Raw genomic sequence first — 72,089 nt, 5'->3', positions numbered from 1 at the left:
AATTGCTGTTAAATAATCACTTACTCATTTAGTTGTTTAATTCTGTCTCTGGCTAAAATGTAAGCCCTGAAATGACAGGGCTGCTTCTATGTATTCAATGTGAATCCAACGTTCGCCTAACCTAATAAAGATGGCCAATAAGAAGTGTTTGTTAAAAGGATGAAAGAATGAGCACCTACTATGTGCCCTACAGTGGGGGAGGCCAGAATCAGGAAAGATGGGTAGATGGCGAACCATAGTAATATTTCTATTCAATGCCAGGTCTATCTTTCTAATTCTATACTTCCCCAACTCTGGGCAGTAGCGAGGTAGGTAGCATGCTCTGTTGAACACCAAATGACCATCCTGCATCAGTGCTCTGCAAGAACCACTCTGAACTGGATGGGAGTTATGTTTGATAACTGTTAAGGTCCCTTACAACATTTATTATTAGTCTGTTCCTTCTTTCATTCAGTCACTAAGCCATCATTACTGCCACAAACATTTACTGAGCACGGTGCTAGTTGCTGGTGACAAAATTGTGAACAAGAACTTATCACCTAGTAGAGAAAAATGCTGAGTACCTCTCACAAATCAGATAGTATATATGCAGATTATCTCTAGTCTTCACTATGACTCTGCAGGTTATTATTATAATTATGTTGTGAAGGAGGAAACAGTCTCAGGGAGGGGAAGTGGCCTGGCTATGGCCACACAACTAGGAGGTGGCAGAGCTAGGACTCGAACTCAGTGCTGATAAGATTCTAGAATTCTATTCCATGAGATAAAATAACATGTAACAGCAGAGTGGGCAGCATATTTGTGAAACTTTGAGCATTATTAAAGAAATGCGTTCAGTCATTTGTGTAAAATTTGTTTTTTAATGCTCCGCACTGGTGCACAGAACCAGCACTCTCCACTTGAGGAGGTCACCGTGTGGAAGGGGACCCGTGTAGGCAACCACATAGGGGGTTGAAAGGACAGCTGTCACTGGGATGCATGCCTCAGATGGCTTCATGGGGGAGGTAGATGAAGATAGCCTGAAACGAAACCGGAGCCCCACAGATGCATCGGGATTCAGGAAGGAGAGCATTCCAGACAAAGAACTGTCGATTAAAAAGTATTGGGTTAGCCAAAAGGTTTGTTCATTTTTTTCTGTGAGATGGCTCTAGTAGCACTTAGTTATCTTTAACTTCATTCAAAACAATTTTGTTAGATTGTATGTGACAGCTGTCATATCAGTGTGCATTTAAAAAAAATACATCAAAATTGGTGAATTTTTGTGTAGCCATTTTAATATTGAAGATGGAAGAAAAAAAAGGAACATTTTCAGCATATTGTGTTTTATTATTTCAAAAAAGGTAAAAATGTGACCGAAATGTAAAAAAAATATTTGTGCAGTGTATGGAGAAAGTGCTGTGACTGATCCAACGTGTCAAAAGTGGTTTGTGAAGTTTTGTGCTGGAGATTTCTTGCTGGACAATGCTCCATGGTCGGGTAGACCAGTTGAAGTTGCTAGTGATCAAATTGAGACATTAATTGAGAACAATCAACATTTTACCACTCGGGAGATAGCTGACATACTCAAAATATCCAAATGCTTGACATTGAAAATCATTTGTACCAGCTTGGTTATGTGAATCACTTTGATGTCTGGGTTCCACATAAGTTAAGCAAAAAGAACCTTCTTGACTGTAATTCCACATGTGATTCTCTACTTAAATGTAATAAAAACATTCCATTTTTAAAACAAATTGTGATGGGCAATGAAAAGTGGATACTGTACAATAATGTGGAATGGAAGAGATCATGGGGCAAGCAAAATGAACCACCACCAACCACACCAAAGGCCGGTCCTCATCCAAAGAAGGCGATGTTGTGTATATGGTGGGATTGGAAGGGAATCCTCTATTAACAGCTCCTTCTGGAAAACCAAACAAACAATTAATTCCAACAAGTAGACCAACTGAAAGCAGCACTTGATGAAAAGTATCCAGAGTTAGCAGAAAATACATAATCTTCCATCAGGATAACGCAAGAACACATGTTTCTTTTATGACCAGGCAAAAACTATTACAACTTGGCTGGGAAGTTCTGATTCATTTGCCATATTCACCAGACATTGCATCTTCAGATTTCCATTTATTTAAGTCTTTACAAAATTCTTTTAATGGAAAAATTTTCAATTCCTTGGAAGACTATAAAAGGCACCTGGAACCGTTATTTGCTCAAAAAGATAAAAAGTTTTGGGAAGTTGGAATTATGAAGTTGCCTGGAAAATGGCAGAAAGCAGTGGAATAAAAGGGTGAATACGTTGTTCAATAAAGTTTTTGGTGAAAATGAAAAACGTGTCTTTTATTTTTATTTAAAAATGGAAGGCACTTTTTGGCCAACCCAATAAATGCACAACTTAAAAGTTGAGAGTTATGCTTTATTCTGCAGACATAGGACGTTAAGCCTGGGAGGCAGCATCTCAAGTAACCCTCCAAGGAGGAGGAGGGGTAGCTAGAATATATGGGAGTTTTACAACAATGGGCAGGTAGTCGGAACATCAAAAGATGTTAATAAAAGAAAACCAGATATCTCAGGTTAAGGAATTTAGCGCTTTTCTATGTATGGGATGTTGCAAGAATCTGGGCTCACTGAAATCATTCCTTTGATGTGCACCTCAGCTATCAGGGGCCAGTGTCCTGTGATTTCATATCCTGTGTTTCCTAGGGCTCACCATCAGGGGTGGCTGCAGTCTGATGGCTGCTAGAGGGCAGGTGTTCTTTTCCTTCGTGAGTTCCCTCAGGGCTCACCAGCCCACCATTGGCAATGGCTACAGTCACTGATGACTGTGACATATTTTGTTTACCTATATGACAGGCAATATTTTATTTGTCAGAAAAATCTCATGCATAAATTTTTACTTTTTATGTAAAAGGGAAGGGGTCATATGTTTGCTACTTTCAGAGGATGCTCTAGTGAAAGTCCACCATATCCTTCCTCATTTCCCCTTTGGTGCAAGATTGAATGATGACATTTCCCCTGGATGCAAAACAAGATCTCTTTAGAAGTGAGTAAAATGCATTTAGACAACTGTTACCCATTGGCCATGCTCCCTGACCTTGCTATAACTTTGTTCCTTATCCCTAAAAGAAATGGGATGGGTGAACCAGATCAGAGTATTTCACCTGCACTCTAAGGAGCTACAGAGATTTTGGTCAAATGCCTTGGGAAGTAATGTGGGGTCATAGGGGCACATTGAGTAGGAGAAGATCTGGTCCCTTCACTCCTGCTTCGATCTCAACATTTCTGCTCTTATTTGCCTTCTCCATTTGGAGATTTCATTTGAAATCAAGTTCCTCTGTGTGGATGAAAAATGTTGCCTACCATATCAGTAAACAAAGATGTTGTGGCCATCAAGCCATCAGCCACTGCAGTCACCCCCATCTACGTGCCCTGAGGGGATTCAAGATGGAGAATACAGTATACTGGCCCTAGGTAGTTAAGGTGCATAACAAAGGAATGATTTCAATGAACCTAGTTTCTTGCATCTCTCCATACACACACAGAAAAGCACTAAATTCATTAACCTGAGATATCTAGATTTCTTTAATTAACAGTCATCTTTTGATGTTTCACTACCTGATTTTTGTTGCAAACTCCTATATAGCCTGACTCCTCCCTTACTTCTTTGAAGCAGTCCCTCAGAACTATCTGAGAGGCTGTCTTCCAGGCTTAAGCCCTCAGTTTTTTCCGCCGAACAAAACACAATTCTCAACTTTTAGGTTTTTCAGTTGACATCTGCTTTGAAAGAGATACACTGAGCTCCAGTCACTGCAGCCCCTCCAAGGCCCCTTCCAGAGGGGTCCTGGCCTCCAGCTCTAGGTCTGGTTAAGGCCTCTGTGTGACCTTGTGTGCCTCAGTTACTTTGGAGACATGTAAGTCTGCTCACCAAGGGCTGAGAGCTGGGATTTGGTTTCAGCTCAGGAATCCTGGTGCTATCAGTGTGGGCGGTGGGATGGAGCCACAAGACCTTGAAAGAGTGTGACTTTCTGGGAGTATGCAAGGAAATTTAGCAAGTCATTAAGGAAACGACTGGTGAGCAGTTCGTGATCTGTGGCCAGGATCAGCTTATTTGCATGGCTGATGGTTGAAATAGGATCCTACCTGTAGCTTCCTCTCCTCTGGCTACAAGCCAGTTCAGGCACAGTCTGTTGTGTCTCAAAAGCTTCTAGGTCTCTGTGCACAGAATTGCTGGGACAACTACAAATCAAGGGGGTGGGGTGGAGCCTCAGGGAAGCAAAGAAAAAAGGATGGAGCCAAAAAAAGATGTCTGTTTCGTCTTCCCTCTCTGACAGGAGAAGGGTAGAAAGTGCTATTCTAAAGTGGTTTTCTAATACCATGTGAAGAAGTATTACAGAATATAGGTCAATGGTTGGGCTGTGTGACTCTAGGCAAATTACTTAACTCCTCTGAGCCTCAGATTCTTCATCTATAAAATGGGGATAATAATTATATATATCTATACTCCACAAGCTTGTTGTAAATATCCCATGGTAGAATTTGACACTTAGCATGGAGCCTGACATGTAGAAAAACAGCTATTCATTCATTTATCACCTGATTGTCTGGAACTTCACTATTTCTATAATTCAAATGACGGTAAAGTAAAGTTAATGGATAAAGATGCCACTGATCTTCATGTTTGGGGGATAATGGCCATCTATGTGTACACATGTGTTGATGCATGTACAATATGCTTAGATATTGGATGGATATATAAATATATACCTAAATTTGTGTCACATGATGTGTGTATTCTAGCCATGCCAAAGAGATCAGAAGAGCCTTTCAGATATGAACACATGCAATCCTAACTAATGTCAAGTTCTGCTCATTTATGTATTGAAAGGACACCCATTGAGGGTCTCCATCCCAGGTTAGGCATCCTCCTAGATGCTGAGGATGGGCACAGGTTCCTAACTCAGTGGAGTTTACTGGAAAAATGGAATAGACATTCATCCATTTAACAAATATTTAGTGTCTATTTTGTGTCTGGCATTGTTCTAGGTGTTATTTGAGATGTAAAGAAAAAGAAGACACAGTCCTTGCCCTCAAGAAACCTGTGCCCTGCCAAGAGGAGAAGCATTTTGTAGTGGCAACAGACACACCCCTGCCAGCAGCCCACTGAGTATCTTCCTCCTTCATGTTCCTCTGGCTCTACGTTTATATGACCCGTAAAGTGGTCCTTCACAGATAAAAAGGTCACTTGACAGCTGTGATGTCAGAAATATCAAATGGGTATCATTCTCATTCTCATTGTTTTCAATCAGTTAGAAAATGGAGTCAATTTGGACAGGCCCTTTAGTCCCCACATGTCTTGTCTGCCTTCATTTCCAGTTCCATGAAATGGAAACGGCAGTCCTCATTATACAGATGAGGAATCTGAAGTTCACAGGCAATTTCTATCACTTGCCCCATGTGTGCCTGGCGTGGCTCAGAGCTCCCTGGGCAGAGCAGAGTCGAGGCAGCAGCAACCCAGGCGCTGTCTGGGAGCCTAGTCTCACATCAAGAAATTGATACTCCCTGACTAATCGTATTCTTGTTTTTCCTGCTTCTATCTGAAGCAGCAATTTTGAATCTCTCTTGTGTCATTGCTCATCGGTGGCCAATAACCTTTCTTCTGGTGGCTGTTTCCCAGTTTCAGTCACTTCTATCCCATCTGCCTTCTCGACTGTGGCTCAATAGATTGTCTCTCTCCAGCCCTCATCTCTTGAGATAGAGTCTTTTTATCCCTCTGTGTCTATATTTTATTTTCCAGAAGTCCCGTGTGCTAGAATTTTAATACCAGAGTCTGTTTCCTGGTTGGGTCTTGTCTCTGTCAGCCAATGATATCATGTTTCTTTTTAACACATGGCCAGTGGTTCAATTCTCTACCACATTTGGATTCTGTTTATGGCTTCCGTGAGTGAAAGGTTAATTTCCCTTTTTGGTGTCTGATTTTCTTCTTTTAAGATGTAAACAGCTGACTCGGTTTGAGCTGGAGTCAGAAATCTCTGTGTTGACCCAAATCTCTTAGAGCCTCTGAACACGGCTCTGATATTTGAGCAATAATGCAGTAAGCAGGCTTCGCAGCCATCACTCATATTTATCTTGGCTTTCAAAACCTGTTGTGTCTACCTCTGTAAAAATCTCTGGTGTCTGCTCTCTTCTCCTCATTCCCATCAGTCCCTTTCCCACTTAGGCTTCTGTGCCTCTCTCTGGGACAACAACAGTGGCCTTGTAAATGGTCTGCTTGTTGCAGTTCTTTCTCCGTGTCCCTCTCACCCGCTTCTGCCAGGCAATGTCTTCCAGAAGCACAACTCTGATCCTATCACACATCTGCTCAAAAACCCCCTATGACTTCCCATTCCTTACAATCTACTCCAAACTCCTTATACAGGTTAGTCCTCAAAGCTCTCAGCTCAACCTTGAGATTTCTATGAGATTATATGAGACTCAAAACCAAGCAGAATGTCTGGGAACTTCATTACATCCTTTAAGAAATACTGTTCTCAAGTGGTAGCTCCTGCCCAGCCATGTATGTTTAAGCATTCCCACTGCCCGGAATCTCTCCTTCTTTCCCTTCATCTCTGCACAGCCTGGAGGTCCTTCAAGACTCAGATTGACCCCATCCTCTTCAGAATCCTCCCCATCTTCTCCAGTTCACCCTCATGTCTCTTGAGGTCTTTCTTGTTGAATTCCCAGTATAGTGACTACAGTGATGTTTACCAGCTCACTGGCCCCTGATCATTTCATGCATGAGCCACAAAATCTGACAATGCCTCTCCAGTTAGCCCAACTGTCAAAGTTGTATTCAGATTATAAACTGGTGGCTTTATACCTACATTTGACACTTAAACTTTCCCCCACTAGACCCTTGTGGTCTGGAGACCAGTAAAAGATTTTGGTTGGTGATGTAGGTGACTCACAAGTCTTATTTCCCATGGCCTGATCCTGATTAAGGGATACCTATGAGTCCACACATGAATCAGGTCCCCATAGGTCTCCACTAACTCTCCCTCCAAACTGTGGCTCCTCACAGGGTCCAGGGTTACACAATCCCCTTTCTACCAGGCAGGCTGAACCAGGCATTTGTAAACATGATGTCTGCTCCCTTGGTGCCCCTTCTGATTCACTGGTACCCTCTTTGGTCCTCCCACCTAAAGGCTATGGGCTCACTTCCTGGATAGGCCCCTCCACTCATCACACATGTTGGCATCAGTCTCCATATCCTCCACTTGCCAAGCATTTTTGGGAGCTCTTCTGAATTCGCATGTGAACAGTTTAATGCCTTGTTCCTCTGCTCCTTGTCCTTCTCACTTCCAAGTCTCTTCATTCTCTCAATTTTGTGGTTACACCCCAGACTTGGTCATTTTCTGGAACGGCTCCACCTTGGAAGTCATAAAATTCACACTTCCCACTCTCTGACCACAGCCCTCCCCTGCTTCCAATTTCCTCACTCGCTTACCCTCAACTTTCCGGTTCTTCAGTTGGGCCCTCCAATTCATCAACCCTCTTCTTTGCCCTGTATAATCTGCTGCTCTTGTCTTTGCTCTCCTCCCTATGTACACAGACTCCACTTTTCATCACTTCAACAACTCTTTTAACTTTACGTCATGACTCAACTCTAGTTTTGTCACACACACATCACAAACTAACCTTGGGTGATTCTAACCACCTGCTCTGTCTCTGCTCCTAGCCTGGCTGCTGACACTCCGTCAAGGTCAAATCAATTCTATCCTGTAGACCAAGGCGACTATAAATGAATGCACATTGACTTCAACAGATGCCTTAATGACACCCAGCGACTAGATGCTGCTTCACTTTTCAAATTTCTTGTCTTTTCTCCAGGAGATAGTTCAAATATTCTCCTCTCTTCTCAAACCTCAATCTCTACACTCATGCCCAGCACATAAAAAACAATCACCAGAGAACGTTCTTCATTTTCTATCATGAAACCTCTAAACCAGCATGCATCCTTGCCCTTCTTCCTCTTTAAAGTTTTATCATCCAGCTTTTCTGGCTCTCTCAGGACTTTTCTCTTTCACTTTTTCCTTCTCTTCAACATCTCCTCTTTTTAACAGTTACTGCCTATTGGTATTTAAACATATTTATTTCTTCCCCATCATTAAAAAAGGGATCAAATCTTTCTTTAACCCTATGTTTCACTCTATCGACCACTCCAGTTTCTTATTCCAAAGATATGGAAATAGAAGCCACTTGGCTTGAGTAACTGTGATGCTGGCTTGTGGAGCTGGGAGATGAGGTTGGAGCTTGATGCTTAATAAATATTGATTAAACTGAGTTGAATGAACAGAGGTTTATTGGGCATCTACATGTTGTTTAACAAATATGTCAAGAATTTGATAGCTACATGGAAATATGACACAGAACACTTGCCTTCAAGAAACTTATGATATAGTTGGAGAAGGAAGTTACCAATCATCGAAGAGGTGGTAGTACAGGATAGATGCCAATTGAACTGGTTCAGTCTTCAAAATATGCTCTAAATCTGAACCCTTCTTACTACTTCTACCTCACTATGATGGTCTAACTCAATATCATTTCTTTCCTGGATTATTTCAGTAGCCTCCTAGTTGATTTCCCCACTAATACTACTCTCTCAGTTTGGCCAATTCTTATAGCCAAGATTTGCCTTTTAAAGTATACCACATCCTGTCTCCTCTTGGCTCCAAACCCACCCCCTGGATGCCAACCTTCATTAAAGTTCAACTCCTCACCATGCTCTCTACCCACCGCCAACCCTCTGACATCATCACCTATGCATCTCTACCTTGCTCACTGAGCTCCAACCACACAGACCTCCATGCTGTTTCTTAAATGCACCAGGCCGACTCCTGCCTCAGGGACTTTGTACTTGATACTATTTCTACCTGGAGTTCTCCCCTAATTACACTTCTACCCTTACCCTCCTTTATTTTTCCTCAGACACTTACCACCATCCAACAAGCAATTAATTTTTCATTCATATATTTTCATATATAGTCTTCCTATTAGAACGTGGACTCCATGAGGGCAGGGTCTTTGTCTTGTTTGTTGTCTAGTGTGTATGTCCAGGTTCTGGCACACAATAATCACTCAATAAATAATGACTAATGAATGAATGAATAATGATTGAAGAAAAAGAACCTATTTCCAGCCTGCTCCATGTGCTCATTCATTAATTCAATGAACAGTCATTAAGCATTTAGTACATGTTAGAAGATGCTTACTAATATCTTCAGGGGGCTGGTGCTGTGCCATGAATAAGCCTCCAAACAATCTGAGTGTTTCAGTGACAACTAAAGCAGATCAAAATGACCCAGATGTCTGCGGCTCAAAAGCCACAGCTTGGTGTTACCATTCTAAACCCCAAACCCCAGGGCTTGTTAAAAGCTAAAGTACTTCTGAGTAGCAGGTCATGACACAAGAAGACATCACATCCTCCTGTTCTGCTTGGTGTCAAGCAACATTTTTCCAGCATTCAGAGGCTGGAAAGGACACTAAAACAATCTCAACCTAGACCCTCATTTTACAAATGGAGAGCCTGAGATCCAAGAAGGAGAGACTTGCTTCAAATTAGAGAGTCAGCTGGCTGCAGAATTCAGCAAGAATCATGGGGTCTTGCTTCATGGATTGGGGATCTTTCCACTATACCACACTACCTCTCTTCACCACTCCTGCCCTTAATCCCCTCCTTACAATGTCCTCCTTTTCTTCTTGACAGTCAGAACTTTGTTAGGGAGCCGGGCAATGCATGCTATGAAAAGCAACTTTATAGCTCTGTGCTGTTATGATCATATTTGGGGGCGGGATGGTGAGAGCAGGCGGGAAGGAGCCAAACAGCCAGGCCTGCATGACTGCTCTGTATTTTAATGGAATCCCCGCTGGTCACACCCTCTGCCGGGCTCCCTCACCCTGAGGGCCACATCGCGGTCACCAAGCAGTCGGGGAAATGAAAACAGTAATCTTAGAGCTTGGAGTGGAGTTGAAGGCAAGCCCCCCACCCGCGGCCTAGTGCTCAGACAAGGCAGTAAAGGAAAGGAAGAAAGCAAGGGCAAGAACAGCAGGAACCCTCCTAAAGGAGAGATGGAGAAATTTGTTTTTCATGGAGGGGCTAAAAACAAGGGCCTGCCACCCACACCTGGCTGAATTTAGCTGCTGCTCTTTGGCTAAGTTGCAGAACATGGTAGGAGAAACAGGACAAAAAAGAACCTATTATGTGACAAACTCAGCTTATCTACATAGAAAATATTTGTCCTCAAAATTCATAGAGGTAGGGCTTATGGAAACTGTGTTACAGGAAAGAAATAGATGATCGCTTGGTGAAAAAATACAATTATAATGCCCTAAAATAAAATATCATATCAATAACTAGCATTTGTTGAGTACTTACTATGAGTTAGGTGCTGTGTAATGTCTTATATGTATTCTCTAATTTTATCCTTCAATTAGATAAGGGATGTACTATTATTAGCCTGATATTGTGGATGAGGGAATCAAAGCTTAGACAAGCTAATAGTTGGCCTTAGGTCACACTGCTAGTTAAAGGGTGGCATTAGGAGTCCAACCTGGAGTGTGACTTTAGATTCTGTGTTTTAAACACTATTGTTATATTTCCAGGTGCTATTTGCACTGAGCCCTGGGAATAAAGGAATCAGAGTAAACAAGGCTCTCATTCTCCAATGTGAAAAAAAACTCTGCTAAAGTAGCCAGCTGGTAAGTAGCAGAGCTGAGGTTTAAAACGAAGGGAGTTTGACTACAATGCTGGTACATTTGCCATTTTGCAAGGAAATACTTCCACCCTCCACAACATAGACTTGCTTGTCTACCCAGGCACACTCCAGTCAAAAGGATCCCAAACAGCTCCCCAAACAAGATCAGCATGTCTAAATGCCTGTGTACTCTGTCCCCTCTACTGACAAATCCTCCCATCCTTCCCATCTTACCTCCTGGAGGAAATGTTCCAGGACAACCAGAGCCCTGTGGGGTTGTCCTAAGTTTAGCTTAACTCTAGCCAGGAGCATGATCAGGTCCTTCTTACAAACAGAGGAGGAGACAAAATATTTGGGTATCTATGCCAGCAGATTGGTGGATCTGGTCAGGGTGTGTGGAAGCTCTTTTTTATCTCTATTGTCTCAGTGAAACAAGACATAAGATGTTATGGACTAAATGTTTGTGTCCCTTTCAAATTTCTATGTTGAAGCCCTAACTGCCAATGTGACAGCATTTGGAGGTGGGGTCTTTAGGGGGTAATTAGGTTTAGATGAGGTTATGAGAATAGGACCCTCCTGATGCGTTTATTGCCTCAAATGAAAGGGAAGACAGAGAGATTCTCTCTATGTACACACACCAAGAAAAGGCCATGTGAACACACAGCAGGAAGGTGGCTGTGCACAAGCCAGGAAGAGAGCCCTCACTAAGCACTAAATCTGTCAGCACCTTGATTTTGGACTTCTCAGCCTCCAGAACTATGAGAAATGAATGCTTTTTTTTTTTCTTCTTTTTTTTAAGCCACACAGTCTATAGTGTTTGTTATACCTGAGCTGACTAAGACGGTAACTGGTACCAAGAAGTGGGTGCTGCTGTAACAAATACCTAAAAATGTGGAAGTGGGTAATGGATAGAGGCTGGGAGAGTTTTGAGGTGCATGTTACAAAAAGCCAAGATTGCCATGAAGGGATTGTTAAAGGAGAGTCTGTTGAGAACTCAGAAAAGAAAGTGAAGAGATGTAGAGAAAGCATCCTGGACTGGCACTCAAATTATGGGGTGACTTTTGATTTCTTGAGCCTTCCTGGTCTTCTTAGCTGTGGCATCCAGCTCCTCACTTACTGAAAGAATGAGTTAATAAATGAATGGATGGATGCCTATGAGCTGGCTCAGAACTGAATGGAACGAAAGATGGTGCTCATCTCTCTGTCCCACTGAAGTTTGGGTTAACAAACACAAATGTCACTACCTGACTTTCAAGGCTCTTCATATTCTAGCCGATTCCAACCTATCCTATCTTATTTCCTACTCTTTCCAAATTCAGATTCTCTACCTGACAGTTTGGGCTCCTAGCTGTCCTGTCAAAACACCACAGTCATTCCTGATTCTTGGCCTTGGCTCAGGAATTTCCTTCTGCTAGAATGGCCTATTGTAATCTTGTTTCCCCAGCCAGTGCTTTCCTGTCCTTTAAGGCCAAGGCAAGACAAACTCATCCCTGAACTTTCCTGATATTAAAACCTGCCATTCTCAAATTATCTGCAGCTCTTAGCAAGGCACTACACACTATAGAGTGAGTTATATCTTGTCTTTTATTATTTGCTATTCTAAAAAGAGGATTAACCTTGCTTTTCCAGGTGAAATATTAAGTTTCTTAAAGGAAGGAGTGTTTTCTGTACTTGATGGGCTGTGTTTCTTGCTGTCTTGGGCCCTTTGCCAAGCTCAGCATCCTGCAGACTCTGTCCAACTTTAGGTTGTTTCAGCTCCTTTATTAGTCCTTGTCTTTCTCCTTTGATTATCGTAAACCTGCCGATTTCCTCTCCTCCTGGGCTTCTTTCCCACTCCAGTGTGCTGGTTTTCCTTCTACCTTTGTTGTCTGGCTTGCCTTCCTTCTTCTTGAGTATGCACTTTACACAATTCAGTTCAGGATCCTCTTTTTTTTCTCTCTCTGTACCTTCCGCCAGATAGCTTAGCCATTTTAAAATCTTCACCAGTCACCTTCATGCAGCAACTTCAAAATTCATCTTTCAACCTGGCTACTTCCCCACAGACTAGAGTTATTGCCATAACTACATACCGAACATTTCCATGTGGATGACTTGGATGTCTCCTCCAGTTCAACATGCTTGAAATCAAAATTAACATCTTTCTTTTGATATTAGTTCTCAGCCTGAAGGCCCTGTTTCTGCTTAGAACACTGAAAGCCTTTATTGGCTTTCTTGTGGTCTAAGCGATAAAATTTAAACTCTTTGTCATGGTGCATAAAAACCTTCATGATTTGACCTCCACCGACCTCTCCAGCTTCATTTTCCTGTTCATACAACTTAAAATCCAACTATACTGAACTTCTCCACATTTCTCAAATACAACATTCAAGTTCATGTCTCCATATTCTTGTATATGCTATTCCTTCTGGCTGGATGCTGTTCCTTTCTTTTCTATCTAGGGAATCTTCTCGATTCAGCTCCAATATCACCTTACCTCTGGGGGGCTTTCCCTGACTTTCCAGAGTTCAATATGGCTACATTCATATTCTCTTTGAGTGCAGTTATATATACAAATTATAAGACACATGTTGCATTTATTTATTTGCATGACTGTCAGGCTAGTCTTTGTTTTTCTCTAGCACAGTATCTGGCAATAACAGTTGATCATTAAATTTAGTTTGATCAATAAATGAGTGAATGAATGAGCTTTCCCAAAGCCCCAGGCATCACATTTCAAATTCAGATTTGACTTTCCCCTGTCCATTGCCTTCTCTTGCTTCCTGTTCTCTCATTTTTAATCAAATTGTAAATGCCCTGTCCAGTTCTGCATTCATGCCTACACAGTTGCAATAAAACACCTACATCTCTGCTCCTGCTTCACATTCTTTTTTTCTTTTCATTAAGGGACCAATTCCTGTAATAATACCAGCTTTGGTAATACCACTCACTGCCAAATTCAAAATCCATGCCTGGCTCCGCTTTGCTCTCAGAAAAGGGTCCACAGTTCAGCATTTAAGGTCTTCTGTGATCTGGAAGTAGGCTGTTGTTGCCACATCATCTCTCAGTCCCCTCAGCTCTGAATAAAGACGTGTGTCTCAGTCACCAAACACACTGTTTTGTTCTGTTCTTAATCCTCAAAACAACATTTTGAATGTTGAATTGGGTAGTGTTCTCTTCATTTGTATATGAGGAACCTAATTCTCAGAGAATTTAAGTAACTTGTCCAAGATTTTAACCATTGTATAGATTTTACAGTTTCCACCTGGCACCTTTTTGGAAGAATTGATTTTTCTTTTGTATATGGCCTACTTCTCCACCTTATTATAAGTTCTTTGAGTATAGGCATCATTATTAACTAACTCAATCTTACTGATTTATGGAACAAAGATTAGGGGCTCACAACTGACATACTGAGTTTGAGGCAGACCATCTTCTGGGGGAGTGAGTTAACAAGTTCAAAATGAACATCTTTAAGCAGTCTGTACAGTTCTATGCAAAATTAAATGGTAAGGAGAGGTCTCAAAGTAATTGTGATATCTAAATTAAGGTTACTGGGCTCCCTTTTTATCCCTCATTAATGCCTCATCCTTTCCCACAATCTTGGGCTTTTATATTCTTCCTCATGTGGTGCAACCCAATGATCTATCAACCTGATCATCCCTCTTAACGTTTGAGATTTATTAGGTGCAGGCCAGTGTTTCAGCTACACTTTAATTATGTTAACTGCAAATGCAATTAATTGTGTCACCTTTGGGGAAGTATTTCACAGCTTCGTTTGGGGGAGGGTGGTAAGTCCCTTATTAAAGTTGTATGTGTTGCAATTCTCAAGAGAAAGCCTGATTCTATGATTTTTGTGAGGCTTGACTGTATCCTTTTTCTTCTTCTTCTTCTTTTTTTTTCCCTTGATTGCAGTTCATCAAGGTGACCAGTAGCTGCTTGCTTGTTGCAATTCAATTTGGGAGATATTAGCAAATGACAGTCATTTTACTTTCTGTAATGCTGGCTGTCAAAATTAATACCCCGTGCCTCCCACAAAACAGAGCGATACGTGTTCTCCTGACCTGATTTGCTTGTGCCCTGAGCTCTTCACCATCTCTTTTATTCAGGCTCCCTGCCTGAGGCTGGGTTCCTTGGGAAGGGCTCAATGCCCTTTCCTGCTTCCAGCATTAGCCTGACTCCTGCCTGTAGTCACTCTGGGTCCTCACATAATAAATCACTTTAACCTGTTTCTAAAACAAGGTCAGATTGTGCTGCGCTTCTTAAAAAGGATCTAAAAATCTCTCTTTAGGTGCAATTCTCATGGTAGACCTTTTGGTCAAATAAAGGACAGTAACAGGGTTTATGGAGGGAGGGGGGGTGTTGTGTGTGTTGGGGGAGGGGAGCAAAGGAGGAAGAGAGACCTCTTGCTTCGGCCAAGGAATCTTTGCAATGTTTGAGTGGGCTTCCACGCCATAAATATCGGGCGCATTTAACATATCAAAGGCAAATAAAAATGACACGCAGATGGCTCACTTCTGAGGCCTCCTTGTGCAGTTTTGGGCACCCTCCATCCCTGTGGTTTTCCGAAATATTATAAGTATATATTCCCGATTAGGCTCACTGTTTTCTTCTCTAGGGCACTGCCTTTCAGCCCCAAACCATCTGGGCCCCACCTGAGGACTCAGGTCCTATCAGCAAACTCAAAGCCCGGCCCCAGGCTCAAGAGTCTTTTAGGATTTTCTGTGGCGCAATTAAGCATGTACAGCACACCACAGCCACTGAGACGCTGTTTATTCAGCGAAAGTGCTCTGTAATTTATTTAAAATAATCCATCGTTCACAAATAAAGGGGCCATTGATGACCCCCACTGAAGGCCTCTGCTGAAAGGTATCCTCTTGATGGTCTGTTTTGCTGGTCACAGCTAAATACCTGACAAAGGTGATTCAGGCTTCTCTTTTTTTCCTATCCCTTCCCCCTACTTAGTTCTCTCCCACTTTTTTTTTAAATGAGATTTTACTAAACCTGCCTGTTTTCTTTTATACCAGTAATCAGATAAGGCTCCCCTCCCACCCATTTTTTTTTAAGTAAAAAAACCCACAAATTGGTCATTAAAAATGATTAATGCCAGCCAATTTGATAATCGCCCTTTGAGAGGTGCCAGCCATTTTGGGATTTAGTGTAGCCACGGAACTGGCTTCTTTATGGCCCTCTGCTAATGAGAAATCACATTAGGCTTTTTACTGTATATGAATTGATTAGCTGAAAATGAGATTATGGCCATGGTGCAACACCAGGGACAAAGAGCCCTTTCTTTGCAAACACTTGCCAGTGCCAGGATGCTGCTTGAACTTAAAAATGATTTTTTTCTCCTAGTTTTCCAGGAAATTTTGGATGAGCCCAGATGTGGCCTCTACAGAAATGGGCTTATCTATGTAAATCTCCAAAACAAACAAACAAACAAGACTCACATTTGGGGTTGTAGGTTTGACTGTTTCCAAGGAAGCAGGCAAAGGTGAAATGGTCCCAGAGCTTCTGAGTTAAACTTGCCTAGGTGGGGAGCTGGTCTCTGCCACTCATTTGCTCTGTGACTTGAGGCCAACCACTTAATCTCTCTTGTAACAGGCGAGAACAAATCTGACTCCATATTACATCTGTTTCTTATACTTTTAACCTTTGTATGCTATCGCTTTTGCTTAGAGTTAAGAACGTTGCCTAGAGCCTGAAGTATACAGAATAGCTTATTCTCCAGGCTCTGGCCTTTCAGAGTGTAACACTTTTCCATTCATATAGAAGTAAAAAGTTGCAGAACAGAGAATAGCATTTGTTTTGTGAGGTTTACAGGAACATTGTGACCTGACCTACGTGGACAATGGATTCCTGAACCAAGAAGTTTGCAACAACCAACCTCACCACTCCCTTACCTTGCCTTTAAAAATGCTTTGCTGAAACCCTTCAGGGAGTTTGGGGTTTTTCTTTTGGGGGGGGCACAAGTCACCGGTCTTCTTGCATGGCCCTGCAATAAACTCAAATGCAAGGATATTCATGTGCTGACTGTATTAGCCTCTGCCATTACTTTATATTCCTGTCATTGCCCTAAATGTAAATCTAATGTGATTCTAGCTCATTAATAGGAAGAAGAAATCAAGACTGGGGGAGGGAATATAATGAGAGGAAACAATTAAGTTGTGCTTTTGTTGACCCCTTGACCTTCCTTCAATAGGTAACATTTATTGGAAATTAATTATATGCTCACAGTACAAGCAGTTTACATGCATTTTCCACTTGAGTGTAAGCTCCAGGTGGGCAAGGCTGCCATCTGTCCTATTCACCACTGTGCTCTTGGAACATGGGGTTGTGCCCTGCGCCACAGCAAATATGTGATAAAACATGTTGACTTATTTATTTCCACCTCTTTCCCTTCTCCCCACTTTCCAGGTTAGGACAGCAAGGCTCACTCACCTTGCCAATTTGTCTGCACTGAGAAAAGGTGAGGAGCCATATCTGAAGTATCACCTGTATCTGGGAGACTTTGGACATCTTCCTCTACCTAAGTCAGCCTCTGTTTACTCTTTCCTGACATTGTGATAATAATCCCTGTCCTGGCCCCTCTCAGGCTGCCAGGCTTGAGATCCAGTCAAGTATTGGAGGTGGATGTTTCTTACTGGGCAGTACTGCACGTGTGTGCACATGCACACACACAGGTATACATGAGGGTCTGGCTATTGTTTCCAAAATTCTGACCTCTCCAGTTTCCCCACTGTAATGGACTGAATGTTTTGTCTCCCCAAATTCATATGTTGAACCCTGTCCTCCAATGCAATGGTATTGCGAGGTGGGGCCTTTGGGAGGTGATGAGGGTAAGATGAGGTCATAAGGGTGGGGTCCCCATGATGAGATTAGTACCCTTCTAAGAGTCATCAGAGAGCTTGCTGCCTTGCTCTGCTCTCCACCACATGAGGATTCAGTAAAAAGAGAAGTTGGCAGACTGCAACAAGGAAGTAGGGGGTTCTCACCAAACATTGAATCTGCTGGTTGCTTGATCTTGGATGCCTACCTCCCAGAACTATGAGAAATGAACTTCTGTTGTTCATAAGCATGCCAGTCTATGGTATTCTGTTACAGCAGCTCAGTGGATTAAGACACACACAAAGGTGGCTCTGGGCTCTGTGGTGAAGTAGACAACAATCAAATTTACTGCTTGGGAGCAACACTGTGTGCCTGAAACATTACACACAGGATGGATGGTCCTCACAGTAATCTTATGAGGGAGGCATCACAGGGCACATGTTACAGGTGAGGATGCTGAGACTCATGAAAAGTCTAAGTGACCTCCCTGGGTTATACAGCTGGTTAAAGGAGGAGTCAGGATTTGGACACAGTTCTGTCTGACTCCAAAACTGACCTTCTCAGGGCATCACATCACAATGCATTCCTGGTTTGTTGTCAACACTATCCTACCCCTGTTAATGACACCCAAGCCATCAGGGGCCCCCAGGTACTCCAGGCCCCTCCAGGATTCTGCTGGTGTTCTCCACCCCTGGCCACCAATATTCAGCTTGCTACTGCACAGGGGCTGAGTAATCAGAGATGTGGGTCTGTACTGATGGACTATGCTTCTCCAAATTGCCAGATAATAAGAGAATCAGGTTTGGGTGTTGAAAGGCAAATTTCATACCACACGATTCAGAATAGCACCTTACAAGGTTTTTTCTTGAAATTAACTTATTACTCATTCAATCTCAAACAATTTCTTTTATTTTAATTTTTAAATTAAAATAATTATTGGAGTATAGTTGATTTACAATGTTGTGTTAGTTTCAGGTATACAGCAAAGTGAATCAGTTATACAAATACATATATCCACTCTTTTTTTAGATTTGTTTCTCATATTCTCATTACAGAATATTCAGTAGAGTTCCCTGTGCTATACAGTAGGTTCTAATTAGTTATCTATTTTACATATAATAGTGTTTATATGTCAATCCCAATCTCTCAATTCATCCCTCCCCCACTTATCCCCTGGTAACCATAAGTTTGTTTTCTACATCTGTGACTCTACTTCTGTTTTGTAAATAATTCCTTTGTACCCATTTTTTAGATTCCACATATAAGCAATATCATATGGAACTTGCCTTTCTGTGTCTGACTTTCTTCCCTCAGTATGACAATCTCTAGGTCCATCCATGTTGCTGCAAATGGCATTATTTTGTTCTTCTTTATGGCTGAGTAATATTCCATTGTATACATGTACCACATCTTCTTTATCCATTCCTTTGTTGATGGACGTTTAGGTTGCTTTCATGTCCTGGCTCTTGTAAATAGTGCTGCAATGAACATTGGGGTGACAATTTCTTAACTTCTCTAAGAATCACATTTCTTCATCTAAAATGGAGATAATAGCACATGCAGAGGCCACAGGTGGGTGTGAAAACCTGCTGTGTGAAGGAGGTGAGCAGTTATCAAAAGCTCAAAGAGCATTGCTGGTGATAGAAAGCCATCCACTGGGTTTAGCTGCTTCTGCTCATCTTATCTCTAAAGAAAATGCCATTGCTTCTTCTTCAGGGTCTTCTTGGATTCTTCTTTTCCTCCCCCATCATCTGGACCTCGATATCTCCCTTTCTTTTTTTTGCGGTATGCGGGTCTTTCACTGTTGTGGCCTCTCCCGTTGCGGAGCACAGGCTCCGGACGCACAGGCTCAGCGACCATGTCTCGTGGGCCCAGCCGCTCCGTGGCATGTGGGATCCTCCCGGACCAGGGCATGAACCAGTATCCCCTGCATCGGCAGGCAAACTCTCAACCACCGTGCCACCAGGGAAGCCCCTCTCTTTCTTATTAGAACAGTAAAGTCCTACCTTATCTCTCTATTTGGAGAATAAGCTCTATTCCTATTATTCTTCACTCTAGACCTTCACTTCTATGCTAATAATCTCAGTCTGGTAATACAAAGCTCTGGTCATAAGCTGTGCCTCTCCTTCTGTACCCACCTTTACCCTTCCTTAACCTGGTGGATCTTAGCAAACAGAACCTAGACCTATGAGAAGACATCATGATAGAGTGGTTACCATCCTGGCTCTGAGCTTAACTCTTGAGGTTAGATTATTACCTGTCCTATTTCACATGCTTAAGATTCAATTTCCTTACATGTTAAATGGGGGCTAATTATTTTATTGCCCTAGTTATGACAATAAATTAGACAATACATTAGTGAACTTTTTAATACAGTATGTGGTGTGTAAAACACTCACTAAATTGGTAGCTATTGTTATAGTTACATTGTTCCCATTCAGTCACAGTAATTTCTGATGAGGACTCAAGCAAATCTGAAGGAAAATTTGAAAGGGAAGGAAGGAAATTTGAAACCTTCGGGAGGTGACATTGGGAACCAGAGGGTCTAGTGAGTGGATATTGAATATGAGAGCAAGGGATTGGCTATAGGTAGGACAGATGCTTTTGCTAAATTTATTTATATTTTGACACTCTACATTGTATTGTCAACACAATGTCATGTATTGTCATGGTTGATTTTATGTCTCATCTTGACTGGGCCACAGGTTGTCTAGATAATTGGTTAACATTCTAGGTGTGTCTGTAAGGGTGTTTGTGGATGAGATTAGCATTTGAACTGACAGACTGAGTAAAGCAGATTGCCCTCCTCAATGTGGATGGGCCTCGCTCAATCCATTGAAGGACTGAATTGAATAAAAAGTTGAGTGAGAAAGAATTTTCTTTCTCTTCCTGACTGTCTTTAAGTTGGGATGTCAGATTTCTCCAGCCCTCGAACTTGGACTTGAACTGGAACTAACACTATTGGCTCCCCTGCCTACCAAACTTCTGGACTTGGACTGAAACTATACCATTATCTCTCCTGAATCTAGACTTCCAACCTCCATAATCATGTGAACCAATTCCTTTATAATAAATCTCTGGAGAACCCTGATTAATACAGATTTTGGTGTCAAGAGTGACTCAAGGAACAGAATGTTGAGAATTAATTTTCTGAATTGGCTTTGGGGTTTTTGGAATTGGTGCTCTAATCTGATTAGATTGAAAGATGCTAATGACTCTGTATCCAGTAGTAAAGAGAGCACTAATAGTCCATGGTATGATCTGGCAATGGAGATACAGAAAATATCACCAGTGGATTCTCTTAATCAACTACTTATAAGAAGAAAGGATCTGGGTGACTGTGTATATGATATTTTCAAACATTTTGGGAACACTAACAAGTATAATAAAGTTGGCTGGTTGTTTCTAATATTGCTGGACAAAGTGGTGAAAGAATAGGATGAGCTCAGGGATTCAGATTCCCAGCTCAAGTGCCAACATAAGAAACCCAAAAGTCTCTATGTATGCCATGAAGGATATCTTCTCTCCTACAGCCACAGGGCTGAGATTTATAAAAATTATATGCAAAATCTAATGTTGTAATAAGCTCAATTAAAATGCAAGTTGAATTCCCAGCCTCCCAAAATGTCTAATTTTAAATTGAAGGCACTGATTGGGAAAGAATGGGATCCTATAAGTTGGAATGGGGACGTGTGGGGAGACCTTGATTAAGCTAGGGTCACTGAGCTCCTAAATTCTGAAAAGTCTTTTGTGCCAGTGGGAGAGTTTTCCCCACCCTCAATGGAAGTACCCTCCTTCTCCCCTGTGGAAGAAGTCACTCCACTTTCACCTGTGGTGACTAACCTTGCACTGCCACTGAGGCAGCCAGGCAAGACAATGTTGGTTTTCCTCAGGAACCACCCCCACTACTCCTGAAGTCCCAGAAAACCCCTAAAGGTGAGGTACAAAGTGTGACCCATAAGGAGGTGTCTTACACGCCTGAAGAACTATTTGAATTTTCTAATTTATACAGACATAAATAAGGGAAACAGTGTAGGGATGGATATTAAAGGTGTAGGATAATGGTGGGAGGACCACAAAGTTGGATTAGGCTGAACTTATTGATATGGGCTCACAATAAGCAGATATTCTGCACTTAATGTTGTAGCTCACAGAGTTAGGAAAGGCTCAAATAGTTAGTTTCATTGGTTGACTGAAACACAGGACACAAAAAAGTGGCTCATGGTGGGAAAATTAAAAATGCTGGACCTGTCTTTGTTTAATGTATATGAAAGGATTCTTAGGCTTAGGGAGATTGGCATGTTAGAGTGGATTTGTCATTTAAGACCTCCTCACCCATACTTTGAGGGTCCAGAAGACATAACTTTGACCAATACTTTGAAAAATGAATTGTGAAGGGGGCCCTGGTATCCTCGAAGAGCTTTGTGATTGCTCTTCTCTGTGCACCAGACCTCACAGTGGGAGCTACAGTCACTGAATTGGGAAATCTAAATGCTGTGGGAGTACAGTTGTCTCTCAGTATACAGGGGATTGGTTCCAGGATCCACTGAGGATACCAAAATTCAAGGATGCTCAAAACATATAGTTGGTCCACTGTGTCAGCAGTTACTCATCCATGGGTTCAACCAACCACAGATCACATAGTATTGTATTTATTGAAAAAAACCTTCATATAAGTGAACACATGTAGTTCAAACCTGTGTTGTTCAAAGGTCAACTGTAATTGGATCCTGGGGTGACAGGGACCAAATGGCAGTGTTCAACCACCAAAGGCAAAGTGGGCATGTTTTCTGTAATGGACAAAAGGGTCAAAGCAGTAATTAGAATACACTGACTCACAGAGACTTATGGCGTTGGCTGGTTGATCATAGGGTTACTAGAAGTGAAATAGTTAGGAAGCTTACCAGATTCTTACTTGATCTGTATAAGCAGAAAAGTTCTAGGCCATATGAACAAAAATCTAACTCAAATAATAAAAACATAAAGTCAGTCAATTTCCAGTCAATTTCCATACTTGAGACGGTTTACAGACCCAGAACCCCTTGAATGAAGGGGAGGCTGGTTCCCCTTGAGGAAGGGCCCCAGTACACTGCCAAAAATGTATCTTTCTCCATGTTTCCCCTGAATGGACCTATGGCCTTTTACCAGGGTAACTGCATTGGGGAAAAGGAAATAATGAGAACTTTCAAGGACTACTGGACACTGACTTTGAACAGTCACTGTGGTCCACAAGTCAGAGTAAGGGCTTATGGGGATCAGGTAATGAATGGAGTTTTAGCTCAGGTCCATTTCACAGTGGGCCCTGAACCACCCTGCATTTATTTTCTCTGTTCTGAATACGTAATTAGAATAGATACACTCAGCAATTAGCAGAATCCCCACAATGATTTCCTGACCTGTGGAATGAGGGATGTGAGATGTGGGGCTATTAGAATTGCAGGTACCTAGGAAAATACTAAACCAAAAACAAGACCAGATTCCTGGAGGTATTATGGAGATTAGTGCTACCATCAAAGATTAGAAAGATGCAGGCATAGTCATTTCCACCAAATCCTTATTCAACCCATCTATTTGGCTTGCACAGAAGACAGGTGTATCTTGGAGAATGACAGTGGATTATGGTAAGCTCAGCCAGGTAGAAACTCCAATTGCAGCTGCTGTACAAGATGTGTTTCTTTGCTTGAGCAAATTAACATGTCCCCTGTTGTCTGGTATGTAGTTATTGATCTGGCAAATGCATTTTTGTTTTTTGATACCTGTTAGTACAGACCATCAAAAGCAGTTTGCTTTTAGCTGGCAAGCCCAGCAATATACCATCACTGTCCTACCTCAGGGGCAGATCAACTCTTCAGCCCTGGGTCATAAATTAGTTTTCAGGGATCTTAATCACCTTGCCTTTCCACAAGATATCACAGTGGTCCATTATATTGATGACATTGTACTGATTGGACCTTGTGAACAGGAAGCAGCAACTACTCTACACTTATTGGTAAGACATTTGCATGTCAGAGGTGAGAGATAAATCCAGCAAAAGTTCAGGGGCCTTCTACCTCAATGAAATTTCTAAGGTCTAGTGGTGTGGCATCAAGATATCCCTTCTAAGGTGAAGGAAAGTTATTGCATCTGGCTCCTGCTACAACCAAAAGGAGGCACAATGCCTTGTGAGTCTCTTTGGATTTTGGAGGCAACATGTACCTAATTTGGGTGTGTTGCTCTGGCCCATTTACTGATTGACCTGAACAGCTGCTAGTTTTGAGTGGGGCCCAGAACAAGAGAAGATTCTGTAACAGGTCCAGGCTTCTGTGCTCTGCTGTTTGGGTCATATGATACAGAAGTTCTGATAATGGCAGATTGGGTTGCTGTTTGGAGTCTTTGGCAGCCCCTGTAGGTGAATCACAACACAGACGCTTAGGCTTTCAAAGCAAAGCTCTGCCATCTTCCACAGATAACCACCCTCCTTTTGAGAAACAGCTCTTGGCCTGATACTGGGCCTTAGTAGAGACTGAATTCTTAACCCTGGGCCACCAAGTTACCATGTGAACTGAGCTGCCCATCATAAACTGGGTGTTATCTGATCCACCAAACCATAAAATTGTGCATGCACAGCCAATACTCCATGATCAAATGGAAGCAGTATATGTACAATTGGACCTCAGCAGTCCGTCTCAAGGTAGAGTTAAGTTTCAAGAAGTTACCCAAATACCCATGGTCCCCACTCCTGCCAAACTGCCTCCTCTCTCCCAGTCTTCACAAGTGGCCTCATGAGGAGTTCTCTGTGGTCAGTTGACAGAGGAAGAGAAGATGATTCTGCATGATATGCAGGCAATACCTCAAAATGGAGAGCTGCAGCACGACAGCCCCTCTCTGGAACATCGCCGAAGGATGGTGGTGAAGGGAAATTCTCCCAGTGGACAGAACTTTGAGCAAAGCTCCTGGTTATTCCCTTTCTCGGAAAGAGAAATGGCCAGATGGCCAATTATACACGGATTCATGAGTTGTGGCCAATGGTTTGGATGGATGGTCAGGGACCTGGAAGGAATATGACTGGAGAATTGGTGACAAGGAAATTTGGGGAGGTATGTGGATAGACCTCTCTGAATAGGCAAAAAATGTGAAGATATTTGTGCCCCATGTGAATGCTCACTGGACACCAGTCAGTGTCTCTCCCCAGCCACCCCTGTCATCTCCCAACGGGCTCATGAAAAAAGTGGCCATTGTGGCAGGAGTAGAGGTACACATGGGCTGAATCACATGGATTTCCACTCACCAAGGCTGACCTGGCTATGATCACCACTGAGTGCCTGATCTTCCAGCAGCAGAGACCATCACTGAGTCTCCATTATGGCACCATTCCCCGGGTGATCAGATGACTGATGAGTTATAAGTTTATATGTACAGCCCAGACCTGTCTCTTAACCACAGACTCATGTCTCCATTAGCTAGTTGACATCTTCACTTGGTTGTCTAACAGGTATCTCAAACACAGCATATCCAAAATCAGACTCCTGATCGCCTTCCTTTTCTCCCACCCTTTCCCAAACCTGCTCCTTCAGTGGTTCCCACTGTAATTGGTAGAAATTCCATTATTTCAGTTCAGAAAACCAAGTATACTTTGAAGCCACAGTTTACATTTCTCTCTCTTCTCAAATAATTCATTAGCCAGTGCTATAGGCTCTGCTCTCAAACCATATCAGGATCTGACCATTTCTCCTGCATCCACCATCACCTCATTCTTGGATTATCACAACAACCTCCTGAATAACTTATCATTACCTACACTCATTTGTCCCTATTCTATTCTCAACACAGCAGCCATCGAGAATCATGTTAAAACACAAGTCAGAGCATAGAACTTCTCTGCTGTAAACCCTCCAATGACTCCTATTTCTTTCAAGGTAAAATAAGGCTCTTTATGATGGCCTCTGTTTCCCTCCATGATCAGGCTCCCATTCCCTCTGGGACCTCATCTTCTCCTCTTCCCCTTGCTCACTCTCTTTCAGCCTCTGGCCAGTTCACTGGTCCTAAATTCTACCCAGGACCTCTGGTTCTCACTGCCACTGCTCCCTACCCCACAACCCTCACCCCCAGTCCTGGAAGACCGCTCTACCAGCAATCCATAACTTCTCCCTGACCTTGTTTAAAACCTTGCTCAAATATCCCCTCCTCAGTGAGATATTCCCCAGCCACTTAATGTTGCAATTCTCTCCTGTCCTGCACTCTCCAATCCCATTCCTTGCTTTCTTTAGCACCACTCATCATTCTCCAGCAGGCTTATTTGGTTTATTTTCTGTGATCATAACTAGAATATAAGCTGTATGTGTCAGGAAATTTTGTCTGTTTTGTTCACTGCTCTATCTTCAGTGCTCACAGTTCTAGGATGGAGAAAACATTCAATAAGTAGGCATTGGATAAATGCATGAATGAATAAGCCCATGACATCATTCTGCTGGAGAACGTTATTGGTGCACAGATGCATCAGTGACCTAAGTTGACCCTATCGCTTTGCAGAGAAAAACTTACATTTAGGGTGTCCTGATTTTCCTTGTGGAAGTTCTGCTTTAAGCCTTGTGTACTCTTTCAACTATTAATTAGTAGCCCTGTTCATGCTGAAAGCATTTTAAATGGACATCTTGTTTATATTCCATGCTTGTATTCCAAAAACCATGTTGTGCCAGGTGCTGCTGGCAGCTACATAACAACCAAGAGGGAAACTAGTCCTAGTGTATAGTGAATGTAGTGGATGGCAGAGAGGAGACAGAGAAAGATTCTGAATGCCCTGCTGATAGGGCTGAGCCACCAAATCACCCAACACTGAAACTTGCCCATGTTTTGCAAGAAAGAGTTTGGCATTTCAGCAGTTCGGCAGTTACTGGAGAGAATACATTCCCACATTGCTAAGTCCTGTTTCCATTTGGGTGCCTGTTATTTGAGTTAAGATTTCCATCTGATAGATAACTCATCATAACCTGCTATAGTAAACTGTCAGATTACTACCAGTAGCTCTAATTTCAATGTAAGGAATGTAGTAGGCAGTTTATTGAGTGACTCCCAGTGATCCCAGCTTCCAGGTATTCACAGTCTTGTGTAATCCCCTCCCCTCAAGGCTGGGCTGGACCTGGTGACTCACTTCTAATGAATGGAATATAGTAGAAATGATGGGATGTCACCTCCAAGATCAGGTTACAATGAGACTGTAGCTTTGTCTTGGGTGCCTGTTCTGTCTCTCTCTCTCTTTCACAGTTCTTAGTCTGGAGGGTGAGAGCTGTGTGTTGAGAATAAACCCACGTGTCAAGGAACTGATGTCTCTGGAGACCATGTGAGTGAGTTTGGAAGCAAATTCTCCCTGTTCTCCCTCATCATCCCTACCCCCGTTTTGAGCCAGAATGACTCAGGCTGCCCTGGCCAACACCTGTGAGACCCTGAACAAGGGGACCCAACTAAGCTGTACCTAGATTCTAGATCAGTAGAATATGAGATAATAAATGTTATTGCTGTAAGCAGTTAAATTGTACATTGATTTTGTATGCAGCAGTAGATAACTGATATAAAGAAGGAGCAAGGAATGCCTTTAGTTTTATCCATTGTGAATTCTAGACACGGATCACTTTCTGCTCAGGTGCCTCTGCAGGGGAGAGACAGCATCTGGGGAAGTACTAGCAGCAGAAACCTGTTTCATTCTCATGCCCCCAGAAATAGTCAAGTAAAAGGGAGAATGGAACTAAGTCCTAGGATACTGAGAGATGCAGTTCTGATGGAACTGAAGTTGTCAGGGACAGGAGAAATACTAATCATGTTTTAGTCAGCTTCGGCTGCCATAACAACATACCATAGACTGAAAGGCTTAAACAACAACCATTTGTTTCTCACAGTTCTGGAGGCTGGGAAGTCCAAGATCATGATGCTTGTTGATTCAATTTTTGATGAGAGCCCAATTCCTGGCTTGCAGATGTCTGCCTTCATGCTGTGTCCTCACATGACCATGGTGGAAAAAGAGAGAGAGAGAGAGAGAGAGAGAGAGAGAGAGAGAGGGAGAGAGAGAGAGAGAGAGTTCAGACTCTCTGGTGTCTTTTCTTATAAAGACATTAATGCCATCACATTTGGGGTTAGGGCTTCAACCCAGGAATTTGGGGGGGGAGACACACATACTTTCAGTCCATAACAATACAGAATCAGAGATTGTAGGCAGGTGACTGGGGTTGGAGGGTAAGGAATCACGCTGCCCCTAAATACAGCAGAGACACTTTGTGCAATTCTGGCCTCCAACTAAGAGAGGAGAGTAGAGCGTGGCAGTTACAAGTGCAGGCATCGGGGTCGCACTGCCTACATCTGAATTCTGGATCTGCCACTAACAAGCTGTGGAGACTTGTACAGATTAGTTCATCTTACTTAATCTCTCCATGTCTCACTTTGCTCACCCATAAAATGGGATAACAATAGAATTATTCTGAGGATTAAAAAAATTAATATATGGAACATGCTTAGCTTGGTGCTTGTCTTATAATAAAATTTAAATAAGCATCATTGATGTTATTATTCTTACCGTCAGACTACTTGTATTTAAATTTTGGCTGAGACCAACTGTGTATCTATTGGCAAGTAAGTTATCATTTGATGCTTGCAGTTTCCTCACCTGTAAAAATGGGAACGATAAGAGCATATCCCATGGGTTTGCTGTGAATGTGAAAAAATCATGCATACAATGTGTTTAGCACATAGTAAGCCCTCAGTGGAGATCATCTGTTATTGTCTTTCCTCCTTGTTCCATAAAATATTTTAGCTTATTTTCCCAACTTGGAGAGTCAATAGGAAATTTGAATTTGCTTTATAGAGATTTACTCTAGAATCAGTTTTAACATGTTTACTCTAGAAAAGGAGATGCCCCAGTCCATTTCACATAACTTTTTTTTCTATCACTAGGTGTTTCAGTTAAAACAATCTTGTTGAGTGGTCATGGATAGTAATAAAAAAGCTTGGACTATGCAGAGCTGTTTTTGGTTTTTTTGAAATATAGTTGATTTACAATATTTTGTTAGTTTCAGGTGTACAGCAAGGTGATTCAGTTTTTATATATATATGTATATATATATACATATATATATATTCTTTTTCAGATTCCTTTTCCATTATAGGTTACTATAGGATATTGAGTATAATTCCCTGTGCTATACAGTAAATCCTTGTTTTTTTTATCTCTTTTATATATATATATATTTTTTAATTTTTATTTATTTTTTTGCGGTACACGGGCCTCTCACTGTTGTGGCCCCTCCCGCTGCGGAGCACACACTCCGGACGTGCAGGCTCAGCGGCCATGGCTCACGGGCCCAGATGCTCCGCGGCATGTGGGATATTCCCAGACCGGGGCACGAACCTGCGCCCCTTGCATCGGCAGGCGGACTCTCAACCACTGCACCACCAGGGAAGCCCTATCTCTTTTATATATAGCAGTGTGTATCTATTAATCCTATACTCCTAATTTATCCTTCCCCCACCTTTCTCCTTTGAGCTGCTTTTGATTTCCTTTTCTCCCCCATGTGAGTTGAGGAGTCTTAGAAGGTTACTTGCCTCCCTGACCCTCAGTTTCCTCATCTATACAGTAGGAAAAATAATGCTTCTTTCACAGCATTGTCAGAATGACAGAATGAAGTAAATTATACAGACACTCCTTCCCAAGTGCTTTCCACAGGCTATGAACTGATGTGTCCTTCTGTCTTCCTATAGACATCTTCCTCGTCCATCCCCACTGCCTTCTTTTCCCCCTGCATGTAGTACCATAACATTGTAAGCATTTGTAAATTCTGCCAGTTAATTAGTTTCATGCAGCGTTGCTGGGTGGCTTAATCCCCTTCCCTAGCACTCCTGGGACTGTATGAAATACAAGACGAGCATTCTAACCATAAAGTTATATTGAGGAATTTAATGAACAGAAAATGCTATATACCACCTGCATCAAAATTAAGTATGTAGCTTATGTATGGACACAGAATTCCTGAGCGACCTCATTCTGTGAAACCTTTTTGCTCTGCCTGCCAACAACTCTTAGAAGTGTGAGGCATTTCCACATGTTGGCTTCCTGGCTTCCCTGGTATCAGTGGACGTGGCTGAATGAAGGGACTTTGGTCTCCCCAGAGCCCACACTCATAGGGAATTAAGCTCTTGGGCTCAGGCTGACTGCCGAGTTCAAATATCAGCTCCAATACCGAGTAGATCAAGTCCCTGTAACTGTGCCCAAGTTTCTCCTCTGTAAAATGGGTTGCATTACCCAAGGTAATTAATGCCAGTTGCTGTAACAGGAACTCTTAGTGGCTTGACACACTTACTCTCTCTTTCTCACTTTACTGTCTAATGAAGGAGAGTGTGGAAGATTGACGAGGAGCCACACCCAGAAATAGGTGCATCCCTTTTACCTATGTTCCATTAGCCAGAATACAGGCAGAGGGTCATTTTTTGAATCAAAGGGAGTGTTGGTGGGAAAAGTGGACTTGCTGTGTGGTGGGGGAAATGCAGAGTAAAGTGAATGCCTGACATTTCCTCTGCTACAACGAGGATAAGAGTCCTTCTATCTCCTAGGGATGCTGTGACGATTACATGTGTGAATCCACATTGAGCACTTAGAGCACTGCCTTCCTCATAGAAAGCCCTCCATATGTAATATCTTACTCTACGCTTCCTCTCATCATCAGTGTGACCATCAGTTAGTTTCATGGTCCTCCCCCATTGCACGCTGGTTTCAGGGAATCCAGGGGAGGTAGGGATTACTCTTCTTGGAACCACAATCTCAGGGCTACTGCCAGATCCTCATCTAGGGACACAGCTAAAATATGCCCAAATTGGCCTCTGTTGATAATTTATGCCTCTTGCCATTAACTTGGGCTGCTCAGTCAGTTGGCTTTAGTCAACTGGTAGTTCCAGGTTAATTTCTTACTGATTTCATGGGTATGGAGAGTGAGGAAGGAAACTTGATTAGCTTTTGGGGAAGAGTGGTCACCAATTTAAACTTTCCCCATGCCTCTCCTTTCCCTAAGGGTCATTTCCCATCTCCATTGTGTTCTCTGTTCTCCAATTAGTCTGCCAAAGAGTTTTAGGCTACACACACTCCTCATTCACTCATTATTCCTAGATTCAAAAGGTACTTATTGAGTATCTGTTATGCAATAGGCATTGGTGGGGAATATATCAGTGAACAAAAGTTACAAACATCTCTATCCTCATGAATCCTGTATCCCAATATTGTGTCTGTGTCAGGAATGAGGTGGAGACCAAAAATAAACATAAACCTAAGTATAATAATGCTATATCAGATAGCTATGATTGTCACGAAAAAAAAAACATTGTGGGCAAGATGTGTTATGGGATGAATGTTTGTGTGTCTCCCAACATTCATATGTTGAAATCTAGCTCCCAATGTGATGCTATTAGCTAATGAACACATTACCTTTGGGTGGTAATAAGGTCATCAGGGTGGAACTGTCGTGAATGTGTTTAGTGCCCTTAAAAGAAGGGACCAGAGAGCTAGTTCCCCTTTTTTTTGCCATGTGAAACAAAGAGAAATGGGCAGTCTGCAACCTGGAAGAGGACATGGACCAGCTCCCTACCATGCTGATGTTGGACTCTCAGCCTCTAGAACTGTGAGAGATAAATGTTTGTTGTTTAAACCACACAGTCTATGGTAATTTGTTAGAGCAGCTCAAACTAAGACAGAAAGATATGTTAGGTGTGTTAGAGACAGGGAGAACTGAAGTTTTTTTTTTTTTTAATTAATGGAATATTTTTAGGGCAGTTTTAGGTTTACAGATAAACTGAGCAGAAAGTGCGGAGTTCCCATATACCCCTTTTTCCCCTGTATACAGTTTCCTCTATTTTCAATGTCTTATATTAGTGTGGTGCATGTGTTACAATTGCTAAACCAATATTGATATGTTATTATTCACTTAAGTCCATAATTAAGTTAGGGTGCACTGTGTTTTTACAGTTCCATGGGGGAGCCGTAGTTTTACAAAAGGTAGTGTAACAGACACCTCTTGTGCCTGCGTGGCATCCTCTCAACTCCCCTTCTTCTTCCACCTTGACTGAGTTGTATCTCTTCTACCTACTTCCAGAGACACCTGCTGGACCACGCCACAATTATGATGAAGGCATGTGCAAGCCTGGATGTGCAAGGGTGTTAAGCATCTCACAGGGACACCTTCCATCAGTGGAGGGTGGGAACTGGTGGATGGCAGCCTAAAACCATTGACCACAAGGGCTGAGATGGATCTAATGTTCTTTTTGATCACATAACAGGGTCAGAGAGGCTAAGAGGTTTCTCAGGGACACACAACTCTTCAGTGGGTGTTCTGGAGATGAGATACTCAACCTTGGGCTCCCAGTACAGTTCTCTTTTAGGGCGGGGAATAAAGAAAGAGAGAGCTCGCTGTCGCTGAGCTCCAACTGAGAGCACAGATCAAGGATAATCACCCTGCTGTCCAATCCTCTCTCCTTGGTTTACATCACTGTTATTTTTTCCCTTGTTATTATTACTAAGCAATATATTCAAACTTTTATAAAAGGAAAATAAATTCCTGCTTTTTAAAGAGCACTTTCCAGTGACTCATTAAGGAGAAAATCTCCACAGGAACAGGAATGAAAGATTGAACATTTTGAGCTGTTTGTTTTCCTGTCCTGGACTTAGATTCTGCGAAGTTTCTGTATCGATAGCTCAGGAGGTTGAAATATAATTTTCATACTCTTTCTGTGTCCCTGGGAGGGTCGCAGAGCCCCTACCTTCCGTCATCCTGGGATGCTGCAGTGTGACTTGAAAGTGACCCAGACTGACCACATCTCCAGGGTGTTGAAGCTATTCAGTTTCCATATTCATTTAGTTACTGGGCTTTTTATGTGTGGATTTTTTTGTGACCATGAAATTGAGAGATGAAGAGGCTTGGATGCTGCCAAAAGCTGTGTGGCCAGGGCTCCGTGTGAGTCCCCCTGCTTTGCCAGCACCCTTCATTCCTGATGGCCTCTTTCCTGTTCCTGTCCTCATCTTCCCAGCAGCACCAGCAAAATGTTCAACATGCTTAATTGATTCGCGAGGTCTAAGAGTCATGGATCTTAGGGATTAGGTAGAACAGCTCTCCCATCGTTGTTCCAGAAGTGAATGTTATTCTTTTTTCTTTTGTTTATCACACCCTTATGCTGAAATATAAGTGAGACAGAAAGAGTTAATAGTATGACCTTCAGAAATCATTTTTTAATTTTTATAATGTAATAGCCACTAACCTGTATATAGGACTTACAATGGGTCAGGCCTTCTTTTAAATATTTCATATAGAATATGCTATTTAACTCTCACTCTAGTCCTATAGAGGCAGCATTTATCTACCTACCTATCTATCTATCTACCTATCTGTCTATCTACCTACCTATCATCTATCTAACAACTTCATCATCTCTTCATCGTCTTCATCATCTCTATTTAACATCAAACAAAGGGCTGGAATTGGAACCCCACCAGTCTGGCTCCAGAGTCCACATTCTAAACTGCTAGATAAAAAATTAGAAGTGAAAGGAAACATCACAGCCAACCTTCTCATTTATACATGTGGGAATTTTTGCATGTAGTTCAGAGGGGAATTGACTCTCCTAAAATCACACAGCGAGTTAGTGCCTGCTGAATTCCAATCTGAAGTTCTTTTCCCACTTGCACAGTGAATCTCTGTCCCTGAGGTTTGAGAGAGCCTAATGCATTAAGCAACAGGGATTGAAACAGATGCTGAATGACTTTTTGAGGTAGAGTAACCTGCTTAGAAAGGCAAGAAGGAGGCGATGGAGCAAGTAGGGAGCATGTGTAGGGGAGAAGGAGTCTGAATTTAGAAATTGTGCTGCATTAGGCTCTGGCCAAACTCCAGTGTTTTTTGTTCATTATTATTATTTTTATGTGAAAAGGAACCTGCAACAGTTTAGGCTCAGCTATTTGCCTTCAGACATGGTTTGTCAAATTTGGATCCAATGCCAGTTCAGCACAATGAGTGTTCATGGGTGGCATGTGTATGCATGTGTGTATGTGTACGTGTGCTCAGGTGTTTGCATGGGCCCATCTCTGTGTGTGCCTATGGCGTTGGCATAAAAGGCAGTCCATCCTAGGACTTGCTGGCTACTTCTTACCTCCAACCCACCTCCCTAATGTGTCAAGAATTATAAATTAATCACCTGGCTGGTTTGCACTGAACTTACTAGTGTTTATGAAAGGGAATTCATTGGATATGCTTGTTAATGGAACACGTGTAATAATACTAAAGCCTGTGATTAAAAAGAAATTTAAGGCCCATGAGTTTTTAATAGAAAAACATATCATTTGAGTGTTTATTTTCTGGTGTAAAATGGCTGAGACATTTTTAAGGGGAAGGGTGCCTTTTTTAAATTTTAGAAGGATCATGGTATTCATACTGAAAGTTAGCAATATTTTGAAGAAGCCCTTTTAGATTGTGTTTAGCAGAGGACTCTTCTGATAAAGCAGAAGCTGTTAATTGTTTCCTTCTTTGATGGAAATAAATGTCAGAGTAATTCTACTCATGGGTTTTATTCATTCATTCATTAATCAAAAATAGATTGCATACCTGTCATGTGTCAACACAGGGCTACACTGGAATTCAGAGATGGAAACACTTGATCTTACCTTTAGATGACCCACAGTATGATGGAGGGAAGACATGGGAAGAAAGAATCCCAATACTTGTCCTGATAGAGATGTGGAAAGGGCAGAAAGGTTAAGCCAGGAGTCAGAGGCTGCCCAGAGGAGGCAGGATTTAAGCTGAGATTTATCCAATTAATCAAGGTAGGGAAAGCCAGTCCAAGGATATAGTATTACACATTCATGGGGTCTTGGGAGAAAGCTGTGTTGGGGAGAAGTATGTTGTTTCCAGTTTTAGAGTGTGAGTACCAGTTATCTAAAAAATAACTACGGCTTAAATTCTCTCATTCATCCATTTATTCATTCAGTTGCAAAGATACTATTCTTGTTCACATGTGTGTTAACATATACATATACACAAGTAAATATCAGTGCACACATATATGGATATATTAATATTCCTTGGTGAAGTGTGCTACCTTGATTTTCTTACATTTTAGTGAGATTTAATCATCCACATTATTTCATAGAGAGTTGTAGAAAGTTCTGCATATAAAATGAAGCTAGTTGGTTTTGGCTTTTCAGAAGTTTGCCTGTGGTTTGTTTTAGAAATCTTTTATTTTCCAGGGAAAACTTGCATAATTTCTCCACAAATCCTATTTATCTTTCAGAATGGCAAGGAGAACAAACTGCTTTGGGTTTCACGGAACTGGAAGACTGCAATATCTCTACACATTTTGGGGACATCTGAGTATAGGTTTAGGAGTTTGGAATGTCTTGAAGAGAAAAGTTGTTTTAGTTTCACTTTTTATTTTTAGACTTACTGGTAGATTTTAGGAATGTCAAAATAAGACCCTGTGTATTTGGATTTTCTAAAACTGAAACAAATATGCATTCATTAACTGCTCATTCGCTAAATATTGATAAAGCACTCATAATGAAATATCAAAGGAGATGTGAGAAAACCAATTAAACCTCTACTCTCAAGAGGTTCACAGTCAATTGAGGGTGGGGGACAAACAAAGGGGGTGGGGGGGAATGGTGGATTTTATTATGGAAAAAATATTGAAAAAGAAGAGGCATAAGTGAAGTCTTCAAGAACTAGTATGACAGAAGCAGATCTGTGTGTTTTAAGCAGAGGAATAATTATGAACCATGACAGGGAGGTGAGACTGAGCAATCACCTGATTTTTGAAGGATGGGTAACATGTCAGAATGAGACTTGAAGTTATTTTGAGGCCACTCAATTCTACTGCTCACACACATAGAATTGATAGATAAAATACAATAAAAGGGGAAAAAAGCCCTCCACAATACTTCAAAAATAGGATACACATCTCTGTGGTTCAGAAAATAAAAATACATATAGGACTGACAGCTGTGGTAGAAACCTAATGGGCTCTGGATTCCCAAGGAGTCAGGGAAGGCTTGAAGTTTAGAACCTATGGTGTAATTAGGACTAAACTGCCTTAATGATACCAGGATCACTGCTTCTCAAAAGTGCTGGAATGTGGTTCTACCAGTTGGTGTGAAAAGTTGAGACTTTTTAGTTTATATGGAGGTGTGTATCTTTCAATTATGGGCTAAGAGAATCTACTGGCTCAGTGATTATATCTGTGAATGCCTCTGAGGGCAAGAGCTCTTTGATCCTAATATAAGACCTAGTTCTGGCCAGGAGTTCCAGGGACCAGGTGGAGGCAGAAAAGGCTAGATATAGAGGAGTATATAAAGACAAACATGTTCACCCCCAACTCAGAGAGAAAAAACAATAACACTTCTATTCAAAATGTGCCCACAAACAAAAGTTATAAAACACAAGAAAATATTAAAAGGTGGTCAATAAAACCCATGATTGGATGTGTCATGACACATAAAATACATTAATAAAACAGTCTGAAAAAGAACTGCAAAAAATATGTGAGGGATGATCAGGGATACATAAAGGAATATATATCATGAACAAAACCAGGCTATTAGTGGACCAAGAACATGTGTATGTTTAAACATTTCAAAAAATAAATTGAAAATTAAAAACATAGTTATAGAAATAAAACACTCAATAGATAGAATAAACTCTAGACTGGACAAGGCTGAAAAACAATAAATTGCAAGACAGTACTAAGTACATTATCTAAGATATAGAAGGATCTATAAAGAAATAAAAATTATTGAAATGGTAGAGAAGAGATTTTTGAAGATCAAATGGCTGTGAATTTCCCAGAGATGAAGAAAAGACAGGAGAACTGGCTGGGATAAATAAAAATAAATCTAAACCTAAACCATTGCTGTAAAATTGTAGAACATTAAGTTTAAAAAGACCAATCCCAAGACTGAGTCAGGAAGAAATAGGCAATCTGAACAGACCAATCACTAGTAATGAAATCAAATTTGTAATTAAAAAAAACTCTCAGGGACTTCCCTGGTGGTACAGTGGTTGAGAATCCACCTGCCAATGCAGGGGACATGGGTTCGAGCCCTGGTAAGGGAAGATCCCATATGCCACAGAGCAACTAAACCTGTGTGCCACAACTACTGAGCCTGCACTCTAGAGCCCACGATCCACAACCACTGAAGCCTGTGCACCTAGAGCCCATGCTCCACAACAAGAGAAGCCACAATAAGGAGAAGCCTGCATGCCACAATGAAGAGTAACCTCTGCTCGCTGCAACTAGAGAAAGCACACGCACATCAACAAAGACCCAATACAACCAAAAATAAGTAAATAAAATAAATTTATATAAAAAAAACCTCCTAGCAAACAAAAGTTCAGGATTGGATGGCTTCACAGGAGAATTCTACCACACATATAAAGAAGAGCTTATACCTATTCTTCTCAAACTGTTTAAAAAATGGAAGCAGATGGAACACTCTCAAATTTATTTTATGAGACAACAATTACCCTGATACTAAAACCAGACAAAAACACTATAAAATATAATAAAATTACAGACCAGTACCTTTGATGAATATAGATGTAAAAATCCTCAAAAAATATTAGCAATCTGAATTCAACTATATATATAAAGGATCATACACCATGATCAAATGGGTTTTATTCCAGGGATGCAAGGATGGTTTAATATTTGCAAATGAATCAATGTGATACATTATATTAACAAAAGAAAGGATAAAAATCACTTGATCATCTCAATAGATGTAGAAAAAGCTTTTAACAAAATTCAACATCTATTCATGATAAAAACTCTCATCAAAGTTGATATAGAAGGAATATATGTCAACGTAAAAAAAGGCCATTTATGACAAACCCAGGCTAACATCATATTCAATGGTGAAAAGCTAAAAGACTTTCCTCTAAAATCAGAAACAAGACAAGGATGCTTACTCTCACAAGTTCTATTTAACATAGTATTAGAAGTCCTAGCCACAGCAATCAGACAAGAAAAAGTAAAAATGCATCTAGTTTGGAAGAGAAGATGTAAAACTGTCACTATTTGCAGATGACATGATATTTTATATAGAAAACACTAAAAATCCCACCAAAAAACTATTAATAAATGAATTCAGTAAAGTTGAAAGATACAAGATTAATGCACAGAAATCAGTTGCTTTTCTGTACACTAATAATGAACTATAAGAAAGAGAAAACAAGGAAGCAATCCCATTTAAAATTGCATCAACAGCTCAGTGGTTTGTGACCACATAGAGGGGTGGCATAGGGAGGGTGGAAGGGAGATACAAGAGGGAGGAGATATGGGTATACATGTATATGTATAGCTGATTCACTTTTTTATAAAGGAGAAACTAACACACCATTGTAAAGCAATTATACTCCAATAAAGATGTTAAAAAAATTGCATCAAAAAATAATAATATGGGCTTCCCTGGTGGCGCAGTGGTTGAGAGTCCGCCTGCTGATACAAGGGACATGGGTTCATGCCCTGGTCTGGGAAGATCCCACATGCCGCAGAGCAGCTGGGCCTGTGAGCCATGGCCGCTGAGCCTACACGTCCAGAGCCTGTGCTCCACAATGCGAGAGGCCACAACAGTGAGAGGCCAGCGTACCACAAAAAAAAAAAAAAAAAAAAAAAGAATAATATACCTAGGAGTAAACTTAACCAGGGAGGTGAAAAAACCCATACTCTGAAAACTATAATACATTGATGAAGGAAATTGAAGACAATATAAAGAAATGGAAAGATATCTCATGTTCTTGAATTGGAAGAATTAATATTGTTAAAATGTCCATACTGGGCTTCCCTGGTGGCGCAGTGGTTGAGAGTCCGCCTGCTGATGCAGGAGACATGGGTTCATGTCCCGGTCTGGGAAGATCCCACATGCCACGGAGCGGCTGGGCCCGTGAGCCATGGCCGCTGAGCCTGTGCATCCGGAGCCTGTGCTCCGCAATGGGAGAGGCCTCAACAGTGAGAGGCCCACGTACCGCAAGAAACAAAAACTAAAACAAAACAAAACAAAAATGTCCATACTACCCAAAGCAATCTACAGATTTAATGCAATCTTTATCAAAATACCCATGATATTTTTTTACAGAACTAGAACAAATAATCCTAAAATTTATATGGAATCACAAAAGACCCTGAATGGCTAAAGCAATCTTGAGAAAAAAGAACATAGCTGGAGGTAGCATGCTCCTTGACTTCAGGCTATACTACCAAGTTATAGTAACCAAAACAATATGGTACTGGCACAGAAACAGACACATATTTCAATGAAACAGAATAGAGAGCCCAGAAATAAACCCACATGCTTATGATCAATTAAATCTATGACAAAAGAGGCAGGAATATACAATGGAGAAAAGACAGTTTTTTCAATAAGTGGTGCTGGGAAAACTGGACAGCTACATGTAAAGGAATAAAATTAGAACATTTTCTCACATCATATACAAAAATAAACTCAAAATGGATTAAAAACCTAAATGTAAGACCTGAAACCATAACATTCCTAGAAGAGAACATAGGCAGACCACTCTCTGACATAAATCAACATTTTTTGGATCTATATCTTAAAGTAAAAGAAACAAAAGCAAAAATAAACAAATGGGACCTAATTAAACTTAAAATCTTTTGCACAGCAAGGGAAACCATTGACAAAATGAAAAGACAATATACTGAATGGGAGAAAATATTTGCAAATGATATGACTGATTAGGAGTTAATACTCAAAATATAGAAACAGCTCACACAACTCAATATCAAAAACAAACAAGCAAAGAACAACCCAATTTAAAAATGAGCAGAACTGAATAGACATTTTTCCATAGAAGATATCCAGATGGCCAACAGGCACATGAAAAGATGCTCAATGGCACTAATCACCAGAGAAATGCATATAAAATATATTTTGATTTATCAAAAGATAATACCTCACACTTGTCAGAATGGCTATTATCAAAATGACCACAAATAACAAATGTTGGTGAGGATGTGGAGAAAAGGAAACCCTTGTACATTGTTGGTGGGAATGTAAATTGGCATATCCACTATGGAAAACAATATGGAGATGCTAAAAATAGAACTACCATATGATCCAGCAATTCTACTCCTGGGTATATATACAAAGAAAATGAAAAAACTAATTTGAAAAGATACATGCACCTCAATATTCATAGCAGCATTATCTTCAATAGCCAAGGTATGCAAGCAACCTATGTGTCCATCAGCAGATAAATAGATAAAGAAGATGGGTATATACACACACATACACACACACAATGGAATATTACTCAGCCATAAAAATGAAATTCTGCCATCTGCAACAATGGGCATGGACCTGAGATGTTTTATGCTTAGTGAAATAAGTCAGACAAAGAATGACAAATACTATATGATATCACTTACATGTGGAATCTAAAAAATAATACAAATGAACATATAATGATTGCAAACAGAAACAGACTCACAAATACTGAGAACAAACTAGTGGTTACCAGTGAGGAGAGAAAAGTAGGGAGGGGCAAGGATAGGGATAGGGGATTACAAACTACTATGTATAAAATAAATAAGCTGCAAGGATATAGCACAGGGAAATACAGCCATTATTTTATAATAAATTTAAAAGAAGTAGAATTTATAAAAATGTTGAATTGCTGTGTTGTACACCTGAACCTAATATAATATAGTAAACCAACTATTCTTTAATAAAAAAAATATTACAGGGGCTTCCCTGGTGGCGCAGTGGTTGAGAGTCTGCCTGCCGATGCAGGGGACACGGGTTCGTGTCCCGGTCCAGGAGGATCCCACATGCCGTGGAGCGGCTGGGCCCGTGAGCCATGGCCGCTGAGCCTGCGCGTCCGGAGCCTGTGCTCTGTAACGGAAGAGGCCACAACAGTGAGAGGCCCGCGTACCACAAAAAAAAAAAAAAAAAAAAAAAAATTACAAAGTGACCAATTTTAAAGTTAACAGAGAGAAGAGGTAAATTAACAGCAATATAATGGCATACACTGGCAGTGATTTCTCTTTATCAGAATAGATGTTAGAGGCAATGGTACAATACCCTCAAGGTGAGGAGAGAAAATAACTGTCAATTTATAATTTTAGACCCAAGTAAACGATCATTTAAGAGGGAGGCTTAAATAAAATTTCAAAGATTAAGAGAATTTACCATCTCTTACTAGAGGAACCAATAAATGATGTGTATAAAAAGTGAAGAAAAGTAAACCCAGAAGGATGAATAGCTGCAAGTAAAAACAGTGAGCACAGAAATTAATGTGTTAGTGTACTTAATGAAGGTGAAAACAACTTAGAAAAATATAAAACTGAATGTCTATATAATATAGAAAAGAAGATAGATACTAGATTTTAAAAGCATAGTTAAAACATTACAAAGTCCTTGACTTATTTATAGGAGGACAAAATTAGTGAATAATCTTAGACTTGTTAGAAAACTATAGAAGTTTAATGTTAAATACTAAAATATGAACACAATTTATATATTGCAAACCAACAGTGAAAAAAGAAAGAAATGTAGACATAGAGAATGCAAAAAATGAGAGCAAAAGAAGTAAAGAAATAGAATGATATGATGGTTAATTTTATGTATCAGTTTGACTGGCTAAGGGATGCCCAGAGAGGTGGTAAAACATTATTTCTGAGTGTGTCTGTGAGGGTGTTTCTAGAAGCAATTAGCATTTGAATTGGTAAACTGAGTAAAGAAGATGGCCCTCCACAGTGTAGGTGGGTATCATTCAATCCACCAAGAACTTGAATAAAACAAAAAAATGGAGAAAGTGCAAACTCACTCTTTCTGCTTAAGCTGAGACATCCATCTAATCCTGTTCTCAGGTATTGGTGTTCCTGACTCTTGGGCTTTCAGACTCAGATTGGGACTTTCACCATCAGCTCCCCAATTCTCAAGCCTTCAGACCTGGGCTAAATTACATCACCAGTCTTCCTGGGTCTCCAGCCTGCAGATGGCAGATCGTGAGATTTCTTGGCCTCCATAATCGTGTGAGACGATCCCTATAATAAATCTCCTCATATATATATATCTTATTGGTTCTGTTTCTCTGGAGAACTCTAGTACAAATAATAAAAGAAAGCATAAAAAATAGAGGAGATGTTGTGTTGAATAAGATGGAAAATTCCTGAATGTTTAAATATAAAAAGTCAGTTGTAGAATGAAATATAGAGTATAATAATATTATTTAAAATTTTACAAACTGTGCAAAACATTGCTATTTTAAAACAAATAAATTTATATCTAAATGTATAAACTTTGTTAAAAATGGACAGGAAAGACCAAGATCAGCATCAGGATAGTGATTACATCTGGAATAGGATGGAGGATAATAGGATAAGGAAGGAGTACAAAGGGGGCTTTAATTCTATCTGTAATATTTTCCTTTATAATAGCAAATGAAACATAGTTTAAGGTGTGTTCAATCTGGGTGATGGGTACGAAAGTATCACTATTCTCTGTAGTTTGCTGTTGGTTTAAATATTTCATGCAGACCTTGATGGGAGGACCATGTGGGAAGTGCCTCTTTGTTTTCACTCTTCCCTGGCAGTGATTTTAAGCCATGGGGGGATTTCTGTAGAATCCTTCATCTCTGCCACTCTTCCTCATCTATCTGTCTAGGTTGTAGTTACCTAAAAGAGAACAATCGAAATTGTTCTTTTCATGATTGAATCAACCAACTTCTTAAAGGGGCCTCAGTTCCTATGGAATTTTTTATGGTCCTCAATGTCCACCGTTCTTATGGTCAGAAACTCCATAAGACCAAGATTTCACCAGGATTGTTCAACATTGCATTTCCAATGCCTGTGCCTTGGCATAAATATTGGGTTAATAAGTGCATAAGTAAAGGAAGAACAGGTAGATTTACCAAAAACCAATTCACCACTCTTCCATATGCCTGACTCTTCCATGACTCTGTGTCTTTGCACTAGTCATCCCTCCCATGCCCTTTAGGAATGGCCTTGCCTCCTAATTGGCTGTAAAAATTCCCCTTCTAATCTTCCTATTTCCTGGAAGAAGACAGAAGCTTTATTAGGTCAGAGATCCTGTCTATCTTTTTCAGTGCTGAATGCCCATCACCTGTTGCATTTGTAGAGTATATGTATTCTATTTATGAGCCCAGGTGTTACTTCTCCTTGAAGCCTTTCCTGACATAGCTGCCATACGCCTCACAACTTCTATTCCAGACAGAGATAATCACAAATTTTTATTTTTTTCATGACACTATACCTAGTACATATATTTCAATAGTTGCAATTAGTATATTGTATTGTAAGTAATTGTTTCCCTCATTAGATATTAACTCCTCAAGGACCAGATTTATATCTTTTTATCTCTTAAGTTCCTAATTACTTTTCTGGTAAGCATGTGGAACAGAGCAGCCTTTCAATAGCGACTTGCTGAATTGACTTAAATCCGTTGGTAAGTTGTGTTCTGTGAATTTTCTGAAACACTCAAAATCCTCCTGATGGTGCTTCCCTTCTCCGGAGAATGGCTAAATGATCCCAGCACATAGTTAAATCTTCTGTCACTTCTGAAGGAGCCTAAAATAGTCATTAAGATGGATGCCTAGGAAAGGTTAAGATAATGTAAAAAGTGGGGAGAGGGATCGGTAGTTAACTTCATCTTCTATCCAGGGCTGTGACCAATGAGTCACCTGGGGATCGGCACAAGCCCTCCTGCAGGGAGGACTCTTTTGCTCTCTCAGTCCCCTACTGCTGCCATCTGTTGATAATTACTGTCCAGTCTCTGCAGAGAACGTGTGATATTTAATATTTCCTCACCACTTGAACAAACATGCGGCAATAACAGAAAGGTACTTGGCCACAGGAGTAGAAAGATGTATTTTCACGAAAGAGTCAGTGTACACCTTGGGCCAGGCAAACAACTGCCTTCTCTTTGCAAAGTTAAGAGAAGCCCCCATGTTTCAGAGCCTGGAGAATAGGTACATTGACTTAGGTTGTGGTTTTGGAAGAAAACTCTTAAAAGTCTAAACTATCAAGAAGATTAGAAAACAAAACATAGCTTCTTTTGACAATTGATGTGACTTTTCTCTTCATGATCCATTGTGAAATTTTCCCAGGTAGCTTTTCAGCGTTTTTGGAGAAAGTTGATGCTCTTGCCAAGTACTAAGAAAGAAGAAAAGTATTTTGTGTGTTTGAAAAAGTGTTCTTCCATTTGAAGGCCTTTTTTTTTTTTTAAGCCATTCCTTTTGGGGGTGGGGAAAAGAGGTTTCTAGTTTCATTTGCAGGTGGGAAGTTCAACTTCCTGTTTCAAGAATAACAAGAAGATTCAACAGTGACAAGCTTTCTGCCCTGCTTTGCACATACAATAAACTCTGGATTAGTGATGTGATAGGAAATAGACTGCCTTGGTTCATTGAGCTTTTGGATCTGAAGCTGAGAAAGGTGAGGTCACCAACAGCATGTAGATACACATGGTTCATTGGTCATCCATAGTGAAATGGCAGCTGGGGTTGTGAAGTGAGGCAGGAGTAGACATTGTTTCTAGTATTAGAAGAGAAAATGAATCATTCTGGATCTTGTTCCTCATCATCACTCATTTCCATTTGGGCACAGTCAATATTTATCATGAATGCTTTTTTATCCCCAACATCTATTATGAAAATTTGCAAACATGTTAAAGAGTTCAAAGAATTTTACAGTGAATACGAATATATCTGTAGTAGGTAGATTCTGTCATTAACAATTTGCTCTGCTTGCTTTATTATGTTTCTATTCATCTATTTCTTCCTTCCTTGATAGATCTCAATCCATTCATATTATTATTTTTGATGCATTTTACAATATGTTGCAGTCAGTCATGAATGCTTTTAGGGTCCACTGTCATCCAAGATAGAAATGTCCATTATTTTAGACACCTTTCCCTTTACTTCAAGGCCTGCCCCAGCGATCATAGCAGGCATTGTGCTGGGCACTGGATAGTCTGTGCACAGATGTGGAATTTACTTGCCACAGCAAGGCAGAAGTTAAAAGAAAATGAAGACAAAGAAATATAAAATTTTACACTGTGATCATAGTCATAAAATGGAAAACAGAATAAAATGCCATTTCCAAGGCAGTTTCCTTCTCTTAAATCCACCACCTTGTTGTCAAAATGATTTCTTGAAACTCTGCTTGGATCGGCCATTGACATCCCATAGCTTGTGGGATAAAGCCTACCCCTAGCTGGACAACTGCAGTATTTTTATTATATGGCTAGAGAAAGTTCATTACTACTCTAGAAATATTTATTGCCTCCCTATGATGTGCTGGGTACAGGGGTTAGGTGCTGTGAATATTAGAATAAGCACATCATGATCGCTAGCCTTGAAGAGTTTACAGACAGGTTGAGGAAACATAATTTCAATATGATGCTTAAAATGTTATGAACACAGAGGAAAGGCAACCCAGTATAGTTTCAGGTCTGGGTTAAGAAGGTCTTACCCAGGGGAAAAATGGATGCTCTGAATCCTGAAGACATATTCAGGTGAAGAAGGATGGGAAAGTATTCCAGCGAAGAAAACAAAATATTTAGGCAAAAAACCCCCCAGTGAAATAGAGAAACAACAAGCTATTTAGTATTTACTAGAGCATAAATTGTGGGCTGAGTGGGTAGTGATGAGACCAGTAAGCGGGCTCGTGGAGGGCTTGAAAAATGGCAAAGAGGGTAGGAACTTTACCCTGTATGGAGGGAGGAACCACTGAAGCAGTTAGAAATACAGTGTAAAGGATGGGTAGAGGGGAGTAGGAATGGGCAACACAGCAAGCAGGAAAATAAGTTAGGAATGTGCTGCAGTAATCCAAGGAAGACAAGCTTGGGTAGCTGGTAGTAAATATGGAGAAAGAGGGACTAATTTAGAGAAGGTGCAAGAGGTAAAATCAGGAGAATTTAAGGAATGAAATGAATGAGCACAAGGTAAGTGAAAGGGAAAGGTTAACAATGAATCCCGACTCTGACTCGGATGGGTGAGTGAATGGCACATCCAATAATTAAGATTGAAAATATTAAGAGACAGAGGAAGATAATGAATTTAATTTTGGAGGAAATTTTAAAGTGCCTGGGAGACATCCAAGTGGAGGTGTCCACAGTGTGGTGGACATACAACTGGAAGTTCATGAGAAGACTTTGGACAGCTAGGGGGATGCTGATTAGACACATATAAGTGGATGTGGCACTTATGATTTATCCCATCTGAGAGATGAGGGAGCTGTAACATTTTTATGTCATCTCTCACCAGTCATTGGTTGAAGGCTTCTGGGGAGTGGAGTGTGCTTCATACATTGTTACACGTATGTCCTATGTGTCTGTGCTGCATACATCTGGCCTGTTTTATATTTAGATCTCAACAATAAATTAAGGGTAAATGTCTTGATTTTACTGAGTTGTTGTGGCTAGAACCCAGGTCTTCTGATTTCTATTTCAGTTTTCCTCTGCATTCATCACCACTCCATTATCAATGGTACACTCTCCATTCTTTCGTTCATGCAGTCACTGTCCATGACCTCAACAAGCATTTATTAGGCACCTCCCATGTGCCAGGCTGGGCTAACTGCTGTCTCTGAAGTTACTGGGAATAGAACCTTCCACATATGCATCCATGAAGAGCCTCAACTTCACTCACTTCCAACTGTTTTCACTTCCTGAAAGAGGAGTGGTACTTAGACTTGGAGGAAGGCCTGAGGGATAGGAGTGTCAGAATGACATCTCCCAAGGGCCCTTGGAACTTGGATGACTGGGTGTTGAGGTGGTATGGAAAATGATTGCTCTCTAAGAGAGCATGTACAACTTCAGCTTATGCAAGACTATAAAGGACCCCCTGTCTGCATTTACAAAAGGAAAATTCATGTTTCCTATGGCCTTTAACTCCTAATCTTTACTGGTTACAAGAGGGTATTCCAGGCAGTAGAGTGCTTAATAAATATTATATTGTTTGCTAATGGCAATGTTATTTGGGAGTGATATTTCCTTCTGAATGTGCTAGCCTGGTTTAACAAATCTGCTGTGAATAGTTTCACCTTTCATTGTGTTGGTTGAGATGTCTCAGGGGCACCTTAGCAGGGGCCAAGGAATGGCTCAGAAATGCAGAAGTAAATGAGTCTGCCGGATGCATTAATAGTTTTTGTCTGTGCTGACTTCCCCTTTGTTGTAAGAATGTAACCTATACCAAGGGGCTCTGCTATGTTAAGTAAATGTGCGCATTCTCACTGTGAAGATGTGAGATGCTTGAAGGGCTGGCGGGAGCATTTTCCTACATACTTGTCTTGTTTTTATATCCTTTTGTATGCACAGATGGTCAATTCTGACCTAACTCCTCTCTTATTCAAATCAGGCTTTTTAGGAATGGTTTAGTTGGATAATTGACAAATGGTACAAATATTTTTCAAATTTTCCTTTATCCCCAAAAGAACTAAATGCCAGTTCTGGATAATTATTACCTGTGAGGTACAAAGGCATGGGATTCATAGCACGGTCCATTTGAACTCAGACAGACTGGATTTTAAATCATGTTTCTGATACTCTCTGTTCTCTCTCAACTTCAGTTTCCTCATCTGAAACACAGGTAAATACCATTATCTGGTGTAAATGCTCATAACTCCAACCATCCTTCCCCTTTTGCTCTCTCTCTCCCTTCCTTATCTCTCTCCCTTTATTCTTTCCAATATATGTTGAATCATTATTTTTCTTTTGGATCATCTTTATCAGATTTCAAATGCATTCAAAAGAAAATTCATCTTAAAATAAAAACAGATCTTTATGAGCTTTCAAATGCAACCAAAAGAAAATTCACCTTAAAATAAAAACAGAAAAACAAAACAAATTTTCTTGAGCCATATCTTCCTTCTACTACCTTATTTTGCTTATCTCATTATAGTAAACTTTCTTAAAGAGTTATCTACACGTGGGATCTATAACTCCTCATATCCTACATATTCTTTAACCTTCTACAGCCTGGCTCCAGCCTCTTCTGTTCCACTGAAAATGTTCTCCTCAAAGTGAAACTATTTCTTGTACATAAGTTAACCATCACGTTGCAATTACCAAGGCACATTTGCGTTGATAGCATTTTCCATTCTTTATAGGTTTACATTTGCTAGTTCATTCAGGATGAAACTTATTTTTTGCTGGATATTTTGCATGGAATTTGGGTTAAATCTCTTGTCTTAGACGGGTCACTAGTTATCGTTCTGTAATATGAACCCATGGGAATATCAGAATCTTAGTCAATGAAGAAATAAACTACTTCCACACTCAACTGTGATTTTCATTTAAAGAAAAAAAAACTTATTAAGGGAACTGAGCACAAACATTAGAACATTAGCACAAACAATATATTTAAGTAGGACAACCAATTTAAAACAAAATATATAGAAAAACATGCTTTTGTAGAATTAGGATTTGTTTTCAGTGATCCTTTAGCATTCTCCATCATTGTTTAGTCTAGCTCAGGTTTTCATTTTGACTTAATTATTAACTATGAATATTTCCTTCAACCATCACAAACTATTTACACTTCTTGGTGAAACTTCTGCTTGGATATATAAACATGTGCCCCTTTATAAGCAAGAATTTTTTGAGTGTACAACAAAGGGTCATGAGAAGAAATGGATGTGAATCCATCTAGTTGATTCTCTAACTAATCTGAGATCTGTTGACTTTAACTCTCCTTGGATCTACCAAGAGTAATATCTCTAACTGCTTTGTTATAGCATTAGAAACAGGGCTCTTATTTTCAACTGATTCCAGGTTTTAGTCATTTTTTTGGCTTTAAATTTAAATTTAATTTTGATTACAGTTATATGGCAATGTAGTTTGAAGATGCACATAGCTCACTAGGACAGGAATAGAGTAATTCCCCCGCTGCACGTCCACTGGACCTCACTCTTGAAATACCTCTCACCATTTTTGTTATTCCTTTTGATATTTGCCTTCATCTATCTAGAAAACATGCTTACCCTACTGTTCCTGGATTTGTCAGTTTCAGGCCTTACTGATTGATTTCCTACAATGGAAGATGGGACATAGCTCTCTTTCATGCCTCCCCATGGTAACGTATATACTGTCATCATCCTCCACCCACAACTTTCCATTATATTAGGTTGAACTCTATGAAGTTGCTACTATTCTCAGTCAAAAATGTTTGAATGCTTTCAATATCATGATCTAAAGTTATACCATAATTTTAGTTAAAACAAAATTAAATGTTTGTAATAGCTGAGTCATTTGGCATATTATAAATACTTTCCTTCTATTGCAGAACTTTTGTTTTATCTGTTTGTTTGATTGGTTGGTTAATTTTTAAAATACACTTATTACTAACGTTCCCCAAATCTCTCCCAATTTGTTGGATCTTCCCTCAACGTAATAAAACCAATGTATCATTCAGTTTTTATCACCTGGGAGACACCTTTGTTGGAGTCTTTTGATTTACTCTAGTGGACTAGTTACTTTCTGGAACTGCAATCTGGACCCTCTTAAATCTTGATCCTAGGGATACCCTTGTCTTTTGTGTTGGAGTCTCTGTTTCCAATATTCATGACTGCCACATTTTTGGCCCAGCCTTGGTGGAGACCTTGCTTTTCTAGGTTTTTGAGAAAGGGAGAAAAGGAGGTAACTTTTTTGGGGATCTGACAAGTCGTTATTCTCTGTTCACATTGAATTAAAATGTCACTGCCTAAGTTGAAGTATTAGCGTTTTCTAGAGAAAGAGAACCAATAGGATATGCAGATAGGTAGATAGATAGATAGATAGATAGATAGATAGATAGATAGATAGATGATAGATTTATTATAAGAAATTGGCTCATGCAATTATGGAGGTTGGCAAGTTACAAGATCTGCAGAATGATTCGGCAAGATGAAGACCCAGGAAAACCAGTGGTTTAGTTCCAGTCTGAGTAAAAAACCTGAGAAGCAGAAGAGCCAGTGATATAGTTCCTGTCTGAAGGCCAGCAGGCTCAAAGCTCAGGAAGAGTCTATGTTTCAGTCTAAGTCTAAAGGTAGCAAAAGAGCCAATGTCCCAGTTCAAAGGCAGTTAAGCAGGAATTATTCTCTCTTACTCAGAGGAGGGCAGCATTTTTGTTCTATTCAGGTCTTCAACTGATTGGATGAGGTCCATCCACATGAATAAGAGCAATCTGCTTTACTCAGTCTACCAATTTAAATGTTAATTTCATCTAAAAACACCCTCACAGAAACACTCAGAAAAATGTTTGGCCAATTATCTGGACACTTCATAGTCCAGTCCACTTGACACATAAATTTACCATCATAGTTGGAAATCACTTTCTCTGAGTAATTTGCAGGGATTTCTTCATTGTATTCCAGCTTCTAGAATCCCTCTTGAGAAGTCTGACAGCTGATTCATTTTTTGATTTGTCTGAGGCATGTGGCTGGGTATTTGACACTGGTCCTCATGATTAGGTGCCATAGCTGGGCTTTTTATAGGGGGAATCTCTGACATGAGTATCTTGAGATAATTTTTCCTGAGATGGTAAGATTTCCTTGAGAGTAAGCTTTTAGGGTCCTGCCTGGGACATGAAGTCCTGGTTTCTAGAGACCTGAGAGCCTAAGAGAATTATTAGAATGTAAATTTTCATGTAATCTTTTTTTTAGAGCACTATACCTAAACTTTCTGTGGTGTTCCTGGTCCATATACCATCTGTCTTATCTTTCCTAGACAATAAACCTGCATTTACTCACAGAGCTGGAGTAGTGAAGAGGATAATGAGAGCCAATGGTTTTGTAAAAAGATTTTTAATCTAGGTACCCATTTCATCTCCACATTTATGCTCATCTCCATGGAGTCCTGAGGATGCTAACTCCTGACCCTTATAGAGGTATCACAGTGTAAGTTGACTAGCTCTCGTCTCTATGGCATCTTCTAGGTCAATTATTACTCAACCTTCTGTTTCCTAGCTCGCCAAATTCTGTGGCTATTGTTTCCTTTCCAACTCTCTTTGTCCTTGTGTTCTATACCTTTAAACATTCCTTTATTGTTCTTTTAGAGAGGTTTTCAGATGAAGTGATGCTAAATGTTTGTTCACTCTGCAATCTCCACTTGAAACTAGATCTTGCTTCTTTTCTTACTCTCTGGCCAAAGGTGATGGGGATGTGAGGAGAAATTACAAAGTAGTGTGACATTTTTAAAATTCAGAGCCATTGTCTTTCTCCTAACCCAAATGAATAATTTTTGATATGAATCACATGACTAAATTGCTCCATTCTTTGAGATAGACATTTATGAAAAAAATTTCCAGGTTTACTTATTAAATATTTAACTCTGCAATATAACTAGAACTTTTGTAAGTAATCTCAAAGTATTTCCTAAACATTCATCATGTACAAAACCTCGTTATCTTGCTATATTCTCAAGAATTTTATGATTTGGTATGAAAAATTTATCTGTAAAAATAAGTAATTAATAAAGATAATAATACAAGAAGTTTTATTAATTTCTACATTTCTACATTCCATATACTCAGATGCAAACAAATCATCATTCAAGTGACTGTGTGATAACCTCCTCCAACTCTGATTCATTGGTATCCATGAAGGAAGTATACTTTATGTAAGTGGCTTACTTAGGTGTATTTGTATTCTTACTTCTTTGGAGGTTTTAAAATTAAAGTTGTGTCATCTGTCAGAAATAAGTTAAGTGTGGCCCAATCTGGAAATGATGGTATTTTCAGTGATTTTTTTTTTTTTTATGACTAGGTTCATCTACGTGTGAGAGCTGACCTTATATTCCCTAAACATGGTGATTTTATGAAGATAGACCAGTGTTTCTTGTTTAGGTAAACAGATAATTTGGTCCAGCCTCCAGCACCATAATTACCTGGTACCAGGATTCTCTGTCTTGCCACTTCATAAGACTTAGGGTGCTGTCTTATTGTCCAAGATGGCAACATTAGCTTCAGCCTCCATTTCCTCATTCCAACCAACAGGAAAGAGGAAGGACAAAGAAGGGGTTATTACTTCATCCTGGAAACACTTCCAGGAAGCTACACATGTCCCAACAACCAAAAGTTGGTCACATTGCCACAGTTAGCTGTGAGGAGTGGTGGAAAATACATCTATTCCAGGCAGCCTTGTATCCAGTAACTACCAGGGTTTCTATTTCTAAGGAAGAAAGGAAAAAGGTAGGACAGATATAGGAGGGAAAGAGCAATCTCTTTCACAGGCATACTTACATATATCCAACTTGTGATTCCACACATTTCACAATATAGAAAATACTGGGATGACAAAATGTGGTGACAAGTGACAGAGGTGATGGACATTGTATCAATGACAGGACCAAAAATCAGATATCTATTTTATGGCTATTGATGCTATGCTGGGATCCAGCTTGGAAATAAATGAATATTCTTAGAAATTACATATTTTAATTATAAAATATCTCAAACACACATACTCTGAAACCCCATGGTTTGCATGCAGGTTGTTTCCCAGGGAGTATGAGAGAGTGGGGGAGGGGAAATTGAGCAGAAGGAGAGATTGGGCTGAGGTGCAGTTGCAGCAAAGGTCTGAGCTAGTCCCACAAGGGCTCTGGAGCTGGGATATCTCTAGATTTTCCCCCTTGAGGCTGCTGTGGTCTTGTACAGGCTAGTGATTGGATGGGAACTGCTTCTGAGGAAGGAGTGTGATCTTGGAGGAAGGGCCTCTGTTCTACTTAAGGTTGTGGGACCTTACAGCTGGGTGGGTGGAGCTAGGGGACAAACCACCCCCTCCACTTCTGGGTGGGGCACATTCTCAGTTCTTGTACCTTGGCCAGTCGTGGACTTCTTATATTTTTCTGGGTTGTTGGCCAATTCTAAATCAATCTAGTGATTCTAAAATAATGGTTCACTTCATTTTCATCAAGCACACTGGATGTCAGGGTTCAGTGTAATATCATTCAAACTTCTTTGAAAAGAAATCTGGTAAGGAATCTCAATTTAAAAAATAGATGTGGGAGATATGCTCTTTGTGATTAAATTTTAAAAATATATTACAAATATTTTTTAATGACAAATCTTTTATTTTGGGGTGGAAAACACTTTATTGTTTTTTGGAATCCTTGAAGCATCTTTTAGGAGGCAGCTCTGAGACTCAGGTCTAACAAAAAGAGCCCACTTTTGGAATCAGATGTACCTGAAATTGAACCCAGACAGTTGCTCGCTGTTTGATTTTGACAAGTCATATGACCTCTCTGTGCTTCAATTTTTCTAAATAAAACACAGCACTTCTTCCAAGGTCTCTTTGGTCTCTTGAGAGTTCCCCGTTTATAAGAGAAAAGAGCAAGTGCTTCCAGTGCAGTGAGCCTAAGAAGTGTTGTAGGTCTGACCAATATCCTGGCTGTCTGTCAATAGGATTAACTTATTATCGAAAGTTCCTTTGTGAAGCAACTCTCACGCCAGGAGTGCCCTGGGAAGGTTGTTGAACGTGACTTCATGTCAGGGCCTCCCTAGCCAAGCCTGACTTAGGAAATACTTAATTATTTGGCACAAGGAAACAAGGGAAAGACAGAGAAGGGAAAAGGCATGTGCCAGCAACAGGAGGTACAGCTTCAGAGCCTGGGTCCAGCTCCCATTTCAAGCCCAGGCTTCCTGTAATTGGCTTGTCATTTGTCCTGCACACACCCTCCTAGCTATCTCCAATGAGTGGCCCCTTTGATCCATCAACGTGGGAACATAGATGACTTTAATTGAGATGGAGGGACAGCTCACAGGGAAGGTGTTGGAGTCTCTTCAGCTCCTGAGCTCAGGAAGCATGACTTATCCCCCGAGCTGGGGGCTGGCGCTTTAAGACTTGAGTCGCTGCCATTAAGTCCCCTCACATGTATGTTCCCATTTATTTCATTGCATTTCTAATCGAGGGAAGATATGCTTTATTTGAAGTGAGAATTGCCCTGTGTCCATGAATGTCCTCCACTCCTGAAAATTACCACAGAGGGAATCATAACTCAAGGAGGGCCAACAGAAGGCAGTTTAGTGATCTCATAGAGGAGTATGCTGGGCAAAGTGGGGGGCAGAGTATTATGAGAACTTGGCTGCAGAACACTGAATCTGAGCTACATAAGCTTTCTCCTCCTTGCTCCAAGCAGGCAGGAGCAAAGCCTGTACTCTCCACCTCCTGGGGCTGTGGGTCAGGCGCTTGCCATGGGAGATATGAAGGGGGAGCTCAGTCTATGGAAATCCAGGATCAATCAATCTGTCAACAAACCCATGGGGTATTTATGGAACATTGAATATATGAGTGAGGGAAACCCAACATATATTAGGATTCCTTATTTCAAATATTCTTTGAAACATTCAGAGGAAAAAAAAAGACTTTGATCCCTTTAAACACTGAGAGTGAGCAGAAGCAAGAAGAGCTACAATTCTGTAGCCTGTGGAACAAAAAACACACTCACAGAAAGACAGACAAAATGAAAAGACAGAGGACTATGTACCAGAGGAAGGAACAAGATAAAACCCCAGAAAACCGACTAAAAGAAGTGGAGATAGGCAACCTTCCAGAAAAAGAATCCAGAAAAATGATAGTGAAGATGATCCAGGATCTCGCAAAAAGAATGGAGACAAAGATTGACAAGATGCAACAAATGTTTAACAAAGACCTAGAAGAATTAAAGAACAAACAAACAGAGATGAACAATACAATAACTGAAATGAAAAATACACTAGAAGGAATCAACAGCAGAATAACTGAGGCAGAAAAATGGATAAGTGACCTGGAAGACAGAATGGTGGAATTCACTGCCACGGAACAGAATAAAAAAAAAATAATGAAAAGAAATGAAGACAGCTTAGGAAACCTCTAGGACAATACTAAACACACCAACATTTGCATTATAGGGGTCCCAGAAGGAGAAGAGAGAGAGAAAAGACCCGAGAAAATATTTGAAGAGATTATAGTTGAAAACTTCCCTAGCATGGGAAAGGAAATAGCCACCCAAGTCCAGGAAGTGCAGAGTCCTAGGCAGACTAAACCCAAGGAAAAACACGGTGAGACACATAGTAATCAAACTGACAAAAATTAACGACAGACACATAGTAATCAAACTGACAAAAATTAAAGACAAAGAAAAATTATTGAAAGCAACAAGGGAAAAATGAAAAATAACATACAAGGGAGCTCCCATAGGTTAACAGCTGATTTCTCAGCAGAAACACTACAAGCCAGAAGAAAGTGGCATGATATATTTAAAGTGATGAAAGGGAAGAAACTACAACCAAGATTACTCTACCCAGCAAGGATCTCATTCAGATACGACAGAGAAATCAAAAGCTTTACAGACAAGCAAAAGCTAAGAGAGTTCAGCACCACCAAACCAGCTCTACAAAAAATGCTAAAGGAACTTCTCTAAGTGGGAAACATAAGAGAAGAAAAGGACCTACAAAAACAAAGCCAGGGCTTATCTGGTGGCACAGTGGTTGAGAATCTGCCTGACAATGCAAGGGTCACAGGTTCAAGTCCTGGTCTGGGAAGATCCCACATGCCGCAGAGCAACTAGGCCCATAAGCCACGACTACTGAGCCTGCGCGTCTGGAGCCTGTGCTCCGCAACAAGAGAGGCCACGATAGTGAGAGGCCCGTGCACCACAATTAAGAGTGGCCCCCATTTGCCGCAACTAGAGAAAGTCCTTGCACAGAAACGAAGACCCAACACAGCCAAAAATAAATAAATAAATAAATTAATTAAAAACCAAAAACAAACACAAAACAATTAAGAAAATGGTACTAGGAACATACATATCGATAATTACTTTAAATGTGAATGGATTAAATGCTCCAACCAAAAGACACAGGCTCGCTGAATGGATACAAAAACAAGACCCATATATATGCTGTCTACAAGAGACCCACTTCAGACCTAGAGACACATACAAACTGAAAGTGAGGGGATGGAAAAAGATATTCCATGCAAATGGAAATCAAAAGAAAGCTAGAGTAGCAATACTCATATCAGATAAAATAGACTTTAAAATAAAGAATGTTACTAGAGACAAGGAAGGATATTACATAATGATTAAGGGATCAATACAAGAAGAACATATAACACATAAATATATATGCACCCAACATAGGAGCACCTCAATACATAAGGCAAATGCTAACAGCTATAAAAGAGGAAATCAAAAGTAACACAATAATAGTGGGGACTTTAACACCTCACTTACACCAATGGACAGATCATCCAGACAGAAAATTAATAAGGAAACACAAGCTTTAAATGACACAATAGACCAGATAGATTTAATTGATATTTATAGGATATTCCATCTAAAAACAGCAGATTACACTTTCTTCTCAAGTGCACATGGGACATTCTCCAGGATAGATCACATCTTGGGTCACAAATCAAGCCTCGGTAAATATGAGAAAATTGAAATCACATCACGCATCTTTTCTGATCACAATGCTATGAGATTAGAAATCAATCACAGGGAAAAAAACGTAAAAAAAACCAAACACATGGAGGCTAAACAATATGTTACTAAATAACCAAGAGATCATTGAAGAAATCAAACAGGAAATCAAAAAATACCTAGAGACAAATGACAACAAAAACACGATGATCCAAAACCTATGGAATGCAGCAAAAGCAGTTCTAAATGGGAAGTTTATAACAATATAATCCTACTTCAAGAAACAAGAAAAATCTCAAACAAACAATCTAAACTTACACCTAAAGGAAATAGAGAAAGAAGAACAAACAAAGCCCAAAGTTAGTAGAAGGAAAGAAATAATAAAGATCAGAGCATAAATAAATGAAATAGAAACAAAGAAAACCATAGCAAAGATCAAAAAAAACAAAATCTGTTTTTTTGAGAAGATAAACAAAATTGATAAAACATTAGCCAGACTCATCAGAAAAAGAGGGAGAGGACTGAGGTCATTAAATTAGAAATTTGAAAGAAGTTACAATGGATACCACAGAAATACAAAGCATCCTGAGAGGCTACTACAAGCAACTCTATGCCAATAAAATGGCCAACCTGAAAGAAATGGACAAATTCTTAGAAAGGTATAATCTTCCAAGACTGAACCATGAAGAAATAGAAAATATGAATAGACCAATCACAAGTAATAAAATTGAAACTGTGATTAAAAATCTTCCAACAAACAAAACTCCAGGACCATATAGCTTCACAGGTGAATTCTATCGAACATTTAGAGAAGAGCTAACACCTATCCTCAAACTTCCAAAAAAATTGCAGAGGGAGGAACACTCTCAAACTCATTCTACGAAGCCAATATCATCCTGATAGCAAAACTAGAAAAAGATACTACAAAAAAAGAAAATTACAGACCAATATCACTGATGAATATAGATGCAAAAATCCTCAGTAAAATACTAGCAAACAGAATCCAAAAACACATTAAAAGGATCATACAGCATGATCAAGTGGGATTTATCCCAGGGATGCAAGGATTCTTCAATATACGCAAATCAGTCAATGTGATACACCATATTAACAAATTGAAGTATAAAAACCATGTGATCATCTCAATAGATGCAGAAAAAGCTTTCAACAAAATTCAGCACCGATTTATGATAAAAACTCTATAGAAAGTGGACACAGAGGGAACATACCTCAACATAATAAAGGCCATATATGACAAACCCATGTCAAGCATCATTCTCAATGGTGAAAAACTGAAAGTATTTCCTCTAAGATCAGGAACAAGGCAAAGATATCCACTCTCACTGCCATTATTCAACATAGTTTTGGAACTCCTAGCCAAGGCTATCAGAGAAGAAAAAGAAATAAAAGGAATACAAAATGGAAAAGAAGAAGTAAAATTATCACTGTTTGCAGATGACATGATACTATACATAGATAATGATAATTATCTTCAGATAATTAGATATCTGATAATAGATTTTTATATAATTAGATATCTAAAGTTAGATATCTTTAGATAATCTAAGTATGTCACCAGAAAAGTACTAGAGCTAATCAATGAATTTGGTAAAGTTGCAGGATACAAAATTAATGCACAGATGTATCTTGAATTCTATACACTAAAAATGAAAGATCAGAAAGAGAAATCAAGGAAACAATCCCATTCATCACTGCAACAAAAAGAATAAAATACCTAGGAATAAACCTACCTAGGGAAACAAAAGACCTGTATGCAGAAAACTATAAGACACTGATGAAAGAAAACAAAAATGACAAAAAAAGATGCAGAGAAATACCATGTTCTTTGATTGGAAGAACCAATATTGTGAAAACGACTATTCTACCCAAAGCAATCTACAGATTCAATGTAATCCAATGGCATTTTTCACAGAACTAGAACAGAAAAATCTTAAAATATGTATGGAAATACAAAAGACCCAGAATAGTCAAAGCAATCTTGAGAGAAAAAACAGAGCTGGAGGAATCAGACTCCCTGATTTCAGACTACACTACAAAGCTACAGTAATCAAGACAATATGGTATTGGCACAAAGACAGAAATACAGATCAATGGAACGGGATAGAAAGTTCAAAGGTAAACCCATGCACTTATGATCAACTAATCTATGACAAAGGAGGCAAGGATATACAATGGAGAAATGACAGTGTCTTCAATAAGTTGTGCTGGGAAAACTGGACAGCTATATGTAAAAGAATGAAATTAGAACACTTCTAACACCATACACAAAAATAAACTCAAAATTGATTAAAGACCTAAATGTAAATCTAGACACTATAAAACTCTTAGAGGTAAATATAGGAAGAACAATCTTTGACATAAATCACAGCAAGATCTTTATTGACCCACCTTCTAAAGTAATGGAAATAAAAACAAAAATAAACAAATGGGACCTAATGAAACTTAAAAGCTTTTGCACAGCAAAGGAAACTGTAAACAAGATGAAAAGACAGCCCTCAGAATGGGAGAAAATATTTGCAAATGAACCAATGGACAAAGGATTAACCTCCAAAATATATAAACAGCTCAGGCAGCTCAATATTAAAAAACAAACAACCTAATCAAAAAATGGGCAGAAGACCTAAATAGACAATTCTCCAAAGAAGACATACACATGGCCAAGAGGCACATGAAAAGCTGCTCAACATCACTAATTATTAGAGAAATGCAAATCAAAACTACAATGAAGTATCACCTCACACTGGTTAGAATGGGCATCATCAGAAAATCTACAAACAACAAATGCTGGAGAGGGTGTGGAGAATAGGGAACCCTCTTGCACTGTTGGTTGGAATGTAAATTGATGCAGCCACTATGGAGAACAGTATGGAGGTTCCTTAAAAAACTAAAAGTAGAACTACTGTATGACCCAGCAATCCCACTACCTGGCATATACCCAGAGAAAACGATAATTCAAAAAGACACATGCACCCCAATGTTCACTGCAGCACTATTTATAATAGCCAGGTCATGGAAGCAACCTAAGTACCCATCAACAGACAAATGGATAAAGAAGATGTGGTACATATATATAATGGAATACTACTCAGCCATAAAAAGGAATGAAATTGGGTCATTTGTAAAGACGTGGATGGACTTAGAGACTGTCATACAGGGTGACGTAAGTCAGAAAGAGAAAAAACAAATGATGTATATTAATGCATATATGTGGAATCTAGAAAAGTGGTACAGATGAACCAGTTTGCAAGGCAGAAACAGAGGCACAGAGGTAGAGAACAAACATATGGACACCAAGGGGGGATAGGCGGGGTGGGTGGTGGTCGTGGTGGTGGTATGAACTGGGAGATTGGGATTGACATATGTACACTAATATGTATAAAATAGATAACTAATAAGAACCTGCTGTATAAAGAAATTAAATTAAATTAAATTAAAAAAATAAAAATAAACACTGAAAGTAAGTTTCTGGCATTGTTGAGAATGTGACATTGGCTTGAAAGCTACCCCTGAGTAGTGTGGCAAAGAAAAAACTTAAGAGATGCTGTTTTCCAGAAGTAGACTTTCCATGCATTCATTCAGGTATTTATACTATGAGTCACAACTGAGCTAGATGTAGCAGCTTCATCTGCACTGCTCTGACCTCTCACCTCAAGATCCCAGCCAAAATGCAAATCAAAACCACGAGATATCATCTCACGCCTGTTAGAGTTGTTATAATCAAAAAGAACACAAATAACAAATATTGGCAAGGATGTGGAGAAAAGGGAAGCCTCATACACTGTACGAATGTAAATTGGTGCAACCACTGTGGAAAACAGTATAGAGGTTTCTTAAAAAAACTAAAAATAGAACTACTATATGACTCAGTAATTCCACTCCTGGGTGTATATCCAAAAAAAAACCCAAAACGCTAATTCGAAAAGATACATGCACACCAATGTTCGTAGCAACATTATTTACAATTGTCAAGTCATGGAAACAACCGAAGTATCCATCAACAGATGAATTGATAAAGAAGATATGGTATATACATACAATGAAATACTACTCAGCCACAAAAAAGAATGAGATTTTGCCATTTGCAGCAACATGGGTGGGCTTGGAGGGCATTATGCTAAGTGAAATAAGTTAGACAGAGAAAGACAAATATTGTGTGATATCACTTATATGTGGAATCTATAAAATATGACAAACTAGTGAATATAACAAAAAGAAGCAGACTCAGAGATATAGAGAGCAAACTAGTAGTTACCAGTGGGGAGAGGGAAAGGATAGGGACAACATAAGGGTAGGAGATTAAGAGGTACAAACTATTAGGTATAAAATAAGCTACGGGAATATATTGAACAACATGGTGAATATAGCAAATATTTTAAAATATCTGTGAATGGAATATAACTTTCAAAAATTGTGAATTACTATATTGTACATCTGTAACATATAATATTGTATATCAACTATATTTCAATAAAAAAGAGACCCCACTAAATTTTGGGGCCCTACTTCCACCTAACCCCCCACTTCAGCCTTTGTCCTGGCTTCATACCTGCTATACCTGTGAGACAAGCTAGAGGCTGACAGGTGTGCATTTCTTATCTTGCAAATTATTGCACCAATCCCTTTGTCCTTCCCATCATAGAATAAAAATGTTTTGCCTCCTGACCAAGGCTAAATCCTTCACTCAGGACTGGCAACAGAGTTTGCTGGGCTCAGGGCAAAATGAAAATCCCAGGGAGCTAAGTCTGTCTCTCTCCTCTGGCCCACTGCCTCAATCCATAATGGACTGGCAACACCTTCATGATTGTAACCTCTACAATGCAACACACCCAGAACCTGGGTTGGCAGTGGGAGAGAGTCCTTCACGGCACTGTCCACTGAGAAACCTCTCGTGCTGCCAGCCTGGGTCAGAGCTGGCCACTACTTTGCCCTGCCCAATAAGGCTGTGGGGTAGGCCCCCACTGGGACAAGAGAGTGACAGAAGACAGGGCATTCCCTTGCCAACACAACCTCAACCCTGCCTTGTGGGATGGGCAGGGGGATGCCAGGAAGCACTCGGGACCCCAGCAGGCAGCTGAGAATCCATCCCAGGGATGTGGAACAGCTTGTTTGCCTCCAGCATATTCTCCACTTGCAAAACAGAAAATCAAAGATAAAATTATTAAGAATTTAAAGACAGCAACCTCAGCACTTTAAACAAAGCACAGGATTCTGAACTGTACAGGTCACATTCTCACAAAGTCTGTCTTGACATTGCCTTTCTTCCGGAAACTACCCTCTGTCTCTTATTTTCCTGGAAGGTGCTGTGCTCTCTTCTCCTGAATCTCTTTCCATCTCTTCTCACTGATTCTACACTCTTAGAATATACATTCAAATTCCACCTATGTTTTAGATGCTTCTCACCTTTTCTCTCCATCTTGCTTCTGACCACTCTGTCTCTCTCTCTCTCTTCACAGGCAGACTTCTTGAAAAAGGAGTCAACATTTATTGAGTGTCTCTACTGCTTCCAACGAGGCAAGCTGTTTTCTCACTCTGCGAAAACTCCCCTTGCAAAGGCCATCATCAAACTCCTAACCACTCAGTGAGCACAAAGTCAGATTTTCAGTTACCTTCACTGACTAAAGATATGCTATTACTTAGCAAGGTTGAGAATGCCTCCTCTTGGTATCCATGGCCATCTCTCTTCTGGCTCTTTCTCCTGAGTTCTGGAGGCCAGAAGTCTGAAATCAAGATGTTGGCAGGACTATGCACCCTGTGAAGCCTCTAGCATAAGATCATACCTTGTCTCTTCCAGCTTCTAGTGGCCCCAGGCATTCATTGGCTGTAGCTGCATCATGCCAATCTCTGCCTCTGTCTTCACGTGGCCATCTTCTCCCTGTGTGTCCCTGTTTCTTTAGATGGAATTTTTTTCATGAGGACTCCAATCATCTTGGATTAGAAACCTATCCTACTTTAGTATGACCTCATCTTACTTTAACTGATTACATCCATAATTACCCTATTTCCCAATAATGTCACCTTTCGAAATATTGGTGGTTAGGTCTTCAATACATCTTTTTTCGAGGATACAATTCAAGCCATAACATATCGTAAAAGTAAAGTAATATTGATTAAAAAATGTGTTTCATTTAATTTCTCCAGCCTCAGTTTCTTCATTTATATAGTGGCTAGAATAACACTTGTTCTGCTTACCACATGTCTTAAAGATACTATTAATAGTGAATATAGAAACCAGTAGGAACTCAAGCATGCTTTGTAAGTATGAGGGCTTATCATGATTATGAATCTGATCCTCTTTCATTGTTTAGTGATCAATGGCCTGTGCATTCTCAGAAAGGTATTGCTTAGGTATGGTAGCACACCTGGGGCTTTGCTTCTTCCAGAATGTATTGGCAACCCCATGTTTCTTAACTCTGACTGTGTTTTCTCAGCCACAGGTACTGAAGGACTGTAAAACGGAGTGAGATTTTATGCCACATGGAAGGATACATTGGAGGAACAGCGAGGAAGGTGAGCAGAGGGGCTAGGGCTGCAGGAGGTTAGGGAATACAAGGGCCAGAGGCTCCCTGCCCCCACTACCTTCTGCTCTCACAGCTCAAGCCACTTGACCAGCCAGTCCTGGCTCTGGTCCTTGGAAGTGTCAGGCCCTTGGACAGTCAAATTTGAGATACTTTAAGAGCCCACATCAAGTTGGCCTTCCTGACTTTGCCAGGAATCATCCCTGCCTCATGGCTGTTGTAACATCTTACGTAAAATCCTGAAATAAATTTTTGGCCAACCCAATAATAAGATTACTTTCTAAGCTCTCAGTAATCAGCCTCTTGCACCCAGAGCCCTTTCACTATATTCCTTTCCAAAATTGCCTCTCCTGTTGGCCTTGTTGTGGTGCCTGAATTCTACCATTACTCACACTTGAGTTAAGGCACTGAACTGCCTTGTTAAATAGAAAGACAGAGGAAGAAAAGCTTTATCAGCCACAGAGCCCCCAGCTTGCTCACTTCAGCTCCTGATCAGGCAGAGTCTATGTATTGCAGTAATGTCTGTCCAAAGTTCCCCATGGATCAGTAATCTAAGATGATCTGGGGGGAAATGGCTCTCTGGTAGCACATGGAATAGGGTGGGAAAACACAGCTTCAGGTACTGGCTTGTATCACTTACTAACTGAGTCAACTTGGGCTTAATCTTGGTTCCTTATCTGTAAAACAGAAATTTTCTGACTTGAGCAGAGCTCAGTGAGAGGTGATGAGGAACAAATGACATCAAGGACACAAGGTACCTGTAGAGTGTGTAGCATGCACAGGTGTGAGTGCACACACACAAGTTCAATAGTCTGTGGACATGCACATGGAAAGCAATATATTCATCACTTTTAAAAGAACAAAGTGAAAGTATAGCCCCTTGATCTGCATTCTTCTCCCCAAGTCTAATCCCTCTCTGCTGCTGACCTGTTCCCTTATGTAAATAAATTCTCTATTATAACTGGTTATTATTTATTTATTTATTAACATCTTTATTGGAGTATAATTGCTTTACAATGGTGTGTTAGTTTCTGCTTCATAACAAAGTGAATCAGCTATACATACACATATATCCCCAAATCTCCTCCCCCTTGCATCTCCCTCCCACCCTCCCTATCCCACCCATCTAGGTGATCACAAAGCACGAAGCTGACCTCCCTGTGCTATGCAGCTGCTTCCAACTAGCCATCAATTTTACATTTGGTAGTGTATATATGTCCATGCCACTCTCTCACTTCATCCCAACTTATCGTTCCCCAACACCGTGTCAAGTCCATTCTCTACATTTGCATCTTTATTCCTGTCTGGCCCTTAAGTTCATCAGAACAATTTTTATTTTTTTGTTTAGATTCCATATATAGGTGTTAGCATTTTCTCTTTCTGACTTACTTCATTCTGTATGACAGACTCTAGGTCTATCCACCTCACTACAAATAACTCAATTTCATTTCTTTTTATGGCTGAGTAATATTCCATTGCACATATATACCACATCTTCTTTATACATTCATCTGTCGATGGACAGTTAGGATGCTACCATGTCCTGGTTACTGTAAATAGAGCTGCAATGAACATTGTGGTACATGAGTTTTTGAATTGTGGTTTTCTCAAGGTATATGTCCAGTAGTGCACTTGCTAGGTCATATAGTAGTTCTACTTTTAGTTTTTTAGGGAACTTCCATACTGTTCTCCATAGTGACTGTATCAATTTACATTCCCACCAACAGTGCAAGAGGGTTCCCTTTTCTTCACACTCTTTCCAGCATTTATTTTTTGTAGATGGTTTGATGATGGCCATTCTGACAGTTGTGAGGTGATACCTCATTGAAGTATTGATTTGCATTTCTCTAATGATTAGTGATGTTGAGCATTCTTTCCTGTGTTTGTTGGCAATCTGTATATCTTCTTTGGAAAAATGTCTATTTAGGTCTTCTGCCCATTTTTGGATTGGGTTTTTCTTTTTTTGATATTGAGCTACATGAGCTGCTTGTAAATTTTGGAGATTAATCTTTTGTCCATTGCTGCATTTGCAAATAATTTCTCCCATTCTGAGGATTTTCTTGTTGTCTTGTTTATGTTTTCCGTGGCTGTGCAAAAGCTTTTAAGTTTAATTAGATCCCATTTGTTTATTCTTGTTTTTATTTCCATTTTTCTAGGAGGTGGGTCAAAAAGGATCTTGCTGTGATTTATGTCGTAGAGTGTTCTTCCTATGCTTTCCTCTAAGAGTTTTATAGTGTCTGGCCTTACATTTAGGTCTTTAATCCATTTTGAATTTATTTTTGTGTATGGGGTTAGGAAGTGTTCTAAATTCATTCTTTTACATGTAGCTCTCCAGGTTTCCCAGCACCACTTATTGAAGAGGCTGTATTTTCTCCATTGTATATTCTTGCCAACTTTATCAAAAATACGGTGACCATATGTGCATTAGTTTATCTCTGGGCTTTCTATCCTGTTCCATTTATCTATATATCTTTTTTTGTGCCAGTACCACACAGTCTTGATTACTGTAGCTTTGTAGTATAGTGTGAAGTCTAGGAGGCTGATTCCTCCAGCTCCATTTTTCTTTCGCAAGATTGATTTGGCTCTTCAAGGTCTTTTGTGTTTCCATACAAATTGTGAAGTTTTTTGTTCTGGTTCTGTGAAAAATGCCATTGGTTGCTTGATAGGGATTCCATTGTATCTGTCGATTGCTTTGGGTAGTATAGTCATTTTCACAATGTTCATTCCTTTAATCCAACAACATGGTATATCTCTCCATCTGTTTGTATCATCTTTAAATTCTTTCATCAGTGTCTTATAGTTTTCTGCATACAGGCCTTTTGTCTCCTAAGTAGGTTTATTCCCAGGTATTTTATTCTTTTTCTTGCAATGGTAAATGGGAGTGTTTCCTTAATTTCTCTTACAGATTTCTCATCATTAGTGCATAGAAATGCAAGAGATTTCTGTGCATTAATTTTGTATCCTGCCACTTTACCAACTTCATTGGTTAGCTATAGCAGTTTTCTGGTAGCATCTTTAGGACTCTCTGTGTATAGAATCATGTCATCTGCCGACAGTGATATCTTAACTTCTTTTCCAATTTGGATTCCTTTTATTTCTTTTTCTTCTCTGATTGCTGTGCTTAAAACTTCCAAAACTATGTTGAAAAATAGTGATGAGAGTGGACAACCCTGTCTCTTTCCTGGTCTTAGAGGAAATTGTTTCAGTTTTTCACCATTGAGAATGATGTTGGCTGTGGGTATGTCATATATGGCCTGTATTATGTTGAGGTAAGTTCCCTCTATACCTACTTTCTGAAGAGCCTTTATCATAAATATGTGTTGAATTTTGTCAAAAGTTTTTTCTGCATCTATTGAGATGATTGTATGTTTTTTCTCTGTCAATTTGTTAGTATGGCTTATCACACTGATTGATTTGTGTATATTGAAGAATCATTGCATTCCTGGGGTAAACCCCACTTGATCATGGTTTACGATCCTTTTAATATGCTGTTGGATTCTCTTTGCTAGAGTTTTGTTGAGGATTTTTCCATCTAAGTTCATCAGTGATACTGGCCTGTAGTTTTCTTTCTTTGTGACATCTTTTTCTTGTTCTGGTGTCAGGGTAATTGTGGCCTCGCAGAATGAGTTTGGGAATGTTCCTCCCTCTGCTATATGTTGGAAGAGTTTGAGAAGGATAGGCTTTAGCTCTTCTCTAAATGTTTGATAGAATTCACCTGTGTAGCCATCTGGTCCTGGGCTTAAGTTTGTTGGAAGATTTTTAATCACGGTCTCAAATTCAGTGCTTGTGAGGGTCTGTTTGTATTTTCTATTTCTTCCTGGTTCAGTCTCAGAAGGTTGTGCTTTTCTAAGAATTTGTCCATTTCTCCCAGATTGTCCATTTTATTGGCATATAGTTGCTTGTAATAATCTCTCATGATCCTTTGTATTTCTTCAGTATCAGTTGTTACTTCTACTTTTTCATTTCTATTTCTGTTGATTTGAGTCTTCTCCCTTTTATTCTTGATGCGTCTAGCTAATGGTTTATCAATTTTGTTTATCTTTTCAAAGAACCAGCTTTTACATTTATTGTTGTTTACTCTTGTTTCCTTCATTTCTGATCTAATCTTTATGATTTCATTCCTTCTGCTAACTTTGGGTTTTTTTGCTCTTCTTTCTCTAATTTCTTAAGGTGTAATGTTAGGTTGTTTATTTGAGATGTTTCTTGTTTCTTGAGATAGGATTTTATTGCTATAAATATCCCTCTTAGAACTGCTTTTGTTGCATCCCATAGGTTTTTGATCGTCGTGTTTTCCTTGTCATTTGTTTCTAGGTAATTTTTTTATTTCCTCTTTGATTTCTTCAGTGACCTCTTGGTTATTTATTAGTGTATTGTTTAGTGTCCATGAGTTTGTATTTTTTACAGATTTTTTCCTGTAATTGATATTTAGTCTCATAGCATTGTGGTCGGAAAAGATACTTGATACAATTTCAATTTTCTTAAATTTACCAAGGCTTGATTTGTGGCCCAAGATACGATGTATCCTGGAGAATGTTCCATGAGCACTTGAGAAGAAAGTGTATTCTGTTGTTTTTGGATGGCATGTCTTATAAATATCAATTAAGTCCATCTTGCTTAAGGTAATATTTAAAGCTTGAGCTTCCTTAATTATTTTCATTTTGGATGATCTGTGCATTGGTGAAAGTGGTGTGTTAAAGTCCCCTATTTTGCTTGTGTTACTGTCAATTTCCCCTTTTATGGCGGTTAGCATTTGCCTTATGTATTGAGGTACTCCTGTGTTGGATGCATAAATATTTACAATTGTTATATCTTCTTGTTGGATTGATCCCTTGATCAGTATGTAGTGTCCTTTGTTTCTTGTAATAGACTTAATTTTAAAGTCTATTTTGTCTGATATGAGAATTGCTACTCCGCTTTCTTTTGATTTCCATTTGCATGGAATATATTATTCCATCCCCTCACTTTCAGTCTGTATGTGTCCTTAGGTCTGAAGTGGGTTTCTTTTAGACAGCATATATACGGGTTTTATTTTTGTATCCATTCAACTAGTCTATGTCTTTTGGTTGGAGCATTTAATCCATTTTCATTTAAGGTAGTTATCAATAGGTAAGTTCCTATTACCATTTTCTTAGTTGTTTTCGGTTTGTTATTGTAGGTGTTTTCCTTCTCTTGTGTTTCTTGCCTAAAGAAGTTCCTTTAGCATTTGTTGTAAAGCTGGTTTTGTGGTGCTGAATTCTCTTAGCTTTTGCTTGTCTGTAAAGGTTTTAATTTCTCTGTCCAAGCTAAATGAGATCCTTACTGAGTAGGGTAATTTCCATTCATAGGTTTCTCCATTTCATCACTTTAAATATGCCTAGCCACTCCCTTCTGGCTTGCAGAGTTTCTGCTGAAAGATCAGCTGTTAACCTTATGGGGGTTCCCTTGTATTTTATTTGTTGTTTTTCCCTTGCTGCTTTTAATGTTTTTTCTTTGTGTTTAATTTTTGATAGTTTGGATAATATGTGTCTTGATGTGTTTCTCCTTGGATTTATCCTGTATGGGACTCTCTGAACTTCCTGGAGTTGATTATTTCCTTTCCCATATTAGGGAAGTTTTCAGCTATAATCACTTAAAGTATTTTCTCAGTCCGTTTCTTTTTCTCTTCTTCTCTGGGACCCCTATAATTCAAATGTTGGTGTATTTCATGTGGTTCCAGAAGTCTCTGAGACTGTCCATTCTTTTCACTCTTTTTTTTTTATTATTATTCTGCTCTGCAGTAGTTATTTACAGTATTTTATCTTCCATGTCTCTTATCTGTTATTCTGCCTCATTTATTCTGCTACTGATTCCTTCTAGAGAAATTTTTAACTTCATTTATTGTGCTGTTCATCACTTTTTGTTTTCTTTTTAGTTCTTCCAGGTCCTTATTACACGTTTCTTTTATTTTCTCCATTCTATTTCAAAGATTTTGCATCATCTTTACTATCATTACCCTGAACTGTTTTTCAGGTAGATTGCCTATTGCCTCTTCATTTGTTTGTTCTGGTGGGATGTTGTCTTGCTCTTTCATATGGTGTGTGTTTCTCTGTCTTCTCATTTTGCTTAACTTACTGTGTTTGGGGTCTCATTTTCACTGGCTGGAACTTCATAGTTCCTGTTGTTTTTGGTGTCTGCCTCCATTAGGTAAGGTTGGTTAAGTGGCTTTTGTAGGCTTCCTGGTGGAGGGTACTGGTGTCTGTGTTCTGGTGGTTGAGGCTTGATATTGTATTTCTGGTGGGCAGGATGATGTCCAGTGTTGTGTTTTGGAGTTTCTGTGACCATATGATTTTAGGCAGTGTCTCTGCTAATGGGTGGTGTTGTATTCTTGTTTTGCTAGGTTTTTGGCATAGGGTGTCCAGCACTGTAGCTTGCTGTCATTGAGTGGAGATGGGTTGTAGCCTTGAGATGGAGATCTCTATGAGAGCTTTTGCTGTTTGATATATTGCAGAGCCAGGAGGTCTCTGGTGGACCAATGTCCTGATCTCGGCTGTCCCACATCAGAGGCACTGGCCTAACCCATGACCAGAGCCCCAAGACCCTGTCAGCCACACTGCTCAGAAGTAAATGGTGAGGAGTTCTGCCAGCCAAAACAATAGCCAGCTCTACCCACCACCAGTAGCTCCCATCAGGAAACTTGCAAAAGTCTCTTAGATAGCCTCATGCACCAGAGGGAAGACAGCAGAAGAAAGAAGAACTACAATCCTGTAGCCTGTGGAACAAAACCCACATTCACAGAAAGATAGACAAGATGAAAAGGCAGAGGGATATGTACCAGGTGAAAGAACAAGATAAAACCCCAGAAAAACAACAAAAGGAAGTGGAGGTAGGCAAACTCCCAGAAAAAGAACTCAGAATCATGATAGTGAAGATGATCCAGGACCTCAGAAATCGAATGGAGGCAAAGATGGAGAAGATGCAAGAAATGTTTAACAAAGATGTAGAAGAAATAAAGAACAAACAAACAGAGATGAACAACAAAATAACTGAAATGAAAACTACACTAGAAGGAACCAATAGCAGAATAACTGAGGCAGAAGAACGGATAAATGACCTAGAAGACAGAAAGGTGGAATTCATTGCTGTGGAACAGAATAAAGAAAAAAAGAATGAAAAGAAGTGAAGACAGCTTAAGAGACCTCTGGGACTACATTAAATGCAACAACATTCACATTATATGGGTTCCAGAAGGAAGAGAGAGAAAAAAGAACTGAGAAAATATTTGAAGAGATTATAGTTGAAAACTTCCCTAACATGGGAAAGGAAATAGCCACCCAAGTCCGGGAAGTGCAGAGAGTTCCATACAGGATAAACCCAAGGAGAAAAACACTGAGACACATAGTAATCAAATTAGCAAAAAATAAAGGCAAAGAAAAATTATTGAAAGCAGCAAGGGAAAAATAACATACAAGGCAACTCCCATAAGGTTAACAGCTGATTTCTCAGCAGAAACTCTACAAGCCAGAAGGGAGTGGCATGATATACTGAAAGTGATGAAAGGGAAGAACCTACAACCAAGATTACTCTAATTGGCAAGAATCTCATTCAGATTCCACAGAGAAATCAAAAGCTTTACAGACAAGCAAAAGCTAAGAAAGTTCAGCACCACCAAACCAGCTCTACAACAAATGCTAAAGGAACTTCTCTAAGTGGGAAACACAAGAGAAGAAAAGGACCGACAAAAACAAACCCAAAACAATTAAGAAAATATTCATAGGAACATACATATCGATAATTACCTTAAATGTGAATGGATTAAATGCTCTAATGAAAAGACAAAGGCTTGCTGAATGGTTATAAAGACAAGACCCATATACAGGCTGTCTACAAGAGAATCACATCAGACCTAGGGACACATTCACAATGAAAGTGAGGGGATGGAAAAAGATATTCCATGCAAATGGAAATCAAAACAAAGCTGGAGTAGCAATACATATATCAGATAAAATAGACTTTAAAATAAAGAATGTTACTAGAGACAAAGAAAGACACTACATAATGATCAAGGGATCAATCCAAGAAGAAGATATAACAATTATAACTATATATGCATCCAACATAGGAACACCACAATACATAAGGCAAATGCTAACAGCTATAAAAGAGGAAATCAACAGTAACACAAAAATAGTAGGGGACTTTAACGCCTCACTTACACCAGTGGAGAGATCATCCAAACAGAAAATTAATAAGGAAACACAAGCTTTAAATGACACAATAGACCAGATAGATTTAATTGTTATTTATAGGACATTCCATCCGAAAACAGCAGATTAAACTTTATTCTCAAGTTCACATGGAAAATTTTCCAGGATAGACCACATCTTGGGTCACAAATCAAGGCTCTGTAAATTTAAGAAAATTGAAATTATATCAAGCAACTTTTCTGACCATAATGCTATGAGATTAGAAATCAATTACAGGGGAAAAAAAACGTAAAAAAAGAAACACATGGAAGCTAAACAATACGTTACTAAATAACCAAGAGATCACTGAAGAAATAAAGAGGAAATCAAAGAATACCTAGAGACAAGTGATAATGAAAACACAACGATCCAAAACCTATGGGATGCAGCAAAAGCTGTTCTAAGAGGGAATTTTATAGCTATACAAGCCTACTTCAAGAAACAAAAAAAACTCAAATAAACTATCTAACCTTACACCAAAAGGAACTAGAGAAAGAACAAACAAAATCCAAAGTTAGCAGAAGGAAACAAATCATAAGGATCAGAGCAGAAATAAATGAAATAGAAACAAAGAAAACAATAACAAAGATCAATAAAACTAAAAGCCAGTTCTTGGAGAAGATAAACAAACTTGATAAACCATTAGCCAGACTCATCAAGAAAAAGAGGGGGAAGACTCAAATCAATAAAATTAAAAATGAAAAAGGAGAAGTTACAACAGACACCACAGAAATACAAAGCATCCTAAGAGACTATTACAAACAACTCTATGCCAATAAAATGGACAACCTGGAAGAAATGGACAAATTCTGCGAAAGGTATAACCTTCCAAGACTGAACCAGGAAGAAATAGAAAATATGAACAAACCAATCATAAGTAATGAAATTGAAACTGTGATTAAAAATCTTCCAACAAACAAAAGTCCAGCACCAGATCATTTAGAATTTTTTTTTAATATCTTTATTGGAGTATAATTGCTTTACAATGGTGTGTTAGTTTCTGCTTTATAACAAAGTGAATCAGTTATACATATACATATGTTCCCATATCTCTTGCATCTCCCTCCCTCCCACCCTCCCTATCCCTCCCCTCTAGGTGGTCACAAAGCACCGAGCTGATCTCCCTGTGCCATGTGGCTGCTTCCTACTAGCTATCTATTTTACATTTGGTAGTGTATATATGTCCATACCACTCTCTCACTTTGTCACAGCTTACCCTTCCCCCTCCCCATATCTTGAAGTCCATTCTCTAGTAGGTCTGGGTCTTTATTCCTGTCTTAACCCTAGGTTCTTCATGACCTTTTTTTTTTTTTTCTTAGATTCCATATATATGTGTTAGCACACAGTATTTGTTTTCCTCTTTCTGACTTACTTCACTCTGTATTACAGACTCTAGGTCCATCCACCTCACTACAAATAACTCAAT

The sequence above is a fragment of the Delphinapterus leucas genome, chromosome 5, assembly GCF_059928025.1.
Source record: "Delphinapterus leucas isolate spDelLeu-1000000601 "Yukka" chromosome 5, BTC_Dleu_Yukka2, whole genome shotgun sequence".
Lineage (NCBI taxonomy): Eukaryota > Metazoa > Chordata > Mammalia > Artiodactyla > Monodontidae > Delphinapterus > Delphinapterus leucas.
The sequence above is the reverse complement of the archived record's forward strand: the minus strand, read 5'-3'. Positions refer to the sequence as shown.